Source organism: Phaethon aethereus (assembly GCF_964289735.1).
Source record: "Phaethon aethereus genome assembly, chromosome: 18".
Lineage (NCBI taxonomy): Eukaryota > Metazoa > Chordata > Aves > Phaethontiformes > Phaethontidae > Phaethon > Phaethon aethereus.
The window spans coordinates 8910274-8966607 of record NC_138594.1 but is presented as its reverse complement, the minus strand read 5'-3'; the positions used below and the strand labels follow the sequence as shown (position 1 = coordinate 8966607).

Below are 56334 nucleotides of genomic sequence, written 5' to 3'. Positions count from 1 at the left end.
CAACAAACCCCTAAGCATTTCCTTTCTGTACAATAATGGAGAATATATATCTTTGCTATGTATTTTAAACATGGAATAGCTTTTACTTTTTGCTATATATATGTTTTCAAAATACATTGTCAGTATTTGTACTTGAAAAATACTGTACAAAACGAACATACTATAATTATTCTGTATAAACTTTATACATTTTATAATATCTATTCTTTTGGTCTATAGTAAACACTTTGATTGATTGGATTAACCACAGTATATGACAACACCATCCCCTTCTGAAATACACCAGTGTCTCTTACATTCATTTTTCAGAAGTCCACTTTATATTAGAACATACGTGTTCAAAAGCAAATAGAGAGTTTGAAACAATGAAGTTCAGAACCATCAGTTCATACCACACTCAGAACAACAATCACTAGGAAAAATGGGCTTTGCAAACCAGTGACGACTTCTAACTGAGTAAAAGTGATTTTTAAAACAGCAAGATATAATCCACAGAAAATATATTACAGAACATGAGAAAAAACAGCTGAATTTAGGTATTTATTTAAATTTTAATCACAAAATGGGACTCGAAGAAATGCATTACTAACTGAAAACAGAAAAGCCCCTCTGATTTCGACATCGGATCTGATTTGATACTATTAATTTTGCTCTCGTTTCAACTAATTATCCTGCTTCTTAAACATGCGCTCCCTATAGCAGGGATACAATTAGCATGCTCACGTTAATGTGTCTTTTACTTTTTAACTTCTTGTTAAAGACATTAAAACTCCTGTTGGGTAGGGACACCATCCTACGTCCACTAGGAACATCCGGGCAGCATGCGCGCTAGCGTACAATAGGATTATTGCTTCAGGTACAGACAGTGCAAAGTACACACTCTGTGGTCTATCGATAGTACTCCTACCTACCTGGGGTCTGTGGAAAGAAAAGGAACCTTAATAGCTATAGAGAAGCCATTATGAGACCTATAATGAGTATAGCTAACTCAGTCTAACAGCACTTTAAATCTGAAGACAATTATCACCAAAACTTAAAATACAACAAAAGCAATCTATAAATTAATATTCCTGCAGTGTAGTACTAAATTATTATTTGTGCACTTTATTAGCATGTTAACTTTTCTGATTAGACATACTTAAACAATAGCTTGTTACTCTCGAAAAAACTGAGATCTACTTTTTTTCTTTTTTCTTTTTTTTTCCTTTTTTTATAATTTATACTGGGATCTTTCCAAGTAAATCAGGAGGATGGAACTGGTTACAATAACATAAAACCCCTAATCTGAAGCAGCACTGAAAAAATATAATAAAAAGCTTACTATGGCGGTTCTCAACAGTCCAGGTAAAAATGTGGCACCCTTTGAAGAGGGCTTCATAAAAATGGGAAGTGCTGAGATGCGTGCGCACGCACACACACACGCACACACACACACATATACAGACGTGTGAACACACACGTGCACACATACGCAGGTACACGCATACGCAAACAAAAAAAAACCAACGTAAGTCAGTTTTGTTTCTGCTTCCGGTAAAGTGCTGAAGACAGAAAGGTTGGTTTGGGTGTGGTGCTATCAAACAGGAAACACATTGTCCATCTATTCAAATGCCAACCCGCAACAAAAAGAAAGAAAAAAGAAAAAAGAAAAAAACCCCGCTCCCCCCCCTTGAATTTACAGAGGGCCGTGTCGAGCTTCGTACTTTGCAAGAACGTTCTTGCATTTGCCCAGCTCCTTCCGTAAGTCGGCCACCTCTTGGCGGAGAGCCGAGTTCTCCTTCTCCAAAAACGAGGCGCGGATGGCAATCTGGTTCTCCTTCAGCCGGCGAGCATCCCTCGATCGCTTAGCAGCCATGTTGTTCTTTCTACGCCTTGCCCAGTATTTGTCATCCTGCTCATTAAACACAGAAAGAAACAAACAAGGTATTAGATTTCAGCAAACTGAGCAGCCACCAGGATGTGCTCTTAGCCACAGCCTCCAGGACCCCACCTGCAGTGCTGCGTCCACCTCTGGAGCTCTCAGCACAGGAAAGACAAGGACCTGTTGGAGAGGGTCCGGAGGAGGCCACCAAAATGCTCAGAGGGCTGGAACAGCTCTGCTGTGAGGACAGGCTGAGAGAACTGGGGTTGTTCAGCCTGGAGAAGAGAAGGCTCTGGGGAGACCTTACTGCAGCCTGCCAGGGCTTAAAGGGGTCTTATAACAAAGATGGAAACAGACTTTTTAGCAAGGCCTGTAGCGACAGGACACGGGGTAATGGTTTTAAACTAAAAGAGGGCAGATTTAGACTAGATAGAAAGAAGACATTTTTCACAATGATGGGTGTGAACCACTGGCCCAGGGTGGTGAACCACTGGCCCAGGTGGCCCAGAGAGGTGGTAGATGCCCCATCCCTGGAAACATCCCAGGTCAGGTTGGTCGGGGCTCTGAGCAACCTCATCTAGTTGGAGATGTCCCTGCCCATTGCAGAGGGGTTGGACTAGGTGACCTTTGAAGGTCTCTTTCAACATAAAGATTCTATGATTGAGGATGACTTAACTCCACAGATTTTGCTTGCCTGGCCTAGTGAGCCCTGACAGGGCCAGGTACTGCTGGGACAAAAATTACAGATTTACATGGCATAATCCATCCAGTGAGCACAGATGCCTGCGCATGTTTCTGTCAAAACGTTTACGCTAACCCCCTCACCCTCTTGACTGTGAATTCCTCCAAGGAAAAATGAAGCAATATTCCAGTGGTACAATTCATCTCACATCTACGCTGACCTAGTTAGCACATCCACCTTCACATGCGGTGACTCACTCTCTACTGGTTGCCGGAGCAGTTCTAATTACTTCTTGCATGTCCCTGTTCCTCTTCTTTGCCAGCCAACACCTGGATCACTCTCTATGTTGATTATCATCCACTTCATCTATTGTTCAGCTCTTTTTCTCTGATCAAAGCTCTTTCTCTACAGAGCCCCAAAGAGTTCCTGTTTGCACCCTAGAACAGCAAGTCACTGGAAGAGGATTCCTTGGCACAACAAGGATGGCTGCTCTGGTACCATCCGCAAAGAGATTAGTACAGTAGGCTTTGACTGTGGGGAAAAAAAAGCATTTTACCAGAAATAGGTCTACTACTCTGAAGTTTCATAAGCTAACACATTCCCAAAGTGTCATCCCTAAAGACTCGCCTCTAGGAGCTCACCTTACTGCATTGGTGCATCAATAACTCCAAAGTCACAACTTAATTTCACCTGATTTTTCCACTCTTCAAATGAAGTGGCCTTCAGTAAAATGGCAGTTTCAATGTTGTTTTGAAACTGCATTAAGTTCTAGAAATTTGGACCAACTCAGTAAAACAAAGTATGCAGAATCTCTCACGAAAAGTGAAATTCAGTCCCCTGCAGAGTAAGAGTGGGGCAGCCATTTAACCCTCAAATTGCCTGGACAAGTCATACAGCTCAAACTTCCCCTCCCAGAGTCATTACTCTATTTTTATATGCTTACATCTGCTTGTGTGGCTCTTGTTTCACCGAGCGTGGCAGCACAGCACCGTATCCACTACAAGGACCAGGAACCATCCGCTCCTACGTTACACTGAATAGACAAATACCCCACCACTCCTCTGCCTTTCAGCACGAAGCATGCCAGGTCTAATACCACTGCTCTGCATCTTCTTCGGCTGCTTGCAAAGCAAGAGCAAAACAACTGCTTAGACATGCTCTACAACTGCTTAATATTAGTTTAGCTTAACGAGGTGTGCAGCAATGTTGATTTGGAGCCAGTATATCTCTAAATTGCTCTTTACCTGTACCTAGATGGGACCCCCAAAAATCCTCTTAAAAACAAGCATGCAGCAAAAAGCTATGACCCAAATCTTGTTTATAATTTCCCATCTCATGCCACTCTATAAAAACCAGCTTTAAGCAATTTATTAGTGTGCCACCTAGGCTTCATCCATCTTTATTTTAACAAATTGCTATGGCAAATCCCTTAATCCAGGCCTGAAAGAGGTAAGGCTGGCATTTCAAAATCACATGCAACCCAGAGACGATTGACTGGTCTAATCTGCTTACCCTCCCCCAGAACTCAACAGCCGTTCCACATGCCAGGGCAGAAGCAGCAGCACTTGGGTCAAGCACTCTGAAATAAGTCAAGGGCAACTGATGTGATTATCTCGGGGAAATGAGAGACTGTGAACTTCTAGTTTGGTCTTAGGCTGAAAACTTATGTGCCCCACTGCTGCATGCGAGATACTGATATTTTCCACAGCATCTTTGGCAAAAGTTTGCACTGATGAATAAGGATACCTAGGAGGTATCACAAAATGATGAATGGCACTAAGGAGCAAACTCCAGCCTCCTTACACCCATGCAGCCATTTCTGTATCGAACACCACTCTTTAGACAGACCTCTCAGCACACTGCGATGCCAACAGAGCATCATTGGTAGCAAAATTTGCCCAGGTAAGTAAACGGTATGATGCAGATAAACCTTTCTAAACGAAAGCTGAGGATACTACAGACAAAGTGATAGCAACATACCACCTGAACACCACTGGAATTGTGATTTCTGTGCTTTTAACTTGCACAACAGTATCCTTAGAGATAAAAACAGCGAATAGCATCAGCTTCTTTCCCTAATGCCACCAATCTGGTGTAAACACATGGCATTCCAGTCTCTTTGCACATGCAGACAGGGATTCCCATTGACTCCAGCCGGCTTTCAGCCTGCGTGTTGGGGGGCAGTAGCAACAGTAGAATGAAATTCTGCACTGACTACCTCTGATAAAAAAAGATCCTCTTGGAAATCACATATTGGGAATAGAATTTTGCAAATAATGACAATTTTCACAGTTGTTTGATAAGTTGAATCAGTTGATCAATTTGTTCTGCTCTCTTCATGCGCTTTGCTCTTCACATCCCAGAAGCAGTGAGAGGCATAGAAAAGGGTGTTCTTTCTTTCTAAATATTGTATTATTATGGTATTAAGATATATTACTTTAATACATGTTAAATACTGTATTAAAATATACTTCTTGGCAGAATAATTTTATTCTGTTTTCCTACAACTAGATTAGATTCTTTCACCTAGATTAATAATGTTTACTATAGCGTTCCCATTCATTATTAAACATGGAGCTAAAGCAACTTCCAAACAAGACACAATATAACTTCATTCTGTCATTATCAGGGACCTCCATGGACCCTCTAAGAGAAGCATTCTTCCTTGAAGAATTCAGAGTCTATGCTGAAGAGACAGACAGGGGATGGAGGAAAAGGAAACATGATCAGACTGTTTCATAAGTGGGAAATATGGGACAAAGTAAGCTTGTCCAAGGTCAGGCAGGAAGTTTCTGGCATACAAAGGAAATGAATATCGATCTCATGAATTTCAACTGTTGCGTAACTAATAAGGGACATCCTCTCCTCAGTCTTACTCAGAACCATTAACAGTTTTATTCTCCAACAAAGTCAGATTTAGTTTGGCAGATTTACCTTACATGAGAAAACAGATTCATGCTCCAAACCTGTAACTCAAGAGAGTAACTGTCATAGAGTCTGTATGAACAAACTCGTCACCAGTCCCAATTTACCTTCAGGTCATCTGGAATGAAGACTTTGCGAGCTTTCTTAATCATTGGCTGTGGTTTCAGCTCTTCTTCAGAGAATTTGCGCTTACGAGGGTCAAACATCTCCTGGCCAGGAATACTGGAAAGAGCAAGATCTGCAGGGTCAGGTTCGTAGCCAACAGGAACTTGGATAGTCTCGGGATCAATGGGACTTGGTGTGTTTCGGTTTGCTGGCAAGATCTGACCTATAGAAATAAAGGATAAATTCAGCTATGTTAGAAGAAAATATGTGAATAATATCACTGAACATGGATTTTAGAAGATCTCTAAATACTTTACAAGCAATAATTATTTAAGCTTTCACTGTAAATTTTGTATCTCCTCTTGATTTATTTGTCCATTCTGTAGGGTGCATATTCAGATCCAGACATGCTCATGCCGTTATTTTCAGAACTGATTCCTAATTCTGGTTGCTAACCTTGGATGCCCACATAAGATCACTGAATCCAACACTGAGTTACACCATACTGCAGGCAGAAGACATATTGCTCCAACTCGCGTCACTTCATTAAAATCACATCCTCAGGAACAAATCATAAGTACTGTCATTTAGCTCTGATTTATCTAACACGGTGTGATCCTTCCCAGTTTTCTCACACACAGATTTCTTCCTATATACCTTTGAGGATACATTCAGTTTACAATCAGACAATGTACAGTACTTGCAACAGGACAACATCTCATGAAACTGTACTTGCAAGCTGTGCTGAAGCACACCAGTAAGGAGACTGCTATCTCCCATGAAATCCTGCCGGTGATATTCTAAAAGACAGTGAACAAAACTAGCAACAGGAAAGGCAACAAGGACTACTTAAAAATGCTCTGCAAAAATGAAAGGACACTTATTTATGCCACATCGCTCTTTTATGGTATATGAAATCTAATAAAAAGGAGCTTATCCCCGGAAAAGAATGATATCCCCCCCCCATTTTTCTACTCAAATCTTAGATATAGCCTTCAAGATCCTGCAGCATCAATGCAGGCACTATTCCCACGAAAAATCCAATTTAAAATCTCAACCGAAGGTTCCAAAAATAGGACCCTAAAGTCAGCTGCCTCAACATAGACAATCCCCAGGGGCAGAATTTTCAGAAGTTTTCACATGCCTCAGAAGTACAAGTCTCACAGACTTCAGAGGGAAGACTTCTGATTGAAGCAGATATTCTTTTATAATTTTGGCTATTAGCTAATTCGCTTTGACTTTAGAGATACGACGGCTTTCATAATAACTACACAAACATCCTGTGACTGCATAATATTTCCTTACTTGTGCCCACATCTGCAATGTTTAGGGTGTAAAATGGTAAACATTAAATGTCATTTCTAATTCCAAACCAAGGCCAGTATTCACAATGTAGTTTTTATTTTAATCTAGACGATCACAGCAACAATATTGGAACTGCACAGAAAATGCACCGGGGAATTGCACTGTGCAAACCAGGGCTTGCTAACGGAGAGTTTGTCTTTTGTAACTCCTATTTTAAAACAGCACTGATAAAATCAGCTTCCAGGAAAGGCTAGCAAGGGCCTGAGAGGAGAGAAAAGGCGGATCAAAGTCATTAAAATATATATACATCTATAGGAGAGGGAGCGAGAGGAAAGGATCCTGCTACCCGCATTATACCAGCAGCACAGCGCTTCCTCCTCTGCCCCCGCGGCCAAGGCCTCGGTGCTGAGAACTGGACGTTTCCTGCGGTGCCTCATCGAACAACTCGGAAACCACGACCTGCCCGGCTGCCGGCCACGGGGGCGGCCGCGGGCGGCGGCGCCCTCTCCCCGCGCTGCCCGCCCGGGGGCGCGCCCGGCCGCCGCTGCCTGGCAGGCCCCGCGGCGTGGGCCAGGGCGGGGGCGGGCCGCGTTCCCCAGCCCACGCCCCGTGTGCTGCAGCAAGCGGAGCGGACAGGGATTAAAGGGGAAGGCTACGGGAAAGGGCAGAGCGTGCGCGACTGCCGTGTGCGTGGGGGCCTGCCACGGGCAGGCGCTCCGCTCGCCCTGGAGCGAGCCGGGCTACTGCATGTGCGCCGAAATCGCCTCCGTGTCTGTCTCGGTGGTGGTGGTGGGGAAACCCAGGCAAAAGCCAGCCCAAGGGGCTCAAGGCATCGAGGCATTCTTGTAGCCTTGCTTTAAATGGATGGCTAATCGCATTTCAGATATACGGGCTGGCAGAAACAAGCTTATTTAAAGGATTAAATGCAGGAAAGCTCCCTTTGATGTGAGCACGCTCGTACCAGAGCAGCCAGATTTTTTTTTCAATGCAGACAAATATATAGACACATGCACATACAAATCTTGCAAATTCTGTAATACACATAAAAATGAAGTGAGACACTAGCTCTGAATACTTTTATAGTATTTCTGGTGAGCATGCAGGATGTTTCTAAAAATCAAGCAGATTGTGAAATCTGCCCCAGCTTTCTAATTGTCCGAACAAAAGAGCCTGTATTTAAATATTGCTGAAGTTCTAGATACATGGTATCAGTTCACATATCATTTATCTATAATGAGCCGTATTACACAATGACATGAGCTTTGTAATCATTGGCTTGAAGAAATTTTACAATATCTCTCTGAAAAAGGGAGGGGCAAAAATGCTTCGTTGAAACATGGGAAATTGCGGTATTGCATCTTGCCAATGCAACAGCAAAATAAAGGAAAGAGCAGCGCATCTCCAAGGTGATCTGGGAGAACAGCCTACAGCAATCAAGATCCTGCCTTGCTCCCTACATGCACACATTTCACTGCCCCCCCCCCCCCCCCCCCCCCGTCTAAGAAGCTCTCCTACTAAAGACTTTCAGCAAACATAAGATGTCCCAAGGGCCAATGTGAGGCTCGTTCAAGATGAATGCTGCCACTAATGCAAAGTCTGAACAAATCATGCACACAGCTAAACGTTATCAACCAGGGGCCTGAAAGACTATAGCCCCTGCAAGATATCCCTACATGCACCCTGCACGCACACCTCCGTCAGTCTACGCGGGCTGACTCTCTGTTCTTTCATGCTCCTGTAAATCATCAGGAACTCCAGAATTAATAAGGGTGTCTATAACCCCAGGCAGAAAACCCAGTATTTCCTTGTCCAATGTTTTACGTTAGGCAGCTCCTGGCAGTTGGTATCTTTTTATTTATTCTGTCAAGTTTTGCCAATAATACAAGCCAGGAAGCTGTCTTTGTTAGTTTACTGGCTAATGGCCATTATATCTATGCGGTGCTGGAACTCGTCGTAACCCAAGATGAGAGCTGCACTGGACTTGCACTGCGGTTAGCACAGAGGTACAGTACGTGGCCTCACGTTACACTGCTCTCCAAGCTCCTCTTCCCGTGTGTGCATGGCACTTCAGCTGTGCATCTTTCTGCCAAATTTGTTCAGGGTGTTATTTTTATGCACTAAATTCCTCACAATCAGAGGTAGGTCAAATAAGCACAGCAATCTGAACGTCATGTGCCCAGCAGCCGGCTAATCCTCACATCAGCAAGCTTCACAGCTGTCACAACATCTAGAGAAAGAGCTGGTCAGAGGCTGGGATGCACAAGGAATAAGCCCAGGAGGCAACCAACACCAGCTGCCAAGGCCAGGAGAAGGTAAAGCTCCTCAAAGCACCTCACTGCTCAGCATCGGGGGCCAGATGCCTTTGTTGCCAGCCTCTGTATTGTTAAAACACTCTGCACTTAAAACAGCAGCCAAATTTTCACAACAGTGAAGTGGCTGGACTGTTTAATGTGCTCAGCTTTGTTCTCAATGGGGGCTGAGATTGCCAAGTGTTTTGGAAAGAACTTAGCCCCTCTATTTAAGTTGTTGAAATGAGAGCTCTTGAGCATTAAGCTCTTTTGGAAATCCAGCTGCAGAACTCCATGGTGGTGGTGGATGCAAGCTGGGAACAATCGTTAGTGGAAACTTCCCTTCATACGACCCTAGTGATGTGTCTCAACCATGGCCTGGAGAGACCCCAACTATGTCAACACTGGCCTTTTGTCTGGAGACTTTCCCACTTGTAGACCTCCACCCAAGCAACACTGAGGATGCCAGGACAGCCACAGCTCCAGGTGTCTCCTGGCAAAGGAATCAGCAGGTTTTGACAACCCCAGCAGTTACGGCTGCCCCAAAAATCTTGCCTTCACTAATGCTCTTGGTGTTGCTCTGGCTGATATTAGCAATAGCGGAAAATTTTCCAGAAAGGAGGACTTGAAAGAAAGTTGGCTGTTCTAACCCCTTCAGTCCTCCTCCTCCCAGCAGAGACTGCCAGTGAGGAAGTCCAATGTAATGGCAGTATTTTCAGTGCCGTTCCTTGTTCAAAGAGAAATGGACTGAGGCCATTCACTTGTGTCATCTAGGTCACCAAATGGCTCGTAAAAAAAATAGCAGCTTTTAATTCCTTGCAATAATTAAAATGCACAATTCAAAAGTACAGTAGCATTTTTATACACTTACAAAAACAAAATGCTGATCCGGTATCGTGGGGAGCTCAATCACTGTATCCTGACTCTTAATTTCCCCCTTTTTAAACAACCCACCTACCAGCTGTGCCCAGGAGAGTTAAGACGGAAATAACCTCTTCAACTGCACCACTGCTTGACAGACTTATTTGTATTGCAAGAGATCCTCGGTGAATTATGTGGAACTCAATTTTGAATCATTCAGCTCCCATAGAAATGTGCCTAATTTTCAAAAAATCTCCCTTCTCGCAGCCCTTCCACACTTTTCATCAGCTCACCAGCTGGCTGGAGAATAGCAACGAGAAAAAGAAGAGTGATGGAAATGTTCTAATCAAAATATGTTTCCCTATTTTTTACACATATGTTAGCAGGGAAGAAAAGAGGAGTTTCTTATTCAATTTATTAGCAGCCCAGAGATAAAAATATGTGTTTGCTAATGATTTTGCTGTAGAGAAACTAAAGGCACTTTGGGTATATCAGTCAGACTATATAGTACAGCAGTTAAATTGACAGATAATCCTCACCTAGAGCTGCTCCAGAGAACCCCACTGCTCTGCCAGTATGTTTTCCAAATTATCTATCCGCTTGGCAGCTGGCCAGCTATTTGGGATAGTTCTCTTACTCCAAATCACAGCCTGTCCCAGACTAATCTGTCATCTATTTCTGCATTAACTCCTTCAGCCTCTAGGAAAAGGTATCTCAATGCAGAACACAAGGCAGTGTGCTGGAATCAAGACAGGCAAAAACCCTCACAGGCACTAAAGTAAAAGGAGTATTCTGGAGGTCAAGATTTATCTAAGGACAGTAGCTTGTCAGGTTATCATTCCTCACTCACAATATAATAAGGAACATTTTATCTTCCTACCTAATTCCCCTACTATTAGGATTTTGGTGTCTTCCAGAAACTGAAACATTTACATGGATAGTAAGACCATAGTCTATACTAGCACTAAAGGGAGTAACAAGCCACACTTGAAGTCTGATCTTCCAGTCCTCACATGGCAGGACAAAACCAACCACTCTCTGCCTGGGGGTGAAGAAGACACTTCACCTCTGGGTGTATTTATGTAAGCAGTTATTAGAGGAGCTTTATTTTCTTCTGAAGAGACAGGAGATTAGCGTATTTTGACCAGTGCTCCAACCTGGCACAGGCATTCCTCTATTTCTTATCTTACACAAACTTCATTCTGCTGAACATGGGGTGACTACAAACACTTCCTGAGGAAAGAAGGATCTTAATCCAAATGCAACCACAACATATTCACTGCTTTTAAACACACACTAAAAGACTGGCACATAAAAGTGTTTTTAAAACGTGTACTTTTTAAAGATATCAGCATTGTTTACAAACCTTGTGCATTTAATTATAAAAGAATTGTCATTTCCCCTCTCAGCATTGTATGCCTCCTGCTCTGGGCCTCTACAGTATTATTACAGGCAGGACTGGTAGTCTTATTCAGATTGTCTGACACTTCCCATTAGAGGATGATGTCTTCAGTTCCTTAGACCTTTGCCAGATTTCAACCATTCTGTTTGGATTTGTGTGTGCCGATTATGTTTCTGCCAAAATGGTTCTACCGTTTCCCGAAAAAGTTTCAGCAAAAATACTTTGTTTTGAACCTGTTCAAAATTTCTGGCAAACTTTTCACTGAACTGTGCTAGTGGCCTGTGCACTGGAAGAGAGGGCAACTCCTGGATCAATTTTATTTCCCTTTCTTCTGCCACCTTAAAATCTAGCTACTGCAAGCATGCTAAGGCTGGGTGAGAAAGCGGCAATCTGAGTAAGTGATTAGGACTGAAAGCTGAGAAGGGGGCAAGGAGGTGAGGAAGGCAAGGATGAGGGAGACTGGTAGTACCTGGAAGAGGATGGCTGCTTCAGCAAAGGCTGGGATGAACATGTTCAGTAGAAGAGCATTGTTGAAGGGAACAGGGCAGGAGATTGCCTGTGCTGATGGTACAGATACAGCTCCAGATTCCCGTGTCCCACAGATCCTCTGCTATCAGCAAATAGTGAGCTCCCTGTCCCCCCTTCAGTTCCTTATAGCAAGTTGTCATCCTCTACTCAATCCAAGCAGCAGGATGCTGTGGGGTGCTGTCAGGTCCATTCCTACTCATTTCCAGTGTGCCTGTTGTAGGGGTGGCACATGAGAAAATCTAGGCTGTCTTTTCCATTTGTTTTTAAAAAATAAATGCAAAAGTTGTTTTAAGAAGCGTAGTCATGGTTGCAACAATCTTCAAAGTTTTGATCCCATATTATTTTTTCAGATTCTTTCCTCATTCTGGAGTCACTTGTTTCACCCATTGTGATTTATCCAAATGGACCAATACATTATTTGCAACAAATTATTCCAACCTCCTGTAGAGACACAATTACAACCTTTTTCAGGAGTTCCCTCCAGCATTGATGACTACTGCACCTGTGTGCTCCACAGAAACAATTTTCTCCCCACAAGAACCCTATGAAAGAAGGGTCAGCACTTCCTCTTTGCAGGTGAAGGACAGAAGTACAGACATTTTAAATCAAAAGTAGGCAGCCAGCCTCTCAGGTCAGCCAACCTTATAGGCATTGTCTGCATTTCAAATCAACTCTCACCGACTTCTGTTGCAGGTGGGGGGCTGTACAACAACACAAGTGAGGGCAACCCAAGGTATCAAACTGCGGTCCTCACAAAAAGGGAAGCAAACACGCAGTGTGACAAGCTGACATGATAATCAAGTGACTTGCCCGCAATTCTGCTGAAACTTTGCGGCAAAATCCAGTCTCTCTACACAAAATCCTTCTGTCCTTCCTGCCAGATTTTCCCTTCTCCTCCTGCCGTTCCCCTCATCCTCTCACATCTGCAGTAAATGAGGTCAAGATCCAAGATCCTACAGACAACCGCTTCCTTCCTGATACAGCCCTGATTCAACCCAGAGCTGGGTTGACCTCTGCATTCAAAAAGGGAAAAGGGAAAAAAGAGGATATAATGTAATTAAAGCCTGCATCTCCAAGCAGACAAGGGAGGGGGTGTGCTATCTGAAGCTGCACACGTGGCCTTCAGTCGAGTGTTTGCAGGCTTTTTTGAGGGCTTGACTTTGCAACTCCTACATGTGGTTAGCATAACACGCATGTAATATGCTGTGCCTGCTGTGCCAGTAACATTCTGCCCTTCAAAAGCAATAAACAAATATGAGGCACCACCAGTTAAAATCTTCCAGTATGTCTACTGGACTCAAGACTGTTCTGTAAGATCCATACTCTGAAAACATTTACCACGTCTTTAGCCTGTGCAAAGGCAGCACTTAGCTCAGTGAGGCCCCATTTCTGAAAGCTACCAGGAAATCAAACTCTCCTTCCCTCCCAAACTAGCCCCTGACAACCAAACTGCAAGAGGTCTGAAAGTAGTTGTTCCTGTTCTGAACGTTTCCCTTGCAGACATGCTACATGCAGAAAGCAACGAGTCTAACCTGCTCCTAGGACACTGCACGGGGATTTCCAAATTCTTGAAAAGCATGAAATCCACAGCCCTCTTAAATGCTTTTCTGATTTTTTCGTAGGGTGCTTGCTTTCATTACAAAGATAGGCCAAGATGGCATTCAGTGGGGACAGGGACTGAAGAGAAGCTGCAGGAAAGAACGTTCAGACGGGTACCTCAGGCTTAGAAGCACGTTTCACTTCAAGATGCTGATATTCTCTGGTGCATTGGAGCTTTGTGACATCCTTTGGCATATCTGTGTATATTTTTATTAATTGGCAATTCACATATAGTAAGGTTCCTCAAAAAGTACAATTATTCTTTCTTTTCTTAAGGGCAAGGTTCCAGAGAGGCATCAGAATTGTTAAACTGTTCTGAAGGAGACAAAAAGATCCATTTTTCTTTCTTTGGACAATTACATACCCAGCTTTAATAAAGTAATCTCAAACCGTAGATTTTAGATAGAGCCCCTGCTTTAGATAACAGCCTCATATGGCATCCATAAATATGCCTTCATGTAGAATACCACTCAAAACAAAGACAACACTTCTTCAAGATGCATTCACGGCACTGCCAATGTGCTCTGCAAGACTCCAGACCAAGGAAGTTCCTCTCACATTGTTCTATTTATTGGGCTAATGAATATCCAGGACAGCACGCTCTCAGACAGTAAACAGGTCTTGCAAAAAGCCATCATGTAATCCTGAAAGCATATGCCACCCATGACTCATGTATCTACTACCCAGTTCTGGTACCCAATCCCATCTTGCTTGGGTGTGTTACCAAAACACAGCCAAGTGAGATTTCAAATGGCATGGAAAAGCCACTTGAAGCAGGTACGTTTCCTCTAACTCCCAATCCGCAGCTAATGGCAAGCCTGAGAGACAGACAACAGATGCTATCAGCTGCTCTCTGAATATAAGAGAAAGGGGTCACTGGGCAGAGTTACAGCAACTGGCAAATCTCGCCTTCTCTTTTGATCTGTGCTGTATACACAAATCTAAACTATCTGTTGAAGTAGCTTTTTATTTTTACCTTTTTACATGTTTTGTTCACTAAAACAAAGTACACTCTTTATACGACAAAACTAAACTGATGCTTTATAGAGGATGACTTCTATAAAATAATCACATTTTAGGAAGCAGAGATGCCAGAATAGGGACACACTGTTCCCATAACCTTCTAAGTAAGACTTAGTATATTTTCTTTTCTCTCTGACTTAAATCAGGACCTTTCAATGTGTTTTGGGAAAAAAAAAACCTCAAAACCAGCAAAACCCAAAAACTTGTATTTGGTTTGTTACAGGCCAATAACTGCAGAGGTGTAATTTGCTTTTACATACTGGTTTTATTCCCAACGAGCACACACAAAGAAAGCACAAGGGTGTGCGGTTGTATCTTTTCCTCTATTGATATCTTTATCTTCATTTACAAAGTATACAAATGCATCAGTCTCGGGTAGTCTGAAAAATGGGTCAGAGGAGGAAAGGAACACATAACTGCGGCTTAGGGAAAATTCCAGGGGAACAGACTGCTTCATATGGATATTACTCGTGTATCCGTAACTACTTTACAGCTGCTGTGCAATACAGGTTTTTCATGGCACATCAGACACAGACAAAAACCAGGGAATTTCAAAACACAAGTCTGATTAAAAGAAATGATGACATTGAACACTGGGCAAGACGTTGTCTTAACTCAATTCTAAAGGTGAGAGAATCATCTAATGGCACCAGAAAATGGCAAGAAACTGCTGTGCTGAGGAGTCTCAAAAACCAAACTAATGCCTGCAGAGATTTTTTATAGAAAGATGAAAGTAAAGTGAGCAAAAAAATCTCAGGGAAGAGTGATCAGAAAAAGCAACACATACCAAAATATTTGTGTTTTTATCTTCTAAAAATAGTAGCAGTGAAAAAGGTTGGTGATGGAATGGTTTCTTGAAGAAATCCTGGAATCCTAATACTTGTTTTCCTTCTTGTGACCTCCTCTGCAAACTGTCCATAGCCCCGAACTGAGACTCTGAACAAGCTACGTATGCGCATTCTGAATACAGCAGATATGCAGAAATGCCCCAATGTGTCAAACCTCCTTCCATCTATTGAGTAGTGCATTTGTTGTGATGCCTTCAGGAGGCATCTCAGCAAAACGGATCAGTAAAACTTGACTGCCATTTGAGATTGCTATTTCTTTCAAACTCTTTTCCCCCAATTTGCAAGTAATAGAGATTTTACTTTTGCTATCACACACAGCATGGCTCTCCGTTGCCAATCAATGATGAAAATATTATCAACAAATTAAGTCAATATATTAAAAAATATTAAAAATAAAAATATATTTGAGTGTCACCTTCAGGCCAACACAAACTGGCAAATCGTTTATCAATTCACTGCATATGGGGGCTTTTAAACATACATGTCTGCATTTTATAAAGGTACATAAACATAGGTGAGACTGTTCACTAAAAATAATGATTAAGTGTAAGCCAATGGCTGCCAGTATACAGTAACTGTATTTTTCAATAAAGTATTTTTCTTCCAGTAACCATAGCTGCAAATTTCAAAATTAGTTGCCAATCCAGACATACCAAATAACTTTCAAGTTGCCAATTCAGACATACCAAATAATTTTCAAACAATGTCTTGGCACTGACCCATTTCTTGAACAGAGACCCTTCTACCCCTTCGAATACAGTAAGTTTCACAGAAGTCTCTGCCTGGCCGGGATCAAAGCCCTCTGTGTGCTGCACTGTACTGGGCCCTTCCCAGCAGCCAGACAACCAGCTCAACGCCACTCTGATTAAAAACAATGTGTTTTTCTACTGTCACAGGTAACGTATCACTGATATGCAGCACCACTATTTCAGGTTTACTTGGGAGGGGGGAAGTGTCAATATACTTACCTTTGACACCTTCAGTTTCTACAATACTTCCACTTTATATTAAATATAACAGTGCTTTACTAAAAGCTGATTCCCACGGAAAGAAATTGACTGGTCTGGCTTCCTTTTTACAACAGTGGTCATCCCATTCTCCATATGGGACACCTGTGAGACAGTATATGCCTTACAGTATTTTACCATCCAAGGCTTTTGAGAGGATCTGGGGGGTAGGCGGGACATGACACAATCGTCCATGTTATCTTCCTCTTATTCACCAGGTCACTTGTAAGCAAAGATACTACAGGCTTCACTGCCCCTGCAGAACTCCCACTACGTGCCCCTGCAGAACACAGGATCAGGTCTGCAAGAGTTGGCCATGCAGAAAAAGGTGTATCTGTGCCCAAATGAAAGGAGACACACTGAAGAGTTGGAAAGCACTGCAAGCTGAGGGCAGCAACAATTCATAGGCTTGGAAAATTATGTGGGCTTTACCTTTTACACTCCTGTTAACTCTGATTTTCATGAAGTAGGTGGTGTTGCTACAGCAACTGTCATATCACATCATTTCTGCTGTCTCTGTCACAGAGATGATCTTATTTTATCTTAAACTCAGATATGCAGCTTTTCTTCTTCTATTCTAAAGCCTTCTTATATTTTGGATATAAAAAATTACACAAAATAGAGCTGTGCCATATAAATGATGCTTTTTTAAAATGTAGCAAAGCATACAGAACATTTTTATCTGTTCTCCTTTTACAAATGCAGAAGCAATAAAGAAAATTGCACTGACCAGAATTATGGTAATCCAAAGTTTCAGAAATAAATTAAGAGCTGGTCTCACGATAAAGATGCTTCGTGCCACCTTTAATGTGTTCTTCCTACAGAAGCTAGCCCTGTGTTCTGGTGCACTTCACCAGAAGTAACTCATCTATTCACAGTTGAAAACACCTTGCTTCCTCATGCCCAGGCCATTTATGAACATACATTCCACACAATTCACACCCAGCTTAGATGGTGCTGCCCAGCCACCGCACACAACACACTGTTCAACTCGTGTACCTCACCCACTTAACCTGCAGCCTGGAAGAAGCATCTACTGAAGCAGAAGTCTCAACCCATCTTTACCTGTTGCAGAAGGTTTGTCCTAGCTGCTAGGGGGGAGGTTGACACCCGGCTTTACAGCTCCCTTGCTCAGTAACCTGAGAACTTGGCTCTACCTCATTTGCCTCCATTCTGCTGCCTGGATAAGGTCTCTGAGGACTCAATGCACAAGCAAAACTCAGTAAAATCCTAATAACGGAAAGGCTCCATTAAATTTTTGTTATTAACATGCATTCCAACTTGTGCACTCACAGATCTTCCTTTAAAAAAATAAAAAAGCTTGTGGAGCAGTAACACATACTCAGTTACACCCTCAGGCTACTCAGGAAACGAAGGAAAGCCCTATCTATAGTCTAAGGTTATTGCACAGACCACTCACCCGCTAGCACAGCTCAGAACACCAGATCAAGCTCTGTCACAGCCACAGCCTAAGCTGGTATTTATATCTGCGTCTTCGTAAGCATTTCTAGTCACTTTCAAAACAATCAATTCAGTCACCAAATTACACTTCACTTCTACGAAGACAGGTCCTGGGCAGATATCTGCCTGCAAGGATCTAACAGGGGGCAGAACTATATCTTGTGTAGCTGGTTAAAGGCTATGTATGCAATTAAGATACCAAGTGGCCTTTCAGTTCTTTCGATGACTTTGTTAGCTTCGTTTCAGTGCTCCAGTGCTTGACAGTTATCCTTTATCTCCATGTCCTAGAGAAAGGAGTTTTGTGCAGTCCTGCTGTCTGTCCAGCCTCCTCTCAACAACTTTTAAAACTGTTGGCCAATTTCAAACAAATCTGGCAGAGAGGTATGGATGTGCATTACTAACAAGCATTGAGATTTACAACAATGTAAATGAAAGAAGCTCTTAAGTCCCTGGCTGAGGGACAGTTGCAGGAACCTCGTTACACATCAGAGAACCCATGGAGATTTTACTGCTCATGGAACCGATTCCTCGGGCATGTGGTAGGAAGGAAAAAAGGAAAGTATTCACCAAGTTATTATTTGTTACGGCAGTCAGGAAAGTCACTTAATCCTCTTGTTCTCTACTGGAATTGAGAATTTCTTTTCACCTTATCCCACCATTTACTGTTTCCAGAAACCACGAGCAAAATTATTTGACAACTGCACTGCCACTTGACAATCTCTCTGAATTTCACACAGACACATCTGGTATTGATAGCCATTAAAATAGTCATGCACATGTCCCATCTTAAAAATCAATGTAGAAGACAGTCAGATGTGGACAACCCAGCTGTCTGGTATCATCTGAGCATTTATTTATTCTTATAACACGTAGTGAAAACCAGAGCTCTACTAGAAAGAGCTTTTTTATATTATCCACAGCAATTTAAGTCTTCCAACCAAGACACAGCAGGATTGTTTGGGAATCAACAAATTTGCTCTGGCAGCAATGAAACACTCATTATTGGGTTTGGGGTGGGGAGGTGTTTGCTTGGAGAGGAGAATTATTTTTTGGTAAAGATTTTGTTAAAATGCAAGACAAGAAGCTAGGTGAGGAACGCTGGGTAGGACTCATACCTAAGAATTAGAGTGCCCTAGACTTATGCTGGGAACTGCATGTCTCTGCCCACGTGAGGGATACACACTAACACACAGACCAGTATTTGCAAGATCAGAGATCCCTTCTAACCCTCTTCCTTCTTACTCTCACTGCTGTTATGTCAGTGTTACTAACGTCCACAATTACTGAAGCTTGGGGAAGAATGGGTTAAGCTTAGCAAAGAGAGAACAACCAAGAGAAACACCTTTCCTCTTTCTGCTTAACTGGATAATTGGTTAGCAGGAACCTGCTTGATGAGTTTCAGCAGCTCCCAGAGATCAGGCAAGGCTGCTTCTGAGCGAGGCTAAAGCTGCCAACTGTATAAACATCTTAAGCCGACCAACAGGGTACCCCTCACTAAGGTGTTTTTTTTGACAACTAACATTTCCAGAAGGCAACGAAGCAGTTTGTATACCAAAGATCCATCCAAACCCTGTAAGAGCAGCAAACCAAACTATTTTAGACAGAATATCTTATAGATGTTATATACATAAAACTGTCTTATGGTCAGAATAAGTAGATGATTTAAAAAATGTTTAAGTGAATGAAGAAAGACTAAGCAATTCTCACTGCAATGGAGACAGTGTAACAGTAAGATTCAAAAGAATAAACAACAGGTTCCGTCCTAGTAATTTAAGGGGCTAAGAAAATTCTAGTTCTGAAGGTTCATGTAACAAATCAAAGGGCTTCACTGGATCTGTACAATCCCCTGGGCTTATTACTTGATACCATTTATCTATAATGCAAAGATTTTACTTAAGTAATTAGTGATTTTGAGTCCAGTTAGTTAAAAAGAAAGTACACAAGGGCTGATTTCCATCCATGGATTATCTTATCCTGTATCAGATGTGTGTGCAAGCACGTGAGTTAAAAAAAAAAAAAGGAAAAAAGAGACAAACCCTGGTAAAATCTTGCTATAAATTCAAACCAGTTACAGCTGTGTAATCATCAAAGTAGCACCTATAACAATCACTGCAAAATTTTGGAAAATATTTACTTAGCACTGTCCATATTATCACCTTAATTTCTATTTATTCACCTTGACATTTCTATCAACTAAACACTGCAAATGATAAATGGACATTTATACACGCAGAGTTTTAACATTAAGAACCAAGCTCTCCCTTCCTGAAGTTCTTGTCAATTGACACCAGACGGGATTCTCACCACCGGGCCCTTCCTCCCAGGTTCTCTTCTGAGGATGCAGGAGAGACTGAGAGAAGGCAACTGTAAATTTATATCCTAAAGAACAATGTACAGATTTGGGGAAAAGGATTTCAGCTTTTACCAGTATTTAACTGCTCAGACAGAGCCTGAAGTATCTGATAAAGTTACTGTAAAAACAGACCTCCAGGCTCAGTACTGTCCATAGAAAACAAACCAATGACAGCCCCCCTCCCCATATTTCAAGAGAGATGTCCCTTCATAAAGTAACTGGAACTACTCCTCAAACACTACTGCTTGCAGTTGTTTTGTATCCCCTCCCCAAGCCTTATGTCTTTTTATACTATTTTTTCATACAAGGGTGCCCTCAGAGATGTTGGGGTTTCAAACGCAGAGCCAACTTTCCAAAACATGCTGTATTTTGAAAAGCCCATTTTTGTTTCACAGAGAAATAAATGAGTTTGCATCATAAAGCCTTTATCCCCCCAAACCCAAAGCCTCCCATACAGTTAAAAATCAAATCCAGCTTTATTTTCCTCCATGAGTCAGGCTCCATGCAAACCGCTTCAGAGGAAGGCAAGCTTGGGGTAAAGAACAGAATTGAAGTTAAGAAATCCAGAGAGGGATACTTGTTCTTCTAACAGCACACTCCTATTTTCCCAAGACATTTGCTAATATTTTCATTTTAAAACTAGAGGAAAGCCACCCCCTTCCCCCCAAAAGAAGTTTTAAAGATTATAAAGACACACAAGGACACACTTTATTATTTTAACAATTACTGCTATTTTCAGAGCTCCAGCACAGCTACTTCCTTCCATAATTGGACTTCAATCAAACCCTAGTGAAGCTTTTGATCTTGGAAAGAGTAACAACATAGCTCTGTTATCGGCACATAGGGGGCAAAGAGTAGGACATCCAGAATTTTTCAATAAAAGAAAGTTAATTGCTTTGACTTGTATTTATCAAAGGTCACTGCTGCAAGTTCTAAGTGCACATACATAACGGTGCACACCGAGAAATCTTGTATAGACTGGCCAAAGTAAGTGTTGGGATTATACTATCTGTGTGCATTTAAAAAAAAAAAAAAAGAAGAAAAAAGCGGCAAAACAATGCTAGATTACTATCCAAATATACCCCAGTGGATGTCCTGCCAAATAGCAAATATGTGGCTGTAAGCTCCAAACTGAAATAAAAGCTTGGCCAGAAGCCCAGAGCTTCACTGTATTTTGCTCAGCTAGCCATAGTCTGGCAGAACAGAGTGAACACATTCTCAGCCACGTGATAAAGAAGCCCGTCAGGCCAAGCTGATTTCCTTGTGTTGGTTAAATGTGATCTTCAGACTGTACACACCAGCGGCTTTGGGAAAACGTGAGAAAGTGGGAAACAACAAGCCACGGGCTATAAACTGAAGGGCAGCAAAAAAATTACTTCAGGAGTTTGCTTAAACGCTAGTGTTGCCCGTGCTGTATTTTAACAAGGTGTTAACTGGGCTGGTAGGGCTGAGCACATTCAGCAAGGGTGCAAGCACCGGGCATTCACCTGAATTTTGATAGGAGTTGCACACCATCAGCTCCTTCAAGGATGCAGACCCTGAAAGCACCCGATTTGGGAAAGGCACTGCAAGTCCTTAATTGTAGAGGCTTATGAGGGAGCTTCCCATCAGTGGCTCAAAAATGCAAAACGCTGAACTACTTCAAACTCCATAGTCAGGAAAATTAGAGGTACTTAGGCCTCTCAGGATGTGTCCCAGTACAGGAAGGGTGTGACTCTGATGGTCGTATATATTCCCTACAGCTCAGATTTTGCTGACACTACTTAAATAGCCACCAAGTAGCACTACTGAACACAGAGAAACATTCATGAAGAGAGAATTTGGCCAAAGGATTCAATCCGAAAAACATGTAGGGTCTAACAGGATAAAAGCTGCCCTGATGACAAAGTATTATATTTTGATAGCAGTGATAATAGTGTTTTTAAATAACTGACTTAGGAAGAGACAAACAGCATCCCTGGCCAGCAGAGGTGCATGTGACTTGTGAGAGCGTGTTACATGTGAAAGCGGAAAGAACAGCCTCCAAACACAAGACCGCAGAAATACATCCCTGCTTACAGATAAGAGCAACTCAGATGAAACAGTCATGAGAGTAAGTACATAAGAAAAGTGAGATTTGTTTACTCTCTAACAGAAATGAACTGGTAACCTAGACACGTGCAGCTGCTGGACTCACACGAGTTGACAATTACACCTCCTGTTCTTTCCTCCTATTTGGCTAATGATTTCTTTTCACGTGTTCAGAACAGCTTTCGGACAGAGACTACCACAATTTTCAACAATGAATTCAATCATGTCACACCGAGAAAATTGAACAGATAAGAGAGTTTGGAAAAGTGTTTCTTAAACCTGGTGATGAGACCAGTCCAACAGAACCATCAGCCCTTTTGAGAGCAGCCATGTGATTATGGAAGCATGAATGTCAGGTCTTGAAGTCTGCACAATCTATGCCCTGATCTTTTCAGTGCTGAGACACCAACAGCTAAGTTCAAGTAGACACCCCACCACAGCTGTCCGGTATTTATAACTGAAGGCTTGTGGTTTAACCTCCTCACAAGGTGGATATGCAGGTTAACTTTAAATATGCTGCACTCTTTCCTAATTCTCTCATTTAAGGATACAGTCGAGTGATGCAGGTGTTCACAAGGTCAACCTCCTGTTCCATTTTACTCAATTTGTGTTACTCTCAAAAAATGGCTCAATCACCAGACTACTACCACTTCAGAAAAACCTTCATCTAATAAGCAAGCCCCATTTTTTCTGCTTATGTGAATTTGAGTATGGCATTGTAACAACATATGGCTAAGGAACATGACACAGTCTTGGTATCTGACTTAACCTTACCTGTTATTTATGCTCTTCCAAGAAAAATAATCTTTACTACAGGCAGGGGAATTAATTCCTCATTTTTCAATGTAGATGTATTGACACAGAGGACAGGCCCTTAGACAGCTGGTGACAAAGGCCATACTACAGTCAGTCCCTTGCGGCTGCTTGGATAGATGTGGTGCTTGGAGAAGTTTGGAAATCGAGAGTGGGAATTAAACAAAAGTGCCCAAAGGTATTCTTAGTTTCACTTGCCAAAGTCTACACACTCTTTACTAGTGTTCAGAGCAGTGATCACTCTGGGACAGCTGTCCCGGCTGTGTCCCCTCCCAGCTCCCCGTGCACCCCCAGCCTGCTCGCTGGCAGGCCAGCACAAGAAGCTGGACTGTCCTTGACGGCTCAGCAACAACCCAAAACATCAGCACATTATCAACAGTTTCTCATCCCAAATCCAAAACACAGTCTCACACTGGCTTCTGTGAGGAAAACCAGCTCTATCCTGGCTGAAACCAGGACAGCTGGAAACAGAACATAGGAAGGTGGAGAGGTTCTAACAAATTTCTGAATGCCTTAACAAGTATGTGCATTCAGGGGTAGCGGGAATAGGACGCTAAGGGAGCAGGGGAGTCCACCCAGCCGCACTGCGTTATACTGCGTGTTGTGTCATTACAGCTTTATCCCGACACACCCATATTTACAGCACACAATGTACTGTACAATTCACAATGCCAAGAAACTCAACATATCTAATCTGGCAGAAAAACAAAGTCATATCAGGTTAATCCAATTCTTAAATTGCACAACTTTGAAAAGCCAATAGGAAAACAAATTCCCCTAGCTTGTGCTCCCTCTATTCCTCCTCCCAACACACATAGCCTGCCACGACCTACTTTTCCTCTTTGGTCCCTCAACATTTTTAGCCCACTGTCATTGTCCCTCGCTTCTCATGCAGTTCTAACCTACCTCCACCCCAGGTCCTGGTGGCAGAGTGGAAAGTTATGCCAATGAGAGCAAGCCGTAAAAGGCAGCTTTGTGCGCAGCGCCCCGGACGAAATGCGCTGTAAAGAATGAATGGCGAGACGTGTACGCGAGGTCACTTGGCCACTTGCCCACATGTGATACTGCAATAACTGTGATAAGATAACAGCCCTCAAATTTGAAGTTGGCTGACTGCAAGGTAATTTTAAACAGGGCAGCGGAGCTGAGGTGCTTCTGCGGCACAAGAGGAAGGGGATGTAGCAAGGTTGCGCAAAAGTTCAGAAAATTTTTAGGTAAAATAATTGTGCTCGTCTTTGGAGATGATCAAGATTGTTCCATTGCCTGGGTTCAGTGACTTCAAGATCTTGCCTACAAACCTTACGGCTAGTATTCTAACTTCTATTTTGAAAAGAAACCTTGGAGTCTCGTATAATCACAAGACTCCAGGAACTGAGGATTTTAAAAGAATAATGGTGGAAAAAAGTTTGTGACACCCACCCTCAACGCACACTAAACCAATTAAACTTGTTTTCTTGCAGATTCATTTCTCAAAGTGAATTGATATCTCATGGTGCCTAAAAGGGTGTCAGCTTTCCCAGAAGCATTTCACACAGATCAGGCATTTTAAAGGTCTTATGTAAATTCTCTGATGTAGAAAATGCACATTTACATTACAGCTTTTCCTGCTCAGTAACATATTCCTTTCCAATCCACTCATCTATTTTCATGAAATTTTAGGAATGTAATTATTCTTTAAGAATCACAACTTTCTTGCCACATTTAGTTAAAATCAGCCAATATACTCAAAAATCATGAAGCAGGAACATGCAAGAGGCCACACATACCTAGCGTGACTGGATAGGGCTTGTTTTCATAGCAAACCAGACAAAAAAAAAATACCCCAACACTCATCTATCACAGCAAACAACAGAACTGCAAGAGTTACATACATAAAACAGCCAAATGCCCCATGCTGCAACGAGGGGCCACAGCTGCAGGGATTACAGATGTCAGTAACATCTCTATTTCTACTATGCAGCACAAAGAAAGAGGGAACAGTGGTATGTCTGATTGCTGCAGGGTCCTTCAAATTAAGTCAGTTTAACCCTCTCTGTTTTGATGAGGAACAGGATTTGGTTTTCAGTGCTTAGTTCCTACTTAGTAAGTATTAGAAATTAAGCACACAGCTGTTTTTAAAGTAGACTTCTTGCTGGAGTAGGACTCATTTCCAAATATTGATATGGTGAGCTTGTAAAAATTACTAAATTGTTTTAAGTCACCTCCTCTGTTTCAATGCAGTCCTCTCGCTTTGAGCCTGTGTTTTATATTCTGCAACCTTGAGTAAATATACTCTGCCACAAGAATGTTCAGTGCTATTATTTCAGTGATCTCGCTGTGCTAAGATGGATTGCTCTGTCAAATGGAGTTCTGCGGGAGTATTTTGCGTTTAGAAGTTTCACATTATTGTTCTTTCAGTTTTTCAAAATGCAATCTACAGTTTCCTTCCTCGCCTCCTTAGAATCTCAAGTTATAAGCAGTTACTAGCAGGACCGCATTTAATTTCTGTTTTGAGTGCTTTCATCTGTATCACGATTGCTAAGTTACCAGGTCACCTCAAATACAGCAGTGTCTACATACAAGTATTATGTAAGCAGGGAGCCTTGCAAGTATTTTAAAAAAAATTTAAGATCCAATCAGTGCCACACAAAGTAATGAATCTTGCTATGGACGGAGAACCCTGTTCATTCATTTGTTTGTTAAATTCAGGAATACCAACCAGTTCTGTAATGAATTACTTAATCTTTGACCTATTGTCCACAGCCATGTTCCAGAAGAAAGAATTTATAGCAAGCTGAGCTCCCTAAGGCTAACTGGAAAATAACTTTTTTTTTTTTACAAAACATTCTCCATCCTCAACAAATCTTTTACAAACTATGTATTTTTTGCCTCTCCACTTACACACCTATATATCTAAGGGTGACATTTTGTTACAGATGAGCTATTGCTGTAGCTCACTCTAGCATCTACTCATAGTAAATGCATGCTAATACATTATCTGTGGGCTACTGTCAAGTTTTGCTTCAGTAATAATCCAGATTTGTGTCCCAGTTAATAAGGCCCTGAGTTTTCTAGGACCCTAATGCAATTTGGATTTTTTATTTCCTCCTACAAACAGCCATACACCAAAACACAAAGTGCTTCAAGATCCTCAATGCCTGTTTTCATTAAATGGTAAATACAAGAAAATACTACCAGTAAGATGAAAAGCTAAAGCTGTTTCTGTCAAAGTTGAGCAGAGGACCCTGAAGCAAGAGCATGCCGCATCAGAGAAGCTAAGCAATGGTGTTGGATGGTGTACAATGAAAATCTGGGCCAAATTTAGCCCTGGCAAGATTTAGTTCAGAGAATAGGACAGGGAAACATAACTGTGCAACAGCTTCAAGTGTGTCAGAAACGTGAGATGTTGAACAATAACTTGTATTTGTTTAAAACTTGATGGATAGCACCTCAGTTATGCAAAGCTGAAGTGCTACTAAGAGCCCTAGCAGAAAAGCAACAACAAAAAAACCCCAAAGGAAATGGTGGAACACATGCTGCCTTACCTGCTTGTGTTAGCTCTCCTCTGAAGCTCTCAGGACCAAATTCAGCTTTGTGATAGACAGACAGCTCCTTTAATGACATTTGTTCATTAAAGAAGAGGCAATACAAGCTACAAAATCTGTTTGTCATGCATTTGTTTTCTGTACTAACTCGTTATGTATAACTTACTCCATCAAATGGAGTAATTGGAGGTTTAAGTAAATGTTTTTTTCAGAGCTTTCATTATCTACTTAATGTAGAAGAGATCAAACCACAGTTTTTCTTCAATATAAGTTAGCTGAAATACTCTTTTCTGATCATCAGAGTCTTCTGTGGAATTCAGACAAAATATTGAAAATATATTTTGTTATGAAAGTAAGGCTTCAAAAAAAAGGAAACTTATGACCATGTTTTTGTGATATAAATACTAAACAGCTCCATAGTGCACTGCCAGCCAACCAAGCTTCTGATTTCATAATGCTCTAAAGTACTCTACTGATGAAGAGTATGTCCTTTCATTCTGAGATAACTCCACTGGTGCACTGAGAGCCATTATCCCCCTTAAAAACAAAAACAAAACCAAAACCACAACAAACCCAAACACAACCAAAAACCAGAAAGATGAATGACAAGAGTGAATGCTGACATTTTGCTGCTTCACCTAGGAGTTGAAGGAAAGCAGTCAACAAGCTGCTCTCCTGCTGAGCAATACTGAAATCAGTAAGACCGCATGAGGAGTAAAGTACTCATTGCTGAAATTAATTGGGTAGAATCTGGCCACTACTAGCGCCCACAATTGCCAACCTGCTGTCATATAAGTATGTGGAGATTGAAGCAATTTAATGTGTTTCCTAGTACCTCCATTTAATCAGGTAATATCAATGCCTTCTTCATGTACATCTCCTGATGAGGTCTTCTCTCTTAACTTACTGTTTTACGAAAGACTTCAGGGTGTACTTGCTGCTTAAAAATCAAATCACTGCACTAGAGAGTCATTCACTCAAACGCTCTCCAATACACTTTGAGATGGGAAGCAAGGCTCCGAGAAAGACACTGTACTTTTTCTAGGTAGTTGCAAAAAAGTTTGACACTCAGACATCTTTTAAATGTCTTTCTAAGGGGACAAACCCCCCTTATTTGTTCCCTCTGTGTGTCCTCTTCCTAATACTGGATAGCCCTTACTTGCCTAAGTAGCTCTAACTGTGTGGAAAGCACTAATCCCAAAGAAAACTGAAGAGTCAGGCCAAGTATAGTTTAAAAGTATACCATAAAACCCAAGATATTTCATGCTGTTTACTGTTTGAACTCCGAATTAATTTCAAATTCTTTCATGCAGTCAAGCAATTATTTAACCAGTAATCAGCATTTAACAGTGAATATTAAAATTAGATCTCTTGAAGGAAACACAGTGTTCTTGCTTCTAGCATTAACAAGGCTTGTGCGTTCAGCACTTTTTTCCCCTGTTTTCATGTGACAGGCTATTTTTAATATTTGCCTGAATATATTTTGCATCTTCCTTTGATCCAGAAAGCAGTTTTGTGAGGCTTGTCTGCATATTGCATTTCCCTTGCCATGGAAGTCCGGAGCAAAGCTTTTCCATTTCACTGCAGTTTCGGCATCGGCTGGTAATGGCAGGAGCACACAGCCGTGCGCGCGTGCCTGCTGCTCTAGCAAGAGCCATGCTGAGCAGGCTGCACAGGGGACTGCCACGTGCCTAAAGCACATGGTCATGCAGGCAACAGCCATCCAGAGCCTCACGTGAGAGTCAATGTGAAGAGCAGCTCTCAGCACCAGCCTGCCTGACGGTTTAGCTGGTCATTCCCGTGTTATCACGTGGGAGAGCAAAGGTCAGGAAATTCCCAGCTCCTCTTGGTGCTGGAGGTAGAGTCCTTCGGCTCTAAGAGAGGGGGCTCACGCAACACCTAGCAACTGCTTGTAAACAATGATTAAAGCCTAGGAGAGGATTCCACATACAAGCTGGCTGCTGGGAATGCTGCTCTTCACACTACAAAGGCTGTGCTTGTGCTGCAAGAGGAGGTCACGTTAAAAAACACAGGGGAAGGAAGACTGCAATAAAGGGAGTGTTGCACACACACCCTTTTGTGGGCTGCCCCCCTTCACAGAGTCATCCCTAGTATGCAGCTGAGAGTCTGGATGGAGCAAGAACAAACCTCTCCCAGTTGGCTGCTATGCCTATCACAAACAAGAGTTAAAAAGAAAATGCCGAAAACCACGCAATCACACCTAGTGTCAATCATTACAGTTCAGCACCTGTGTAAAAAGTAAAAGGTAATGGATACTTCATGTAAAGTGCAGTATCTTGGGCTGATAAATAAGATACGGCATTTAATAAAATCTTTGTGTTCTTGGGGGGTGGGGTGGGGAGGCGATGGGGTATAAGTACACTTCAAATGGAAACAGTTTTCAGATGGTTGATTAATGTACCCCTAAATCTTTTTTTTTAACTGAAAGTTAAAGACTTGCAGGTATTGCACATATGTGTATTTCTGCAGCAGATTACAAAGCTTGTTTCTCTTTTTTCCATTCCCTGAATAATCTTTGGCAGATCCTTTGCAAGTAGTCTAAGGCACCCAGCCATCCAGGCAACACAGACTGAAAACCACTGAACACAAAGAATGAGGGAGTTTTTTCAAAGCCTCTGAACAGCCCTATCCCCCCTTAAGAAGCACGGCAGTAACAATATGTGGGTTACCACTGTGCCAGCAGCACCCCCGTGACATAGCCCTACATCCAAGGCTTTGGTGGCAAACAGAAAAAAACCCAAAAACCTTCTAATTAGGGTCTTCCATCAGACTTAGCTGATACTTCTGAACTCTCATTCACTCCATTCAAACCCTTCACAGTAGCTGTCCCGTTCATCCAAATAAGGGCTACACAGGGAAAGAGCCAGGTAAAAGTAACCACCAGTTACCTGCAAAATATGAACCTCACTTCACATAAAAACAGTTACAAATACGCCCAATTTCCTTAAAGTACTCTGCAGTTAAATGGAGATTTACATTCCACAAAAAAAAATGGCAAAAGACAACACCAGGTCTGCAAACAGATTAAGAACCAAGAAAATGTGTTTGCAGTAACAGGTTACTTTAAAAGCTAGCTTTATAAAACCTGTTTTTCTGAGGGGGACTACAGATTTCAACCAACTAACCAGCATCCGATACAAAGAGAGGGGAAAAAAGTTGCAAGTGTGTCTACACATTACAATGAATGGTGGTCTGCAATGCTAAAATAAATCAAAATACTGTTTTTTATTAACAAAATTGGTACTGTGAAAAAGAAATACATCAGATTCCAAACTTGCAATAGCCATTAACCTGTGTCCCTCCCCTTCAAAAAGATAACTAGTATTTGCTATACATACATTCCCCAAATAGGAATTTATGGGAAAGTAGGTGCTTGCTTTATTCTCCGCTATAGTCCAGAGAACAGATGAGCCAGAGAACTGGTGAGTCTAAACATTTTTCCATCAGTCAGAACATCAAAGCTGGAAATATAGAATTAAGTTAAATTTATAAGGAAACTTGTTCCTGTCGTCATTATTTTTTTACCTTTAAATAAAAAAAGAAAATCAGTGATGATTTTGTAATGTCATGTTTACCATCAGGGTCAGCTCAGCTTTGCCGAGTCTGATGACACTTCTCAGTGAATGCCAATGCAGATTTCTATACCATCTCTGGAAGAGATCTGAAGTACATATTTGGGCGATACCGTTAGCTTCTAAAGACAGATAAGGCTTGTATTTCAATACACGCACAAAATTAAATCTTCTTAACGCTACTCTTCTACAGACTCTCTATGTCCGAGATACACCGTGTATGTGCATGAGTCACATCTGGTGTTCCACGTGCATGTGTGCATCCTCCCCTGTACACAGTACATGCAGGTATAGGAGTTTTGACCAACTGCACGTCATATGCTGATGGTAAATGCTGCAGAGTCATTTAAAGTAGGGACATAAGCAGTACAGGAACTGACCCTTCCTTCAGCCAGGGTCCACACGCTCTAACAGGTTTCCATTGTAAATACAAAATTCAGAGGACACAATACTGAAATATTTCTATCACCTAAAAAAATTCAGTTTTCCTAAAAATAGTAAGATCAAGTGGAATTAATTTTTATTGAAATGGTATACTTTATACTATTTGTTTTTTGGTCTATTACAATAATACAAATCACAAGAGCCACGCATACTGGAACAGTAGCTCATACCAATTAAAAACCCCTTTCTCCATGTGACAGTTTAAAAGAATGTATTTTTAAAGTATTACGATATATTAACCAAAAGGCTTCATTATAATGATTTTAACAGTTACCTCCAGACTAACTTTCAGATTTCATTTTTTGGTAAACTTGGCAGTGCAGGGTTAATGGTTGGACTTGATGATCTTAAAGGTCTTTTCTAACCTAAACGATTCTATGATTCTATGGTTTCAAAGCAGCACACTTGCATTGGCACTTTTATGACAACCTTAAATGCTCATTTTTACTTTTAACAAAAAAAAAAGTTTTAAAATATATATACTCTTATTTTAAAACTTGCTCAAACGCTAAACTCCAAGATCATCGTCTCTTCAAAACAGATTGTCAAAGTAAGATTTTTTACACGATGGCACATAAAAATTTCAACAAGCTGATGATAAACCAGACTATTGTTAATTAAGTCATAGTGCCTATCTGTAAAAGGGAGAGGGGGAAGAAAATAGTATTTTAAGAAATGGAATGACCTCCCTTTAAAAAAAAAACAAAACACACATATTTAACCAAAAAATTATATTATTCTTAAGGGAAGATGGTATGGGGGAAAAGTATCTGCAAATTTTGATGTTTTATCCTACCCCAAGAGACATGACTTCTTTTACAACAGAAAAAATTGTACACAGTTTCTAGTGAGAAAAGTTTGTAACCCTGAGCTGCAAACGGCTCAGGAAAAACTCAAAAAAAAAAAAATCAATGAGCTGAAAAGTCATGCGGACAGCTGCTTACAAATAAAATCTGACAGGTGATCATTAGAAGCCTGACCCATAACCAGACTCCTCTGAAAAAAAGAACGAGGACACATTATCTGCTGTTAATTTTATGTGTGCATATACAACAGAAAATGGGGTAGCGTATATGCACTATTTTTAAAAACTGGCTCAGAAAAAGCAAGGTTTTTTATATTCCAGTCTTGCCAACTCCAAATAAAATCTAATATTTTAACTTTGGAAACCCTTTTAAGTTACTAGTTCACTATGAAATGCCTTGAAGCTGAAATACAAAACAAAGTCAAATCCATGTAAAGTAAAAAGTAAGTAAATGAAATCCATGACTTCTGACTTGCAGCCAGAGTCTGTTGACAGGTTTGGGGTGTTTTATTTCTTTTTAATGAGAAAGAAATGTTGCAGACTTGTAAGACTTTTCTATTTCATCCTGCTCCACAACTTTTGTCCTTCTATTTATTTATTTTGCCTCCTTATCAGATGATTCTGACAATGACTTCGCACGCTGAGCATGGCAAACGATCAAGCAGAAGGGAGAGGAGTGGTTTCCTGCTCCCAAGCGCACACTTTGCTCTAGCAAACCTTGTGTGAGCAGAAGAGCACAGCAAGTAAGTCACCCTTGGTCTTTCTTTTGTTTGTTTCATTGTTTTTTTTAAGAAAGAAAGGCAAAGCTCCATGTTTTCCAGACTTCAATGTTGACACTATTCCACTGACCGTGATCTCAGCCATGTCGGTGTCAAGCCAGAGCAATTATTCCGGATTCCTACTAGTGTCTCTAAAGGGATGATTTCAAGTGCTAATAAACTAACAGAAGATTTCCATTGACAAATGGGTTTGAATCACACATTATAATCAGAACTTGGACTCCATGATGTTTTCTTCGCCTACAGCTTAGGTTGACTATAGATGTAATTTATCAACTCAGGTCAGAGTTACACTCAGTTTATGCTAATTTAAGCAAGATTATAATGCAGTTCCAACATTTACTTCCCGCCCAGAGTACTGTGGCATATTTTACTTTGCTCAATACAGAATAAGATTATGGCCAAAGTTTCAAACAGGAAGCACTGTCTTTAACTTCAAAATAATTACTCAATCCTGTGTTCTCATATCAAATACTGGCCAAAGGAATATTCTCTTTCACAGTCCTTCCCCCTGTTCATTTAACACCATGGCATCTACGCATTACTATTCCGCTTCTGCATTTTTTTTTTTTACTTGCTAATAGCTGGGCTACGAATGAAGAGGAGATGATAGGTAAGTTTCCTTGGAATTCCCACAGCTTCCTTACATAATTTAAAGAAAAATCCCAGTGGAGCAACCTGGCAATAACTAGCGCTATTATTTTTATTTTTTGGAGTGAGAGTGACTTGACTCGTATCAGTCCTCTCTAAGTTGCCTGTCAACCATACAGGGACAAGTAATGATTTACACTGGGGAGGCCAAAATCCATAGGAAGTTTTTAGGGCTGATTACCTGGTCTGACCGGGCTCTGCATGCAGTTCTGCGACACCATGCCTGGATGGACTGAAGTAGAAGCCCTGCTGCTGAGGTCCATGACAGAAGGTGATGCTGAGGTAGCTTGCTGGAGACCTGACTGGTGTGGGCTATGCTCGTGCTGGTTTGGGCTGGGTGGAATGCCATTTTCTGAGAGGAATTCTTCCAGGTCCATGTATTCCAACTGGAAAGTGTCTCCATCGTATGGCAGTGTCTTGTCCCATAATGTTGGGCCCAAGAAAGCCGACTGAGGGACTGTGGTACTGGTGCTGTCATCGTCTAACTTCTTCTCTTTGTCCTTTTCTTTACCAAATGCTTAAACAAAACACATAATAAAGATATAAGAGCTGAGTAATTAAAATATTAGCTACTACTACTTCAATTATTTCTCTTGCGCTCTCAGTTGTTAAGAAATGAATACTCCCTTCATAAAAATAACTCCTTTGATGCACTCCCTTTGGTAAAGAATCAAAGGGTCATGCCAACTGAGCTCCTTTGCTGGATCCAGACATGGTTTTTGGAGATTTTCCTCTATTTGTAGTTAACAATTCCACTGCATGCATGGCTTTGAATGTCAGCTTCAAGAAGTACTCAACAGACTTAGAAGTGAGTATTTAAGTTAAAGCATACTATAAGATGTCGCTGCATTCTGCTCAAAAGGAATAATCTTAACATAAAATCCCCAAAAATTTATTGTCCTGTCACACTTCTAAATTAAGGTCCCAGTCTTGCTAGTCCTTACACAAGAAGTCCTCAAATTCAGTAGTTCTTAACGTTACGATCTTAAAACAGTGAAGTCTGACAGAATATATGTTTCGATGTGCAAAAGAGCTAACAAAAAATTCAAGAGTAGAAGCAAAGCAAAAAAAAGTAAAGTTAAAATTATGCTTCCTACTCACTCCTACAATAGCCAGTGATTTCAACACACTTTTTGTAGGGAAACACCTGTTTTCTCTGTAAGATTTGCAAGAATCTGAACGGACAAAGCTTCCTGGCAACTACCATGCCACCTTAATGTTTTATTTTGAACCACATGCAACAACCCTGCTGAAATCCTGCGAGCTGCTTCACAATGAAACGCTGCAGACACAAAAAGCCTTGGCTCTGCAAGACCTTTCATTGGGTTTTCTTTTTAACGTATCTTTTTGATTCATTAGGAATACAAGATGCAATTACGTCCCCCACCACCTTGGCTTTCCAGAAAAGTTGAAACTTTCTGCTGTTCAAACGCCTTTCAGCGACGCGGGGCCGGGTTTTCAGGCGGCGGGCATGATGAAGCCGCTGCGCGCCCCGCGGAGGCTGCGGCGGGAGCTCGGTTCAGGCGGGGGGGCCCCGCAGCCCCCCCCCCCCCCCCCCCCGAGGCGCGTCGCGCCCTGTGGGTTGTTGCTCCGGGCGGCCGGGGCCGTCGCCGCGGCGGTGGCAAAACCGAGCGCCTTCCGTTAGGTCAGGCCGACTGCGGCCATCGCTCGCCGCCTGATGCCCCTACCGAAATCATCCCATTATTAACCGCCTTCTGGGGAGGCGTGGGGGGTCGGAGGGAGGAGAAAGAAAGGGAAAGCGAGGCAGCGGTCCCTGAGGTGACGGCAGGATGGGGGCCGCCATTTCGGGGCGCCCACCCTCACCGGGCCGGGCTGTGAGGGGGCCCAGAGGGGGCGCGGGGGCCAGAGCCGGCCCCGGGTGGCTGGAGGAGCCAGGGCTGCCCGGGGAAGCCTCACCGTCTTCGTGAGCGAGCGGCAGCTTGAGGGGGTTTTCCAGCAGGGACTTCAGCACCCCGTAGGTGGGAGGTAGGAAGGTGGGGTTCAGCGGGAGCGGCCGCGACATGGTGGGCTTTCCCTCGGGGCAACTGCGCGGCAGCACTTCCTTCTCCTTCCTCTCGCGGCGCCGCTACGAAGGGCGGTGAAACGGGCGCAGAGCAGAGCAGAGCCGAGCCGAGCCGAGCCGCGCCGCGCCGAGCCCCGCTGGCGAGGGGCGCCTGAAGGCCGCCGGAGCAGGGGAGCGGGAGAGACCCCTCCGCCGCGTCGCTGCCAGTGCCGCTGCCAGTGCCCGCGCCGCTCCCGCCGCCCGCTCTGCGTCGCGCGCCCCGGCCGCGCGCCCATGTGCAGGCGCTGCCGGCGCTGACGTCAGGCGCGGCGCTGCACCGCCATTGGCGCGGGGTCGCGGCGGACGGCTCCGCCCCCCCGCTCCTCCCCGCCCCGCGGCCCCCCCAACGGCACGCGCGGCGGCCGTTACCCGCACCTGGCCGGGGGCCGCGGGGCCGGTGGGGGGCGCAGGGCCGGCCCGTGCGCGGGGTCCCGGCGGGAGCGCGGCCGTGCTGCTCCCCCCGGCCGCGGGGAGCCGCGCCAGGCGAGGCCGCGGCCGGGAGCCGTCTCCCCGGTAACCGGGAGGAATGTTAATGAGTTTGAGTGTTCGACATCGCTCGGTGCATCCGAGCGTGAGGGCGGCGGGGAGCGGGGCAGGCGGGCACGCCCCGCCGCCGCGGCCTGAGGGACCCGGACCTCAGGGTGCGTGAGGGGCGACAGGACGCGCCCAGCCCAGCGGGGAGCGCCGCGGGCGGAGGGTGGCTGCGGGGGACACGGCGGGGGAGCCCGCCGGCGAGCTGCCCCGGCGCTCCGCGGCTGGTACTTTTACCCGTTTCTAAGGGAACCGGTTACTGGGCTTGCGAGCAGTCCGTTTCGGAGCCACACAGACCTCCCGTAGGTCTCGTTTCCGTAAGCAGGTCGCCTCTCTCACCAGTCCCCAAGACAAACCAGGGTGAGCGAGCCGTCACCGCCATCAGGGTCCCCGTTCTGTGTCCGAAGGGGCTTTCCTCTCTGCTCGGAGCCTCCCTGCATCTACGGTTGGCTTTACCGGCTGAGGCCTTCAGCCACCCTCTGGGGAGCTGAGCCCTCCCCGCGTCCACTGTGGAAGAACTGCGGTCCTGTTCTGGTAACTGCCACCTTTCAGTTAATCTGCATTGTATCTCCCTGCTTCTCATCTTATTTTTGGATGGCGTTTTGCAAAGCTTTACCATCTGTATTTAGTTGTTTCTCTTCAGAAGTCAGTTCTTTTACCATAACAAATATAAATAACCATAAATACTCACTGTAAGTAAATAGAGGTGAATTATGTGCATAAACTTTTAGTTGGAATGCCCAGTATTTACAAACAAATGCTGTCTGAAGAACAGAAGGCTGCCCTGAACAGTTATGTTCTCCCCTTACATATCTATGATCATGTGCACTGACTAGTGTCTGGTCAAATGATCCAACTAAAACAAGCAACTAATCAAAGTCCAAAGTACATTCACATCAGTAAAATTGCACTGGCACAACCAAAACCTGAGGACTGGCAACTATAACCGTCAGGCCCTTCAGAACCAGAGAGTGCGTAACATCAACATCCTTGTGGCACGACTGGAAGAACCTTCAAAGGCCATGGAGTTGGTGACTGGAGGGGCTTCAGGCAGGAATGTGACAGTAGCTGCACAGTAGATTTTAAGTCACTTAACCAAAAGAAAAAGCACTAGATTATGAAATTATTGTACACATACCAACGTTGCCTCAGATAGCCAAATTGCTGGTTACTGGAAACCTTTAATTACAGAGGTACAGAGTGAGTGACATAAAGATTCAGGCAATGATTGGCAATCCTTATGCAGATGTGGTACAGAATGTTTTTCTATGCACTATAAAGAAAAAAAAGATACGTTTAGGAGAATTGGTAAGCAATGAACAAGACTAAACAGAATGGAAGATGTAAAAGTAACGGGGATATTGGGAAACACCAGTAACAAATAAGATTCGTTAGGGATGTAATGAAAGCTCAACATGAGTAGAACTACTTACGTTTTTATGGTTATCGACCATTACAGACAAAATATATGTGGCAGAAAGAAACAGCATTTTCAGTGCAACAGAATGACAGGAAAACTGCACTGCTTCACTACTTGACATTGAATAGATTAAGTTCTGTGTAGACCTGTGCAAGTGTGGAACAAAATCAAACAACCAGACACTATGGACTGCATGCAGTTACAGACCCTGCATTCGCAAAACACAGGAGCTGGGAATTTCCTGTGTGAGAAAGCTAAAACAACTCTTCCTGACCTATGGACCAGCCAGAAAAGCTGAGAAAAGTACCCGAGTACAGCGCTCAAGCTGTTGTTTTCAGTCTCACATTACAAGAGGAACAGTAATTTAACTTCACCCTTGCCACACAGGCAGGTTTCACAGCAGGTAGCCAAAATCACCAGGCTGTCAGGACACCAAGTTATTTCTGAACAAGAGTGTCGTGTGGACCTACGAGTCACCAATTTTTACTGGCTACACTTTTCCAAAGGTGGACCCCAGCTCCTTCATGCTGTTTCAACCACTGGCTGACCCACAAGCTACACTCCAGTAAGGCTAACACAATCAAAACAGAGCTAATGATACACTAACTGGATTTCTACATTTTCCAACCAAAATACCATTTGTTGGCATGTACTCTTAGCTTAGCATTCACCCATAAAATGTTTATTTTATGGCTTATGAAGGACTATGACAGCTGCTTAGTTTTTTGTATAGAAAATATCTTGATTGCTCATCAACTAAAAAAAAAAAATCTCAGCCAATGTTTATGTTTCTGCCCCTGCTGTTTTAATCACAGCAATGTGATCAGTTACATGGCCTAAAGATCCTATTTTTTTCAAACCACTAAGTTAATGTACCAATGATCTTTTTTTGAATGTAATTCCTTTCTTTAGCAAAGGTAACTTGAAAAGACATTTTTAAACTCAAAAAACGTTTACATTTTTAAGGGGTCCTTCTACCCACAGGCCAAACACAGCAGAATTAGATCCCCCTGTTGCAGTGCAGGCCCCTGTTGCCGTATGGACAGCACAGACCCACAGAACCGGGCTGGGCAATACCCGGTTATCACAGTGCTGGGGCCATCCCACCAAGAGAGGTGTTGCCTCCAGAGCTCACAGCAGCGCTCTGAACACAAACGGACATCCATGAATGCACCGCAGTCGGTGCATTGAGTGGGCTTTTTCTTTGTTTTCAGGAGGGAGTCTTACCAACAGGCACGCGCAGGGCTTCCCCCCCAGCACGGCGTCCTGCCCAGCTGCCCAAGGCGGAAATGGCCGCCGGGCTACCAGCATGGCGGCGTGACCGCCAGGGCCATTCCCGCTCCCGCTCCCCTCGGGCGCTCGCGGGGGACCCCACCGGCAGCAGGGGCCAGTAGGGGATGAAGGCCCGGCGGGCCGAGGGCTGCCGCCTGCTCGCGGCCCTGAGGCGGGCGCTGCACGGCGGGCCGGGGCCGCCGCACCGAGGGCCGCTGCCGCCGCCGTCACGCGGCACGGGGGACAGGCGCGCGAGGGCCGTCACGTGAGCGCGCAGGCTGACCTACTTTGGTCCAATGGCGGGGCCCGCGCCGCCGCGCGCTCCTCCGTGCAGCCCCCGCGCGCTGCCCGCAGCGGCGGGAGCCCGCCCGCTGCCGGGGCGAGCGGCGGCCTTCGGCGGCGGGGCCGGCGCTGGCGCTGCGGACCGAGGCCCGCGACCAGGACAGCGCCGCCGCCTTCCCCCCGTTTCACCTCCCGTGAACCCGCTGTGGCGCAGGAGCGCCCTGGCCCGCAGGCCTGGCGGGGGCGGCGACCCGTGCAGAACGTGTGTTTGTAATGACAGAAGTCGTGCCCGTGGGAGCCGCAGCAGCCCCCGGCTCCGGTTGCTCCGGGTGTCCGGCTGCTGTTCCCACCCAGATCCCGCACGGGGAGCGCGGGGACCCGCAGCTGCTGCCCCGCAGAGGGTTAAGCTGCTTATTGAGCGCTTCAGTTCAGACATCTGACTCAAATCTTCATCTCGCAGCTAGAGCGAAATGGGAATCGCTGTTCCCGTGTTCACATCACCACGTCCAGCTCGGGGGCCCTCAGCGCAGGAAAGACATGGACCTGTTGGAGAGGGTCCGGAGGAGACCACCAAAATGCTCAGAGGGCTGGAACAGCTCTGCTGTGAGGACAGGCTGAGAGAACTGGGGTTGTTCAGCCTGGAGCAGAGGAGGCTCTGGGGAGACCTTCCTGCAGCCTGCCAGGGCTTAAAGGGGCCTTATAACAAAGACGGAGACAGACTTTCTAGCAGGGCCTGTAGCAATAAGACAAGGGTTAATGGTTTTAAACTAAAAGAGGGCAGATTTAGACTAGACATAAGGAAGACGTTTTTCAAAATGAGGGTGGCGAACCCTGGCCCAGGTGGCCCAGAGATGTGGTCGATGCCCCATCCCTGGAAGCATGTTGGATGGGGCTCTGAGCAACCTGCTCTAGTTGGAGATGTCCCTGCCCATTGCAGGGGGGTTGGACTAGGTGACCTTTGAAGGTCCCTTCCAACCCAAAGATTCTATGATTCTTGTTCTTTTAACCCTTGGCATGGCTTACACCTGATCATTCTCTTGTTTCTAAATCTACTCATATCCATGCTCTTAGAACTGAATAAAGAGATTTTTTCGCCCACTAAAGTTACTTTACACAGGTTTTACAAAGGAGGTACTGCTTGTTTTAGGTAAACAAATCTTCAGCATAGTTCATAAGAAAGGTGTTTTCTCCACTGTTCTGCCGCAGTTCCCGTTCTCTTATCTATTGCATTTGCATAGCTTGTCATGGTAATTGGGAATTCTGTTCTGAAATATCTTCTGGAAGCAAGATTGCAGTTTTGCTTCCCCATCTAGAAAGCTTCAGCGAAAGTTTTCTTTGGGGTACATCTAACCAGTGTCTTCCAGGGGACTTACTTGTATTTCCTCCATAAACACAAATAAAAGTAGGCTGTGAGGACTGTGCAATAATCATGGCTCAGCATAAACGTCGATGCTGATAGATGGAAAGATACCTGCTCCTGTACGGGAAGACAGCTCTATCATCATCATCATCATCATCATCATCATCATCATCATCATCATCATCATCATCATCATCATCATCGTCAGCTTAGAGCTCCATAGGTATTTAAATATAGATTGGTCTGAAGAATCCAATCCTTTTCTCTGACCATCTCATTCTGTGTCGGGGTTCGATAGCAGCCAGCACTGTATGTGCAGTTTGAGAAATCTCTCAAACTTGAGAAAAACTTCCTCAGATCAGGTATGCATACGGTGGCAGCTGGACTGCCAGTGGCACTTAATGCCTCTGTCAGGTTGCTTTCCTTTAAGTACGTGCTGTCTGGAGAAAAGAATTGCCAAAGTAGGAGGAAGGATAACAAGCTACAGGGTGAAGAGGGAGGATAAATAATGCAGGAGAACAGGCTTTTGGGTCAAGGCACAGGACAGAATGGAAAAGCAAATGTTCTGCAGTACCTTAAATACCTACCAGCTTATCAACAGAGTGATCCCCACCTCAGCCCTTTAGGAGCCAAAACAGCAGACGAAAGGATCGAGCGAGATGCACAAAAAACCAGAGGAGACAATTTGAAGAGACTTAAGATTCAGCCTTTGTTTTAGTTCTAATTTGTCCCAAAACAGTGAAACGTTCCCAGATTGACCTTAGATAGCAGTACGTTTCCAGCTATGCTATGTGAAGCATAACTCAGAGTACCTAAAAAGCCACACGAGTACGTTCAGATACGCACACCCTAACTGCAGCCAAAAAAGCAGCAGCTTTTGAAGAGAAGGTTGAGAAGCACCAAGGAGCAAAGCCTGTCCCCCATTTCCTTCACCATTGTAGAGGTTCTGGAAGTAGCCCTTACTTGGCTTTCCAAGTGAAAGCTGCTACCAACAGTGCTGAATTACTTAAAAATTGATGTTTATTGTCCACGTGGTGTGCAGCTGAGCGAGCTGCTCTGGCTCCTCGCAAGAGGAAAAATGCTTGTTGAATGAACCATGATCTGCCCCCGCCTTTTTTTTTTTTTTTTTTGGTTTGATTGAATGTGGGAGAGACAGGTTTGGAACTGCTTTTTGGGTGATGGCAGAGAACTTCTCTTAAGTAATCTGGGGTGGTTCCAAAAGGCATTCCAGTTCTCAGAAAAATAGGTATTACTAGTCATTGCTTATATGCTATGAGTTGAAAGATTAATAATTCTTTCTGCCAAAATTTACAGTCAGCCTTTACCATGACAGTAGATCAAATACATGTACTTGCCTGGGCAGCTGACCTGGTTTGAACTCGGCAAGTGTTACTCTCAATGATGACTACATTTTTGGAACAAATACTCTGCTATGCTTTTTAAAGCAACCTTAACCTTGTAAAGCATTAACCAGCCTCTCAAGCCCATTTCGAGCACCTAGTGCACTTGGTGCCTTGGCAAATTGTTTAGACCCAGTAGGTGTAACCAGCCAGGTGACAGAACTGGATTGAGACAAGCGATAAGGGAGTAGCTGGCCTGTTTTGCAGTCAGACCTTTCCCTGAATAAGGACAACTCCCAGCTGGTGCCAATGAGAGAAGCAACTTGATCCTTCCATTTATTCCTCTGCGCTCCATTCCTCTTCCTTCCTCACTTTTGGCTTGTATGCTGCAGAAAGACAGTTAGAAATAGCTGTTCTTACATGCTCAGGCTGTTTGATTTTGGAAGTTGGCATTGGTTTTACTGGAGATAGAAGAGCACCCACGAGCAGGGAATGAAACAGCCCATCCCCAGGCAGAGCTGTAACAGAAGGGAGGAGTGAAAGGTGCAGGAGCTGAGCATCTCCTCCTTATTCAGAGCTGCTATTGAAGTCGATGACCCAGATTTCTCTGACTTCCAATGGCTGTTTTCAGAGAGCTTGCTGGCGGCACGGTGCTGGGGAAGGTCAGGCAGAATTTAGCCTGAAGTATTCTGCATGCATAGGCTTATCAGATCTGGATCCGTAAAACTTGATACTGAAAACCCATGTTCTTCAATGAGGTCCGTGAAAGTCACTGGAGTGTCTAGTGCCCTGGGCTGCAGTCTTGCAAGGCTGCCCTAAGCTTGGGATTTCTTTCTGTCCTGTACCTCAGTGCTCAGTTCTGTGACATCCATCTTGCTCCCAGGATCCCCTCTTAAAAAAAAAAAAAAAAAAAAAAGCAGCAGAAACCCCAAACTAATTTTTAATCCCATGTGTTTAGATTATTAAGAAGCCAGCAACATGATAAACCTCTTTTATCTTTGGCAAGAAAGCCCAACCTTCTGCTGGAAAACTGGGAAAAATCCTACAGGCAAAAATCAGGGTTCTAAACGTCAAGACATTAAAGTCGTGCTGTGACGCTGTGTCTCGCTATGAAAGGATCCCGTCGTAACTGCACATATTTTAAAAGAGCAGCAAATAGTGCAGAAGCGCACATTATTAATCTGTATGTGGTTTATCCTGTAGATTTAGATTCATTAAGTCTTGCCGATGAGAGTGGTTTGTTGTTGTTTTTTCTCCCTTTTTTTTAATGTACTCCTGCTTTCAGTTATACGCAGCAGCGGAGTATTGGGTTCCCGACACTACGGCCGGCCCGCAGCACCCTTCCCGAGCCCAGCCGGGGTGATTCTGCTGAAGTAATTATCATCCCTCTCTTATGGCTCATTTTATTCTGGTTAAATCTCTCATCAGAAACGTCAGTTGGAGGCTAGTTGCTGTCTCAGTGTCAGAGTATGCACGTTGGGTATGTTAAATATCCGCGTACCAGCCTTCCCTGGTTTTGGAAACCTACTTTTGCAAATACCGTAATGCAACATAGAGGCAGTAACGACGAACTGTCTTAAGAGGCGAATGTACCCGGGATGTGCATCGCCCTACTTTATCCGATACAGCAAGTCGGATTAGATCTCGAAAGATCACAGTTTAAAAGGGCTTGGAAAATAATAGAGTATTAGTAACTTGGATTTTTTAAACGTATATTCAAACATCGAATCAGCTTTACTGATGCTCACCGGGCATCCAAAAGCTGGGTTTCAGTCGTATAGCTCTGTCTTTATGAAAGGGAAAGGGAGGTGTTTTCCCGTAATCACACGTTGGCTTTGCCTTACCAGTGCCCAGGGCCGCCGCGCTGCGCCGCGCCGTGCCGCGCCGCGCCGCAGGATGGGGCAGCTGCACGCTGGGGATGGTGCGCCGAGGGAAGGGAACACATTCGGAGTGTTCCAACCACGAGTCCTCCTCCCTCGCCTTTCCGCTGGAGCCAGCAGCTCTGCAGAGGTCCTGCTCCCCGACGTGTCTTCTGAAAGACGAGGCGAATTGCCAGCGTCTCCTACGAGGACAGATGCGTACAGAAAAGGTGTACGTTAAAAGAGATGCATCATAGTTGCCATTTCAGTGTTCAGCTTTGTAAAGTTGTTTGTGTGAGTTAAAGTGAAATGTTTAAATTACTTGAGGTGAATACAACGGCAGCTGGCAGCTGTAGCGTAATAACCCTTCAATACGCGGGCGGACACAAGGAAGCGTAGAATATTGCCGTTGTTTGTTGCTTTGTTCTGCCTTTGTCTTTTTTTTTATGTCATGTTGTCTTTTAAAGTTATCTGCTCTGATCTGCAGTAATGTGGGTGCATAATTGACTGTATTTGGACTAAAGATATTCTTGTCCTTACGTTTTCCTGGCCAGGCATTTAGACTATACCCTCTATTGAAAGCATCAGGCAGAAAGTTATACTGAAAACATCAGACGTAAATAGTTTAATATTAAACCAGCTTTGTATTATTATTTCCATTCATTTTGAAAGCTTTAAAAAAAACCCCTTTAGTTGCCTTGCAGAGTAAGTTGTTCTTGAAGGCTCACAACTAGCATTTTCATAGGCAGTTTTTTTGTTTTCTCTTCTTTTTTTTAAACTGCCGAAGGGCACAAACATACTTAGTTTTCTATAGCCATCTCACAGCACGTATGCAAGGAAATAAAGATGTCCTCCTCCTGTATTTTCCCGTGAATGGCTTTGACCTGGAGAATATATTATGTTGATTGGCATGAGAAAGAAGGCTGTGATCTTATTTTTACTGTTTGTTAAAGCTGTTTCAAACTTATCAAAGGGAGAAATAGAGGCTTTTTAGATGGCTGCTTGCCAACATCACTAATCAGAATTTTAATGAGATTTTTCTTTTGGAGACCTAAATTAGGTTTGATTAACAATATATAAAGCAAATGTATAATGCCATAAAAGGGATACAGCCTACTGCCTACAGAATGTGTTTCAATCTCTTTACAAATAGAAACATTGAAGAAAATACACGTTCTTATGTTCTTTTGTATATATGCAGATTTATTGTGTACTGTTACGCCTTAATTAACAAATTGCCTTTGGAAAACGTGGTCCTAGACTTTGACACCTCTGAAGGGGAATAATGCAAGTGCTTATGGCCGAACCCCTTGGACGAATTCCGTTCTCTTTGACACCGACTCCTGAAAACCCCGGTCCGACGCACGCCGCTGTCGACACACGCCGCTGTCGCTATCGCAGTGGCGGCGTGAGCTGGGCCTTGTGCTTCCCCTAAGTGCTCCGCTTGCCATCTTCACGTCTTTGGATGGGCCATGTGTTCCTATTGTTCGTGGGCTGGATAACTAGCCTGCAGCTCCCATTTCCCAACCCTCATAAAAGGCACAGTTATATTTAGTCTACACACACTGTTTTTCCCCAAGCATTTAAGACAAAAAATGATTAACAACCACAAAACATCATCCTCAAAACAGAGCATTGTTTCTTCCCCCAAAGTATATTTTGTGCGAAGAGGGATACACCGAAGGACTTTTCTCTCTCCCCCTGCCAGATTTTGTTGTTATTTATGGTACCGTAGTTCAGTTCTCTCCTTGTCTGCCTTATCTGTTAACTTACGAAATATTTTGAAAAAGGAAAGCATTTTTAATCAGAGTTGCTCAGATGCAGCTTAAGGCAATTAAACACCTCAAAGTATGGAATTGCAGCTTCTGCCTCAACAAACCATTTTATTCGCGTACTGCGACCATTAACCAGGAAGTCTCTCGCAAAGTCTTCTCCCAAATTCCATGTCTAGTAAATAAATCTCAGTTCCTTATTCCAGCTACAGCAATATCTCTTCTGATTCATTTAGCTGACGAAACTAAAGATGCATAGCAGCAGTAACAGTGGGGGCAAAAATCCCACCAAAGCACACCAGAACAGAATGAATATAAACCCCCGAAGAAATACTCCCCCGTGCACACACTCCAGGTCAGCACGTCCAGTAGTAGTGGATTGAAGCGTTCAGAACACTTGAGCGGGACTTTAAGTGTTGCTTTAGACCAGTTCTATAGTAACTAGAGTTTATGCTAATTGGTAGCATCTGTAGTTCATAAGAGAGTCTATCAACTGACCATTAGCTTGGAACTAACATCAGACATATTCTAAGTAAGCTTAAATAGCCATTTCAAATGCGTATTTCTTGAAGTGTGTAAATAAATATAGTCACAGCAAATTTAAGGAAAGAGCCAAACCACAGGGCAGAACGAGCCAGAATCATTTTGCATCTATTACAACACCCAGGATAATGTTTTGGTTGATTTATAGTGGAAATATTTGTTTTTCAGCTGGAATTTTGGTAACTCAGAACAGATGTTCACAGCAATGCTGGAATACTGTCTACCCATGCTTCTTTCCTAAATCAAGTGCCATTACACATTTAAACTAATCTAGGAAAAAATTAATACGCTATGAAATTACCAATCTTACGAAAGGTACATAGTAACGGGATTGCAATTTGATTCTCTTTCCATTTTATCAGAATCTGAAGACGTACAATAACACGTGCAAAAAACTACCAAAGCAGCTAGATTTCATCTGTTTTGTGACCTTGGATGGAGGAGAAGTGCTGGTCTACCACTGTTTTTTTCCAAAGGCTTGTAGTGTTGAACCAACTCAGCTTTCTGACTTTTTTCCCACCTGCACTGAGCTAGGGAATATTTAAACAAGGGGAGTGAAGAAAGTTCTTGTAATGAGAAAGTTATTTGTATCTCCTAACAATCATTAAGAATTCAGAATATTATTTTTTAAAAGTTCTACTTCTATCACTGAAAGACCTCTGACTACAAGCAGCCACGAGTACAGTTCTCTCTTCCCCACTGATTGCTCACGTCCTTCAACGTTCAGCCAGAAAAGGAGAGGGAGCGCATCTCCGCGCACGTTCAATTAGCTGGGGAGCAGCATGTTCTGAAGTCCAGAGACATCTTTGCATTCGCTTCAGGGGCACCGAGCTTCCGAGCTCAGAAGCGAACGGCACTTCTGTCAGTTTGGAGAGGCTGCCTTTTTCCTTTCTTTCCCTTTTTTCCCTCGGGAGGCAAGTTACAGCCTCCTCTCCAGGCGCGAACATCCAGAGCTATTTGCTGATGCGAATTCCAGATTGCCAGCGGAGCTCTGCCTGATGTCTTTACCTTAGGAGGTCTGTTCTTTCTTCTAGGAACTTTCAGATACTCAAGTGCAATGTTCTTGCTTCCCAGGAAGGAGCCAAATAAGCTGGCACGCAGCTGTTTAATGGTTGCCCCAGTCGCAGCTACCTTTCTTTCCGGGTGGCATCCCTGTATTCTTAATGGCCGGCAGCGCTGACGGCGCCAGGGAGGAGCAGCGACTTGTTCCTGTGGGAAGCGAACGTTTTGAATTACAGTTACTGCCTTAAGCTCTTGAAGATGTACACAGAGATGTCTCCTCACCGGTTTGATGCGCTCGTAATGACGCCCGCTAACACGCTGGGCTTGGGGAGTGCCGGCTGCCGCCCGCGTGCGACGCCGGCGCGGGGCTCTGCTACCGGCAGCGCGGGGCTCGGTCCTGAGCGCTGAGAAAGGAGGGGCAGACGCATGGAGCGCGGCGTCTCTCTCGGCCTCCGCTGTTGTACACCAGTATCTCGTCCCGAGAGATGCACTCTTCACGTTGGGATGAGCGGAACCTCAGTGCAAGCTTCTGCAAATGCAGGTTTTACTAGAATATATTCTTCGCAAGTTCGTATTTATAGCGGTGACATGAGTCACCTTCTCAGGTACCATGGATACGGCATTTCATCCGCTAACTCCATTAAGTACAATTAGCTTTTCACAATATTTTGCACCGGCGTTTGTACAACGGAATGATCGTTTTGCTCCTCAGAGCGCTCCTTCCTCTCTGTCCCGGCGAGAACCGGAGCCAACAGGCATTGAAATGCCTCCTCGGCCAAGAAGCTTCCACGCAACGGAAACAAAACTTCCACTTGCAGCTCTCTGCATCCTGCGCAGAACTGTATTCGCTCCCGGTCTGTTTACAGTCCCTTGTAGTTGGGTTTTAAGCTACAGGGCACCTCAGGACTGAGCCCCGGGCTGGGTGGGAAGAGCCGTGCAACAATGCCGAAAGGCGCAGAGCTGGATCCGCCGCTCATCGTACGTGCGGTCCAGGAGTTCTCATCACTGGAAACGATCTGTGTGCTACCAGATGGAAAAGGTCAGAACCATTTTGTTAATACTGTGCTTGAAGAATAAGACTTTCTTCTAACCTTTACACCCGACCTGCAGCCTTCACTTACCAAGACGGTTCAGCACAGGGGTCAAAGCGCCGGGCTGGTGACGAGGGCTCGTCTCTCCAGCCTCTGCCACCACTTGCTGCACGACCTTGGACAAGTCGCTCAGCTTCTGTCAGCGTTGTCTCTCTCATGGTTTGTCCCCGGTTCCCGTAGGAGCAGGTCGGAGGATCTTAGGAGGGTAACGTCCGTATCCCGGGTGGACATTCGCAGCGGTTAGCTGCGTGATTTCATATATAAGTAAGGTAAAGAGGTCTATTATGACGTAGGCGGATTGCAAGCCTCTTGTACACGGCAGCCAGGTACTTGTTTCCAGTAATGAGGCCTGTAGCAGTACATTATATGTCTCTGAACCTCGCAGTAATACCTTCTTGTTGCTCCCTCAAGCCCCGTTAACGAGCTGCTCGGAGGTTGGGAGATGGCATCTGTTGGTAACAGAGCCCGTACTGATCCAGTTATTGCGGATTTCTGCACTTCGCCAGCACAGACAAACAGTCTAATAATTGCTCGTCGTAAGAAATCTGAGCTGCTTAGACCCCAGTTAGATTTTGAGGGTTTGATCCTGCCGGGTGCTGTGAATGGCTGTTGGGGGCCGGGCCACGCGCAGCCCGTCGGAGCGGGTGAAGGCACGCTGGGTGCTGCCGTCCGTCTGCCGGCACGGGGAGCCCGGGCCAGATGCTGGCCCGCAGGAAAACTCCTTCATTACGCTGGGTTACTAGTAGGCGAGACTAGTTTACTTACGAGTTGCACTGAGGTCCGTTGGAAGTCAGTCAAGGCTTTTTTATGCTAAGATTGGTAGCTCATGAGTAATCTCTGCTAGAAATTTCTAGGCTGTTGAAATTTCTCAAGTGCTGTATCTCACTGCTGTGTCTCTAGACTGGTTTTGAAAATCAAAGAAATCTGTGGAAACGTCGCATTTCTGGCATAAGGGTCAGAAAAGGGTCCGTTGCGGTCCATACCACTGCCTTTTCTGGAAAGGTGACACTGGCCTTTTTATAGGTGTAGCACTGGTTGTCATCTAAAGGTGCTTGTAAATTTTAACAGACGGTAAAATATGAATTAGTTCATGGGAGAGGATTTTTTAGCTCTAACACACAGTTCAGTTACAGACACAAAATATTGCGCTTTTGGTTCATTTAGGGAACACGCATTTCAGCACTCAGAGACACACTTATGATAAGGCATCGTCAGAGGCAGCACTGATGAGAGTTTGCAATTCAACGGAGAAAAAAAATTAAGCTTTCCAGTTTTATAACAGATAACAGGACACGTGATTTCTTTTCGATATTTATAACAGTTCCCCTCAAGATTAAAAAAAAATCAGCATGATTCAGCTTCTTTCCAGGTTGTAGGTGCTCCAGGGGAGTAACCCGTATCCTTTAGCAAGGGGACGTCGCATGCGGGGACCCGGCCGGCCCCGCTCACCGAGCGAGGGTGTCAGGGCGGGCGGCGGGAGCTGTTCCGGGCTGGTGCCTCCCCAAAGTCTCCTTCCTTTCACGCAGGCGTGGGGGTTTTTCTGCCCCAATACCTGCCATTCCCTGTTGCAAAGAAAGTTGTCAGCGGGTTTCCCGCAGCAGAAGTTTGCTCTGCTGGAGCCCTGCGTGGCAGCAGTCCACGTTTCCCCCTCCCTTGGTTTTTAGGTGCTGTTTTACAGCTGTTCACGTGGCTCCGTAAAGACCAGGAGAACAGCTTGGCACCAAGCAAATCCGTCGCAATAATGCCATGGAGTTTTCCAGAAGACGTAAAATTTCACTCTGGCTCTGGGATCCCACCAGCGTAGGCAGGGTTTAGTGACTTCTCCTTGTGCCTCAGTGTTTGGACAATAAGGATAATGTTTGCTTGCCTTGAGAACGGCAGAGGAACGACAGCGTTCCCGTGAGGATCAGGCGAGGCTTCCCTGGAAGTGGGGTACGTTTCAAGTGGGGCCTCTGGGGAGAAGTCTGCCAGCAGCCTTTTCATCTTCTCTGCCCCCCGGCTCATGAATAAACATCGGGAGAGAGGGAGCTGGACGAAAAGCAGCTGGGACCCGTGTTGCCGCAGAGCTGCGGATCTTCCCGGGCAGTAGCTATAACCGACTCCTCTCTGTCGGGGCTATCGACCTGTCCTAGCAGGGGCTCCGGCGTCCCCCCGAAGGGAGGCAGAGCCGCCCGTCGCTCCAGCTAAAGCAGCTCCGGCTGCTTTGGGGTCACATCGAACCGGAGGGACCGGGCGGCCTCGGCGGGGAGCCCGGCTGCCGCTCCTGCCGCCGCGGCGGGCAGCCCGCGGGCCAGCCCGCCTTGGCAGGGGCTGGAATCTATTTGAACCTCACTGTCCTCTAGAATTTTAACAGGTCCCCCACCTCCCAAAATTGTGTGAACCGGCACAAGGCTATCACGGCTGAGGTTCTTACCCAGAATTTGCGTGTAGATGTGCAACAGTCTTAAAAATCTTGACAGGTTAACTTTCAAGAAAATCTCTTGTTAGGCGGTAGTCGCTCCTAGCAATTACCACGCTTTTATCTGTAGCTGTCAATGCACTGTAAAACGTGGCTCATATTCCCATTTCACAGAAGAAACAGATGTTCTAGGGGTGTCTGAACAGATTTAATGCAGAAATTGCATGCCTAAAGGTGTTCTAGAAAATCCCATCATTATCACATGACTGATTTTAGTCAGTGCACCCAGGATTTCAGCAGATCTGCTCGTTGCGCTGCGCTTCTCTTCTTATTTGGTTTAAAGCCGTGGTTTTGAAGTTTTCATTTTACGCCCCATCTGGGGCAGAGGAGAAACTGAAATAAGACCATCTACCATCATTTCCCTTCTGAGGCAAACTTCCAGGTAGGGATTTATTTGAAACTCTGAGGTTTAATTTGGTTTTGTGCTCGAGAGACACAGAAGTCATGTTTGTGAAAGCCAGTTAGGCTCCGGCCCCGGCGAGGACACGTGGCAGAAGGCACATACGTCCATCTGTCTCCCTGCGCTTAAAGCCTTCAGCCTCCACCTCGGGTGTTTGGGATTGCTGCAGGCTCGGCTTGCCGGCTCGGGGGTTGTCAGAGCCGCGGTCTTTCCCTTGGAAACACGGCAGGTGACAGGGAAGAGGCAGCCGAGAACCGCTTCACGCTAGGGCAGCGATCCGAGCTGCGCAGGGCACGAGGAGAGCTACAGACGGATGTTGTGTTGGTGTCGGTGCCGTGAAGAACCGCTGAATGCAGGCGGTACAAGAAGGGGCAGGAGGCTGTGCCGTGGCCTTGGCTTTAACAAGGCGTTACAGACCCTTCCGTGCATGTCTCTGCTCACCCTTCCTGCCCGGAGCGGGAGTCTGGCACTACCTTTGCCGAGCAAACCTCTTTTTTTCATTGAGGACTTCCCACTACAATCAGCTAAAAGTTGTGAGAGCGAGGAAGAGCTTACCTGGAAACGGTCCTTTCTCAGGAACCAGCTCTCATGCGCCGCGGATGCAGGGTCGTGGTGATGCGCCTGACGGCACGCCGCCGTCTTCGCTCCGCGCCGCGCAGAGTCCCTCAGCTTGCCTTTCCAACTCGGCTGTAGAAAAACCAGAAACTGGAAACTCCTCCTCGCTTCGGAGAGCAGCGGTTTCTCTCAGCCACATCAGAAACCAAACTGCTCATTGCCCGGCTGTGCTGCTCGCCTCCGCGCGATGGGTCTCCCTCGCCCCGAGGAGTCCTCCTGCAGCACCCGCTTGTGCTGTAGCAAAGCTTCGTTCCCGATGGCTAACAAGTTTTCTTGTAAGAGGGAATCTACATTTTTATGAAGGCGGTGAGGTTGCTCTGGCCTTTTCCTTCACTTTCCTGAAACTGTGTTCACCTGTAAGTGGGTTAATCTGCGTGTTGTAAGAGTGAGGACAGGCAACGATAACAACCCCGCACTGAAGTAGACTCCGGAGTTTTGCACCAACCAACCTCTCAGCACAGCAGGAAACCAGACTTTTCAGTTACCCTCAGCCAGCCACAGGACTCTCCTGTTCGTGTACATTTACTGTTGATTTGATTTTTGGGTTTTATATCATTCACTGTGGGACTCCAAATGGTTATTGGAACACCAGAGCCTATATTGCCGTGCTACTTCAGCATCTAAAATTAGAATGGGTTGAGCACATACAAAGAGATTTTAGGCTCAAGTGACCAGACTACATTCCCAAAGATGAGCCCACGGAGAAATGAATAAAATGAGATTAATTGGATTTACACATTTCCCTTTAATGATAAAACAATTCCTTTCGGCTGCATCTTTCAAATAGCCGCACGACGAGACAGTCATACTTTAACTCTGCTGGTGTCCTATTTCCCGTTTCTCTTTATTATTTACAACAGTTTTGTATTTAATTTGAAGGAATAATACGATCTGGGAGTGACAGGCAGCTTTCTTGATGGGCTCGTCTTGCCCCTGCTCATGCCACGACATCGATTATATACTGTTGTCTTTGACTTGGAGCCTCTAACTCCCACGGTGACTAATTACAGTACCTAACGTCAGGGTCCCCGACCGCACAGACTAGAGATTAATAAATGCGGTTTGGCCTGCTGCCTGGGGACTGAGCACTTCGCTATCCTTGGAGGGCTCAGTGCTCTTGGTTTTCTCAGCCCGTTGGGGTTGGAAGGGAACGGTGATGCATTACCAGCCTTTGCGGTGAAAATGAAAACATTAGAGGGAACCCCGATGCTTTGCCTTTCCTAAGATCCTTCCCGTCTCCCCTATCAGTGCTATTATTGTTACATTTTTATTTTAGGCCACAAACATAGTTTTATTTCCTTTTTTATTTTAGTGATATGTTTCAATGGTTCTTTTCACATACAAGAGCAAGGGTTGTTCTTGATGGTAATAATAATTGTGCCGTAGGGAAATATCGACTGCTTAATAGCTAAAGAGCAGGGTACTTAGAAAGAGATTAAGATACTTCTGATCGGTGTGTGGCTTTTGGGGGTCCGGGTGAAATCACGACTTATCCAAAGCAGCAGCAAAACTACTGATTTTTCATGGTTTGCTTTTAGCCGAGCAGCCTAGCAATCAAACCGGTATTCCCCGTAACGACTGTGCTGAATTCTGTGAGTCTTGAGTGCCACTGTAACTACTAAAGAGATCATCGTCCTTTCTGTTATGCTGAACCTAGACGACTTACATGCTCTAATGCAAGAAAATATCCTTAAACAGTGGTTAACCCTACACATATTTAAGCTCAGCTAATCCTGGAAGATGGAAATGAAGATCTTTATCATATACATCAGATCAAACATGGCCTTATGGCTTCACGGACAGAATTTGCAGGGGACATGCTAACCTCCCAAAGCATAACTGGGAGCAAGAGGGAGAAAGACTTTGTCTTTTTTTTCTTTTTTTTTTAATGAACAGTTTTGACTAGTTTGGATTTGACTCAGGTACTGTACCATTGGACAAAATCAGTACTGGCTATTAGATTTCAACTTCCCATCCTAGTATTTGGAAATATGAGGCTCTATTTGTAACAGATTTTGGCCCATTCAATTTTTTTCAACCGTATAACTTAGTGATGAATGATACAAAACTCATTGTGCCTTTGTGGCAAGAGAATTCAATACTCCTATCTTGTAATGAAATAACTCATCTTAAAAGAATGTTACAAAAATATCAACCTATTAAATCCATGGCAACATCAGCCACTGTCGGGGGAAAAAAAGTCTAGAATGAGCAATAAATAATCAAGCCACCAAAATGATGAACAGAATCTGGATGGTACAACCTGTGAGACGGCTGGTATTTTTAGTATTGTATGAAAACAATCCCCAGGGAAAGGCAAAGCTGGTTACAGAGGGCAAAGGCTAAGCTTTATTCATTAGTATTTGATTTTCGGTATGCTATCATTGCAAGCAGTACGGGGAAAGATTTCCTAAGGCGTTTAGGTACCTAAACATGCCTAGCAGCATTTATAGCAGCACCTAAGTAGGTTAGGTGCCTAATTCCCATTAACATGTTTAAGCTGCTAAACATCTTTGCAGAGCTGGCCCCGGAGCCTAAGCTGACATGTGTCTCTGAACTGGTGTGGCTCTGCTCGGACTGGTGTGGCTCTGCTTTGAACTGGTGTGGCTCTGCTTTGAACTGGTGTGGCTCTGCTCGGACTGGTGTGGCTCTGCTCGGACTGGTGTGGCTCTGCTTTGAACTGGTGTGGCTCTGCTCGTCTGCAGCAGCTGCAGCTCAAGCCGATGCTCCCTGGAGCAGGGCGCTACGGAGGACACATGAGGTCCAGGAGCACAGACATGGACAAAAGCTCCTGACCTGACTTAAAGTTTTGCTACCGACTTAAGCTAGAACTATACAAAAGTCACTCAGAGTAATATTTGCAAAAAGGCCACTGGATTTTGGTGCTCGGTTTGGAGTAAGCGTTAATGTTTCGGAGTGACTCGCAGTGAGTTTCTTGAGCTGAGTGTTAAGAATCCCATCAGTTCCCGGCAAAGTCAAGACTTGACAGACCAAGTCAAACGGCATTTGCTGAGCTTCAGGAAAGCCTTTCCCACGAGTCAGTCCTGCACAGCCCGGCCTGTTCCACAGCCACAAACATTCTTCTGAAAGGATTTTCCTTGCCTTAACTTAATGCCAACAGACACCCTCCTGCGTGTCAGAAACAGACTTAAGGGAATCTACCAAACCGTTTCTTCCAGGTTCACAAAGCAGCCTGTCATGAGAAGCATTTAAATAGACGGCGAACGTTACGTGGGATAGATCAACCCGCGTTAAACATTCTGCTTGACGGAACCCGTCCCTCCGTGCTCCGGCGTTCAGGTTTACCGTCCACAGCAGAACACGGGCGGCGGAGCCCGGCGCTCTCGGGCAGCGCGTGCCCGAGGTAGCTCTAACTCCACTTTGTCTGAGGAGCAGATGAGGGCACCCAACAGATAGTGTCCGTGGGCAGATAGATTCTGAAGTAAACCAGCTAGTTAAAAGGGTAGGTTACAGATAGGAAGTTTTAGGGAAACAGGAATTACCTCTATTTTATTGTATTTCTTATTTTAGTGTAAGTAATTTCTTACTCCTTAATGTACAGTAAAGGCTAAAGCCTCCAACTGATTTCTAGATGGGTACTATCAGCTTCTGTTCCTTAAACTACAGCCATGGGGAGTGTAAGTAAAGTAGGTGAGGCTCCACAGAGACCTGCACAGGAATTGTAGCGAGCCTGATTTGCATTTTTAGCTTCCTTTAAAAACTGGGTTTTGGTAATTCTGAAAAATACTATGTTAGAGCAGGAGAAGGGGAATTTGTTCTCTCTCTCCTTTGCCAACCATTGGAGTTTTGCCCCTTCGCATGCCTACAGCAGCTCTAGAAAGCAAGCAAGAGCTGGTTCAGTACCATGCATAGCCCAAGTAGATGAAGAAGTGACTTGTACTGTTTAATTACCTAAGAACTAAGCGCTTTCTATCACTGAAATCTCTGCTCTGGATTACACAAGAGATTTCCACAACCACAAATGTTTTGAGTAGTCTGCATCAGTTATGGTTTTAAAGGGGATGGTATTAAACTTGTCTAGAAAGGGGGCTTTCTAGACAAAGTCCAGGTAGGATCATCCTTCCAGAATAGCGCTGCTTGAGAATTTACAGTGAAATTCTCTGTGCGGAGTCTGGCACCACCGCAAACCTGGGTGAGTCCTTAAGGCTCCAAATGCAGTCCGTGTCGGAACAGACTGAGTGCTGTAAGGTTGTGTCCGGGATGGCCCTTGCTTTGCATTAAATGTCTGCGTGCACATAGCAACTGTTGGCTTTTCTCCCCGATTGATTCTAAAAATCTAGAGATGCTTTATGTATTTACTTACATCATAACCACATCTTTTCTATGGACTCTACTGTAGACAACTCCAGTGCAGCCGTTACACGGCGGCGTGGCCGCGCACGCGCCAGCACATACGCCTGACCACCAGGAATATTTATGCGATGTTTACGGAATGGCCAGCTCACATATGTATATGTGCTTATATTTATCTGGTGGGGTTGACGAAAAGCTCGTCTCATTTATTGAGACGCTGAGTAGTGTTACAAGGAAGTTACTTAGCACCTGCAAAGCTGAGTATCTAATATGCCGGTGTAGATAGTTGTGTTAAGCTATTTGCTTTGATGGGAGAATGTGACATTTTAGATTTATGCAATATTTGCAGTATTTGAAGGGTGGCATGGTGCAAGTATTCAGGTAAAAATTAACACCAGTGTGTACCAGGACAATATTTTTCACAATGTCACTTTTACGTGGAAAGTAAATAGAGGTACAGGAATCGTTTCCGGCCCTGTGGCCATTCCCTTATAAAGCTGTAGTTTCATTTAAAGGATATAACGTGCACTTTCATTTCTTTTCCACTTTTTTATTCTGGAATAAAAATGAAGAGTTGTTTACAGTGTTGTATATCATGACAACTGCTCTTTACAAATTATTTTTAAGTTATCCTAGAACCATTTTATCAATATACACAGTTCAGCTTAATCGAAGTAATTTCACAAACTATTTCACAGAAAGGAAGAGACAAGGGGAGATGGAGAGAAATAACCTAGGGAACAAGTATGCCAGCGTACAAAAATAGATTAGAACATTTGGAGATTGCAGGTATGAAAATGTAGCCTCAACAGCGGAGAATCTGAACTAGCGGATTAAGCGAAGAGGTAATGCTTACCGGAGAAGCAGCTAGATAGATGCAGAGATCTATTTCTAACGTCTTAAATTTCTAGGAAAATTTATGAGAGAGAGGGAGAAAGAGTCTCCAAGTTTCTGAAACGTTCTCATCTGTGGGTGGAGGCAGTAAGCAGAGCAGGCAGATGGCCAACGTTCCGTCTCGACTTCTCGCCGTCCCGTGCACGACCGTTAGCAGCTCCGCGGGAAGCGCAAGCCGCGTGCGCGCCGCTG

The 56334-nt window shown here is 44.3% G+C and overlaps 1 protein-coding gene across 1 annotated transcript; it reads right to left on the bottom strand.

Annotated features, from left to right (window-relative positions):
• Positions 1-926: 926 nt before the first annotated feature.
• HLF (HLF transcription factor, PAR bZIP family member) lies at positions 927-34950 on the bottom strand (the record flags this gene model as incomplete). The annotated part of the gene is made up of 4 exons (XM_082008206.1): positions 927-1891; positions 5576-5796; positions 33109-33444; positions 34845-34950. 4 exons carry the CDS (start codon positions 34948-34950, stop codon positions 1676-1678), a joined length of 879 nt encoding a protein of 292 aa, XP_081864332.1. The 3' UTR covers positions 927-1675.
• Positions 34951-56334: the final 21384 nt, after the last annotated feature.